Raw genomic sequence first — 60,153 nt, 5'->3', positions numbered from 1 at the left:
GCTGTAGCCCAGCCCCTCATCGGCGACTGGCGCATAGCAGGCCTTCAGCAGGTGTGTGTTGAGTGAATCACCGCTGGCGCCACACTCCCCCTGCAGTGTCCAGGCTCTGGGAGCATGCAGGGTTCAAGGCAGGAAGAGTGAAGGCTGTTGAGGCTCACCTGTTAGGCCCCCAAGTCCCCAGAGAACCCCAAGGAGACAGCCTGGAGTCTGCTTTGGTGCCAGCAGGTCCAGCTGGAACTAGGGCATAAGGGCTAGAGGCTCTGCCCCACGATGGGATCAAGTCGGCGCTTCTGGGGGCGGGGTGGGGCACGGCGGGTGACGGTGGCGGGGTCGTCCCTCCAGAGCGCGCTCGCAGGCACCTCAAACATGCCCCTAGGGCGCGAGGTCTCGGCGGGCGGCGAGGCCCGGGGGCAGGAGCGCTGCCTGGGGGCGGAGCGCCCCGCGCTGACGGCGCCCGCAGGAGGCAGGGAGCCAGGGCGCGCGGGCTGCGGGCTGCGGGCTGCGGACTGCGGGCGGGCCGGGCGGGGCGGCTGAGGAGCCCGAGCCGAGCCGAGCCCCCGCCCCCGCCCCGCCGGGCGCTCGGCGCCTCCCGGCAGCGCGGCGCTTCCACCTGCGCAGCCGCCCGCCCGCCATTGGCCCGCTAAAAATGCCTCGCTAATCTGCGCGCGCCCGCGCCTGCTCCCGCCCGCGGCCTGACCTTCCTCCTTCCCGCAGCCGCGCGGGCCCCGAGCGACGCGGCGGCGGCGGCGCCAGCCCCTCACTCCCCCGGGAAGCCGTCCGGGCTCCAGCCCGCCCCGGGCGCCGCGCTTCGCCCCGTGGCGCCCGCCGTGGTGCTCCGCGCCGCTGCCTCCAGGTAGGGGCTGGCCCTCCGCCGAGCGCTGGCGGGTCCCTGGCGAGCGCGCGTCGGCGCCCACCGACTGACGTCTCCTGGCCCGCGCGGGGGAGGGGCGGTGCGGGGAGGCTCGTGCGGTTATCCCGAGAGGAGCGTGCGCGCGCCGGGGATGCTTTGCGGGTGATGGCGCGTTCGCAGGCATCACCCGGGCAGTGCCAGAATGCCCTGCGCTGCGTCCCCTGGGCAGGGAGCCGGCAGTGGAGGCCTTTACCCTGGGGAAATCGCCGGAAATCGGTTCCCTGGGAAGCTGGGGCAGGCCTGCGGCCTGCGGTGGTCCACGTCTCCCGCTTGGGGTGATCTGGCACCAGAAGGGGTGGGTGGGCTCGCGCCAGCTTGGTGTGTAGGCTATTTATGGATCAGAGTGGGCTGGCGAGAAACACAGCAGCTGATGCCCGTCTGGTTTATGATTAAAGGTATTTCCTTCTGTCCCTCTGCCCCTGCCCCACAGCCGGGATGGGAGGGGAGGAGGCGGGAAGGAGGTGGTGCTGAAAGGCCCCCAGATACAGCAGAAGCAATGGGCTGCCGGGCGCTGCCCCCCTCTTCAAGCCCTGGGCCGCTTGCTGCCTATCGCAGCTTTCTCTCCCCCTTATTTTCACCATACAGGGCCTGGGAAAAGGCTCAAGGGTCATCAGGGTGTGAGGGACACAGTGGCAAATTCCATAGCTTGGCCAGACTCGGCTTCAAAGCCCGGGTGTCCCCTACCCCCAACAGCCCAGCTGTGCACCGCATGGGCAGTGACACATATGGCTGCTTTTTTCTAGGCACTACCATAAATAACCCGCATTGCCCAGCCCCTACAAACAGGACTGTCTGTCAGTGACTGGGAGCTTCTGTCCCCGAGCCTAGATGTCCCATCACATGTCCAAATCACCACTGTCAAGCCACCCCCTCCAGGCAGCTGCCCTGATAGGCCAGGTGAGATCCTTGCCTCCAGCCCCACATTCTTGGACCCAGTCTGCCTCGTGGCTTGGTTATTTGTGTCTTGTCTGCCGCCCTCTAAACCAGAAGTACTTTCAGGCTGGGAACCTGCCTGATTCATCTCTGTCATTGCCCTGCTCCTGATCAGGGTTTGGCACTGAGTAAATATCTGTGGAGTGAATGAGTGATTGCATGGATTCGAACTCTGAGAAATGCCCGGCAACCTAAACGGGGGAGTTGAGCCCCTCTTGGGCTTGCTTTCTACCTGCAGGACCAGAGAGCCACCCAAACCGCACAGTTCTGTTTAGGCCTTTCCTAAGCCTGGAGCTGAGAGACAGTTGTCCTGTGATGGGCAGGGAGGGTATTGGGCCCTGGTTTGAGTCCCCAAGCCCAGTGCGGATTGGTGGAGGGCCTGGTGGACGGGTCTGGCTCTCCGCAGGCCACTGGATTGGTCCTTTATTCCTGGGGTACTAAGCTCAGACCTGAGGTCTCTGCCTCTGTCCCAGCCCTTAGGAGGAAAATCGAGGTCAGCATCAGGAGGCTGAGCAGGCCCAAGCCACTGTCCCCAGCCTCTGGGAGCCGCATAGCCAGTTTGGGCAGGTCTCATGACCCCATTGCATGCAGGAGCAAACCCAGGTCGGAGAAAGAGGCTGCCACCGACGTTCTGGCCCAGCCACAAAGCTGTGTCTGTGAAGGACGTCAACATTTGCAGAGCTCTTTTCTAGCCCCGTCGCTTCTGTGGTGGCCATGCAGTCTCCCTGAGGGCTCTGCCACCCTCCCAAGCCTGGGCTGACTCCCCCTTCTTGCCCTCCCTCCGCCCCAGCTGCCCTGCCGGCTTTCAGTTCCTACGCAAGTTGCACTTCTCTCACCTGCAGGCCTCTGCACAGGCTGTCCTCCGCCTCCTCGCCCTCTTCCTTCCTGCCCACTCCCTCGCACCCTCGGGAGCCCACCAGGTGCCCACTGAGCCTTCTCTTCCTCCCAGAAGCCTCCCCAGCTTGGGCTGGGGGCCCCATGCACGAACCCCCTCCCCAGCCTGCTCACCCCTCCTGGAAGCTCCTGACCCCACAGGGCCGTGGAGCCTGTGGGGTCAGTCTGTGTCTTGTTTCTTGTGCCCCTAGGGCCTGGCACAGTAGCCCCAGCTCGTGCTTGTGGAGTGAGTGACTTTGGTCCTGTCACGTACCTTCCTCTCCACTCCCCGGTCTCGGAGCACACTTAGCACTCTCCCTCTGCATTAGGGATGAGGAACCCACTCAGAAATGTGCATGTGCCCCCAGCACGATCGAGCTCCTGGTAGAAAGCCTTCGCTGGAGAAGTAAAACTGGCCATGGGCCTGGCGGGACAGAGAGGACAGGCAGGACGTGTGGGTTGGGGGCATTCCTTGATTTGGGGGTCCTCTCTGGGGACGCAGGTAGAGGGATTGGGAGAGGGCTGCTTTGGTTTGGTTTTACATTTTTCTTAAAGAGAAAAAAAGCTTTTATTATTTTTTCTTATTACAAAAGTAATGTGTGTTTGCCATGGACAATTTAGAACATACTGGAAAGCCAAATGAAGGAAACCCATTAGCCACACTGTCAGACCCACCTGCTGTGGGCACTTAGTGGCTGGTTTCCAGCCAGGGGCACCCTGGACTGGAGGGGAGGGCTGGGCAGGCAGGCGGGGCAGTGGTCCCGCTGTGCTGCTTCTGGAAGGAGGGAGGAAGCAGGGGGGAAGGAGGGAGGAAGCAGGGGGAAAGGAGGGAGGAAGCAGGGGGGAAGGAGGGAGGAAGCAGGGGGGAAGGAGGGAGGAAGCAGGGGGGATGGAGGGAGGAAGCAGGGGGGATGGAGGGAGAAGAGGCGCTCTGGTGCAGTCCCAGCAGGCAACCTCAGAGGACCCCAGGGGCGCTCTGGGGCTAGCGTGGCCCTTCAGAGCCCATTTGCTGAGATGGTCAGGACTTCAGACAGCAGCACCCAGCAGCACTGACTGTGGGCGTGCCCTGGGGCAGGTGGCTCTGCGGTAGCTGCAGTCCCTGAAGGGGCTGCCAGCTGAGATCACCTGCGGACACAACCCAGCAGCTGGGGCAACAGAGAGTGTTCACTGCCAGGAAATGGGTTGGAAGGAACCTGGAGACGGGCCAAGGACGCAAGACCAACAGGGACCTGGCCCCCTGGCTCCGGGGAGGCAGGAGCTCTACCTCCAGCGGGGTTGGTGGGGCCTTTCTGGGAGGGGTGTGTCTGCGGGGTGGGGCTGGTGCCTCTGGTGACCTCAAGCTTGGGTGTCAGGGGCCCAGGACACCTGAAGACTGGGAGGGCAGAAGAGGCCTTGGCTATGATTCAAAAATCACTTGATATTAAAATGCTGGGTAGGGCCTGGGGTGGGTTTACCAGATAAATTTAAATTTAAATTTATCCCGCCCAGTTTAATTTAAATTTCAGATAAACAACAAATTTGTTTTTGTTGGTTTTGAGTATAAGAATGCCCCAAATATTGCATTATTTGTACCAAATAATGTATATACTTGTATTAAAGTACATACTTGTACTAAAAAATTTTATTTGTCATTTATCTGAAACTCAAATTTAACTAGGCATCTTGAATTTTTATTAACTCAATGTCGCCACTATAGGCCAGGGTAGGGAGGGGTGGAGAGAGAGGGGCAATGTGGGGGTCCTAGTTTTCTCTTCTTTGGTATTGAGGTAGGGGCCCATAGGTGCTTGTTGAAGTTGACAGTTTTAAAAGGTTGACGTGTGCATTTCTAGAAATACGTGAGCTGTTTCGCAGTTGGCGCCGTAAACTGCGTCTGTGTGCTGGCTGCAGAGCAGCTCCTTACTGTGGGTCTGGCTCCTAGTGCTGCTGAGAAATAATGAAGTGACAGTTCTCTCACTTACTCAGGTGAGACAAAGGGAGATTTGATGATCAAGGGTGGAGTCACTAAATAAGGTTAATCCGTTCAAGAAATAAAAATCCTCATCATAATGAAGCTCTTATCTCGCTGAGGGTATGGAGAACTAGGACTGTCACGTCAGTCGGGGAGAGTACCGTGTTTCCCCATAAATAAGACCTACCCATAAAATAAGCCCTAGCAGGATTTCTAAGCTTTTGCGCAATATGAGCCCGACCCCGAAAATAAGCCCTAGTGATGGGCGTGGCTACGCAGCGTGTCTGCACAAGCCTTGCATTTCGTCCAGAGCCGTAAAGAAGACGAGCAGCCCATCTGCCCCATCTGACAGCTCCTATCCCAGAGGCGACCGGAAAGGTGCGGGCAGCCCCACCAACAAGGTCAGGTCCCGGCCATCCTGTGCGTGCTGCAAGCCGAGGCTTTGAGGGGAAAATAACACATCCCCTGAAAATAAGCCTTAGGATGTCTTCTTGAGGAAAAATAAATATAAGGCCCTGTCTTATTTTTGGGGAAACACGGTAGTTGGCACTATCTTTTGGACAAGAGTGGTCCAGGTTTTGACTTGGCAGTTCCACTTTTTGGGACTCATCCTACAGGTGTACTGTGAGCAAGGTGCAGGGTGGCTGGGCACAGATGGTCAGTGTGGCAGAACGAGATGTCCACCGGGAGGCCTGGGGACATAGGTCCTCTCGATACGCTGTAATTCAGGCAGGTCTCCATTCTTCTTTAGTCAGTGGCTCTCTGGTGTCTGCTGTGCGCTGGGCAGTTTTAGGTGCTTGGGGCTGCTGAGAGAAAGGACTGGGGCAGAACTTGATACCAGTGTGAATCTTGGTCACAACTATTGATAGGTAAAAGCAAGAGACTGTAGAACAGCGTGTTTAGTATGATCCAGCTGTTAAAATACACATATGCATGTAGGTACCTGTGTGTTCACATTTGCGTAAAAATGTGTCGGAGGCTGCACACCCGCCTGTGATTTGGGCTTAACTCTGCAGGGGCGGGGGCGGGCCATCGCTGGGCGGCTGCGGGCCAGGAAAGGGGACATGTTTCCTTTTCATTTCAGCCGTCCTGTGCCACTTGCACTTTCTACAGCAAACATCATTACTCATAAAAAAATTAAAACTGTGCTTGATAATACCCAGGATTTTTTTCTTAGAAAGCTAAAACATGAGCATGTAAAATACATTCCCTTTAATCTGATGGCATTTGAGTGACATGCAGCCACTTGGGTTTGAAGAGTTTCTCTTAGTGGCTGGTTTCTAACGGGGCCCTCGTGAGGCTGTTTCTCCTTTGTTCCCAGGCTGGGGTGGATGGGAGCTGGCGGGATGGGAGAGCGGCTGGGGTGCCGCCTGGTCTCAGCACGGCTGTGGAGGAGCATGGCAGAGCCGGGTGTCTGGGAGGGCGGGTCCTGGGGGCGCGAAGGAGAGGGCCTGGGATCCGCTGACGCGCCTGCACTGATGTGCTTATCCATATTTATTAACTCATTTAGTCCTCTTAGTAGCCTCATGAGGCTGTCCCATTGTACACATGGGGCCACTGAGGTTAGGGACTTGCCTGAGGTCACATGGTGAGGAATGGCTGAGCCGCATTTGCAGCCGTGCGGTCTCTGATCTCACAGTCTCTGCTGTCAAGGAGCGGGGCTGGAGGCAGGTGTGTTCAGGCAGGTGTGCTCGCAAGCAAGACTGGGGGCGGGGGTCTGCAGGAGGAAGGGATGGTCAGATTCAGAGGCGAACGTGGTGGCATTCCAGGCAGAGTGGCAGCAGGGACAAGCCGTGAAGGCTGGGATGTGAGCTGTGGGCTCGGGCTGGGGAGGACACCAGCATGGGAGCACAAGGGGCCGGCCTGGGTTGCTGATGCTGGGCATTTTAAATGACCCGCCTCTTTGGACCTTCAGGAGCAGGTGGCCCAGGGCTCCCCCCACACCTTCTCGCAGGGCCTGGCAGAGACTCTGTATCCCTGAGCGCTACTCTGTCCACCTGGGCCTTCAGGGCCACAGGTCCCATCCCTGACCTACCTGGGTCCAGCCTTGACCGGTCACCGGAGTGCGGGAGAGGCAACTGAGGCAGGGCAGGAGTGCGGGGGCTGGGGGCCGGGCGAGCTCCCGGCCCTGACTGACTCACCGAGGGGCCTTAGGCCACTCAGTACCTGCCCCTGGATTCTACTTCCTCTTCTTTTATTTGCAAACTTTTCATTATGGAAAAATATAAGCATTTACAGAAGTAGAGAAAATATTATACGGACCATTGGGTGCCCCTCACTCAGCTCCCTCAGCCGCCAACTCACGGCCAGTCTCGTCTCGTGACTGCCTCTCCCGCCCTGAGCCCCCAGTAATGGCACAGTTCAAACCGAGTCTCAGGTATCATTTCACCATAAATATATCAAGATATAGCTCTAAATGATTTGGACTTTTACTAACATAATCACAATTCCATTATTATACCTAAGAAGTAATAATTATTTTATATAATCAGTATCAACTCAGTATTCATGTTCCCTACTGTTTCAGACATTACAATGTCTTTTTTTTTTTTTTAACAGTTTATTTAAATCAAGATCAAAATAAGGTCCACACGCTGTGGTTAGTTGTTACGTCTTAGTCTCTTTCAATCTCTAGTTTTCTTCTCCATCTTTTTCTTATTCTTTTGCAGTTTCTCTGTTGAAGCAAGCAGGTGATTTGTCCTGTGGAAGTTCCCACAGTCTGGTTTTTGTTGACTGCATCCCCGTGGTGTGGTTTGGCGTGTTTCTCTGTCCTCTCTGTAAATTGGCAGTTGGGTGCATCTGTCTTCCGACACCTCCTCATCGAGTCATCACTGAAACCTTCCAGCTCCACCGTTAAGACACCCAGAATCCCTCTACTTCCCGCCACCTCCGCTGCCGCCCGCCCTCCTCAGCCACGGCAGCTCTCCTGGTTTATTGGGGCAGCCTCTGCCTGGGCTCCCTGCCCCCTCCTGCCCCAGCAGTCAAAGAGATCCTTTTTTTTCACTGTGTTGCCCAGGCTAGAGTGAGTGCTGTGACATCAGCCTAACTCACAGCAACCTCAAACTCCTGGGCTCAAGCGATCCTCCTGCCTCAGCCTCCCAAGTAGCTGGAACTACAGGCATGTGCCACCAAGCCCAGCTAATTTTTTCTGTATATTTTTAGTTGGACAATTAATTTCGTTGTATTTTTAGTAGAGACGGGGTCTCGCTCTTGCTCAGGCTGGTTTTGAACGCCTGACCTTGAGAGATCCTCCTGCCTCAGCCTCCCAAGTAGCTGGGACTACAGACATGCGCCACCAAGTCCAGCTAATTTTTTCTATATATTTTTAGTTGGCCAATTAATTTCTTTGTATTTTTAGTAGAGACGGGGTCTCGCTCTTGCTCAGGCTGGTTTTGAACGCCTGACCTTGAGAGATCCTCCTGCCTCAGCCTCCTAGAGTGCGAGGATTACAGGCGTGAGCCACCGCACCCAGCCTAAGAGATCCTTTTAAAATCTAAATCAGATCACATTCTTTCCCTACTCAGAACACTTCAATGGCTCCCCTCTCATCCAGAATAAAAGCCAAAGTGCTAGAAACAGTCCTATAACTGCCTACAAGGCTCTGGGTGATCTTGCTGCCCAATACCTGGGACCTCATCTCACCCACTCCAGCCTCGCTGCTCTCCTGGCCATTTCTTAGACCTATGAAACACCCTGCCCCAGGGCCTTTGCACTGCTATTCCCTGTGCCTGGAATTCTCTTCCCCAGAGGTCTGCATGGCACACGATGTTCACATCTCTGTACATGCCACCCCTCCGAGAGGCCTTCCCAGACCACCCCATCAGAGCAGCCCCTATCATCCTCCATCCCCTGCCCCTACATCACGGTCCTTCATAGTGCTTATGCCTGATGTTATGCTCTTACGGGTTCCCGTCTGTCTCCCTGACCTGCCGGTGGGTCCCTTGGAGGCAGGGTGGGGTGGGGGCAGGGCAGCATGACTCTGCCCACAGAGCAGACCTCCTCCTACTCTCCCATCACCAGCTCTTCTCCTTTCAATGTTTCCTGGAAAATAAAACAAGCCCACACTCATGCACGGTGCTTCACAGTTTACAAAATATCTCCTGTCTTAGGTCAGGTTCCTTAGAGGATCCCAGGAAAATGATTTACTGCAGGCGCGCTCACGTTAGGGTGGGTAAGGTGTGCTTTCAGCTGAAGCCTGGTCCCATGGGGATCTCCAGGACAGGGGCAGCCAGTCCCACAGGGCGTGCTCTGTTGAGGCAAGGGGCCAGGCCTGTGGACCCCCTTATCAGGTGGGCGCTGGCTGCAGGCTGCTCCCCAGGCAGGGCCTAGCCGCCCAAGTGTCAGGCAGGTGAGGCAGCACCTGTAAGCCAAGGGCAATGCGCTCAGGAGGAGGGGCAGCTGCGAGCGGGTAGCAGCGGCACCCACCGCGGCTGGAGCCGGGCACCCCGCCTGATAGCGCAGCACCGGAAGCACCCCCTCTGCTCCCACAGCCGTTTTCTGCACTGGGCCTCGCCACAAGCGTGTGGGGATGGCAGTTGTTAATTATCCTCGCTCCCACTTCATAGGTGGGGAAGCTGAGGTTCTCAGGGGTGAAGTGACTTAGGTCGCACACCGGGGAAGGGGGCAGATTTGAGCTCAGATTCTTACTTGAGATCATCCTATTAGCTGGTGGATGGGCTTAGTGGCTGCTCACTTGCAGTTTTACTCGTGTGTTCAGTCTGTTGAATGTTGGATGGGTATTACTGAGCGTGGCGTGCTGTGTAACTGAACCGGGCGCTGGCCGTTCAGTGGTGAATGAAACACGCTTTGTCCTTGTCCCCTGGAGCTTCCAGGCAGTGGGTCTGTGTGGCATTTGGCCACCACCGTAATCGCAACGGCGGGTATTGCTGAGCACACACTGCACGCTGGGCACTGCGCCAGGGTCCCTGTCGGTGGGTGCCCTTCACCTTCGCAGCAGCACGTTTCCAGAAGGGTAAGCTGAGGCTGCGGAGGGGCGAAGGCTCCAGCAAGGTCCTGCAGTGAGTGCACAAGTCTGAGTGTGGCTCTCTCCCTTCCTGCCTCCCCTTCCCCAGCCCCACCCACAGCAGGATATCTGGTGTCACCTCTATCAGCAGCTCCATCGGTCACCAGGCTGCCACCGCTGTCTGCTCCCCGGGTGTTGGGTGACCGGCTGCCATCTTCCCTGTTCCATTTGGCCCTGCCCCAGATGGGGCACCTCTGCTGGGAGGCCTTCCCCGCCCGACAGAGCCCAGGATCCCCGCCTCTGCCCCCTTGCCAGGCTGTGTCACTGGCCCTGACGGCTGGGTCAGCGGGGCCCGGGCATTGGCGGCCCCTCCCCCCTCACGCCAGCTGGCCTGGTAAGCCACAAAGCTGGCTTGGCTCGGCCAGGGTGCTCCTGGACAGGGCTGGGGGCGAGTGACAAATCACAGCGGGCTTCCTTTCTGCCAAACAGGGCCAGGACAAGCCTAACAGGTGGCAACCAAATCATGAAACTGTCACCTGGGTGATATGAGTGAGAGGCCCCCCGTGCTGCCTTGGGGGGGCCTGTGGGGCAGGAGCACAGGGTTAGGTGCCCCAGGCTGGTGTCAGCTCCAGGTCCTTGGACCCCCGCTCTCCCCGGGACCCCGCACCGCCCAGCCCCGTGGCCTTCCCGCCATCACTCAGCTGGGCTGCCTCAGAGGAGGCTGGAGCTCCGTTCCAGACCTCAGCCCTGGGGGCTCCCTCCAGGGGCTGCATGAGGGGACTTTGCCCCTAGCAGAGCTTGGGGATTATATGTGTGAACGTAGACATGAAATAACGCACAGAACACGCGCAGAGGAGCCCGCCTCCCCGGGTGCGCGGCCAGGAGGGAGACGTGCACCCGCGGTTGCTGGGGGTGCGGGGCGGGGAGAGGGGCGAGCCCCGAGAGCTGTGGCTGTCCCACCTTCACTGCAAGTGAAGGTCCCACTTCCGCGACACTTTTCTCCTTGTCATACAACCCTGCTGGTCTTTGAAAACACCCTTGCTGTTTGGCAAAAAGATGTTCTTGGTTCCTCAGGGCTGGACTCAGCCATCTCTCCATCATAAATACATTTTTATTAAGATATAATTCCTATACCATATTATTCACCCTTTTTAAGTGTACAATTCAGTTGCTTTTAGTATATTTACAATGTCATGCAACCATCACCACTATCTAATTCCAGAATATTTCCATCACTCCAAAAAGAAACCCTGTGCCCATTAGCAGTTACTTCCCTTCCCTCAGCTCCCAGCAACCACCAGGCAACTTTCTGTCTCTGTAGATTTGCCTATTCTGGGAATTTCATATGAATGGAATCATATAAATCTTTTGTGCTGGCTTCTTTCACTTGGTGTAATGTTTTACAGGTTCATCTATGTTGTAGCATGTAACTACTCCATTCCTTTTAATGGCTGAATAATATTCCACTGTATGGATAGACCACATTTTGTTTATCCATTCATCTTTTGGTGGTCATTTGAGTTATTTCTGTGTTTTAGCCATTGTGGGTGATGCTTCTGTGAGCATTCATGGACAAGTTTCTGTGTGGACATATGTCTTCGATTCTCCTGGGTGTACCTAGGAGCGGAATTGCCGGGTCATATGGTAACTCTGTGCTTGACCATTTGAAGAACTGCCAGGCTGTTTTCCAGACTGTAGTGTTTTACATTTTCACGAGTAAAGTGTGAAAGTTATTTCTCCTCCTCGTCACCAGCACTTGTTGTTGCTTGTCTTTTTGGTCGTAGCCATCCGGTGGGTGTGAAGTGGCATCTGGTGGGTTGGGTTTGCGTCTTCCTGAGACTGCTGATGTTGAGCATGTTTTCATGCTTATTGGCCTTCCGGATTTCTTCTTTGGAGAACTACCTTTTTATATCCTTTGCCAATTTTTAATTTCATAACTTGTCTTTTTATTGTTGAACTTTCAGAACTCTTTATTTTGGGTTCTAGACTCTTATCAGATATATGATTTGCAAATATTTTTTTTCCCATTTTGTGGGTTATCTTTTTCCTGTGTATCGATTTATGGGGAATGACTTTAGAGACTCCAGTCTGGGTGTTAGACTTTTTGACTTCTAGAAACCAACCTGAGGACCCATCCAATAGCCTTAGAAGCTCTGGGAATAGGGCCTTAGGTTGTAGGACCAGCCTTGCCCAGACCCCTCCTCTCACAGGGGTGCTAAAGGACAGAGGAGGGAAGCAGCTTGCTCAGGGCCACACAGCCTGGCTGCGCTGTGGCCATAGGACACTAGAGTCGGTCCCCAGTTTATCCCCACTGTTCCTCTAGGGGTCCCCAGCCCAGCTGGGCTCAAGTCCTCCAAGCTTGCAAACCCAGCCACTTCCTTCGCCTGGGTGTCCCTGCTCTGTCCCTTTGCCTGGGTGTCCCTGCTCTGTCCCTTTGCCTGGGTGTCCCTGCTCTGTCCCTTTGCCTGCGTGTCCCTGCTCTGTCCCTTTGCCTGGGTGTCCCTGCTCTGTCCCTTTGCCTGCGTGTCCCTGCTCTGTCCCTTTGCCTGGGTGTCCCTGGTCTGTCCCTTTGCCTGGGTGTCCCTGCTCTGTCCCTTTGCCTGCGTGTCCCTGCTCTGTCCCTTTGCCTGCGTGTCCCTGCTCTGTCCCTTTGCCTGGGTGTCCCTGCTCTGTCCCTTTGCCTGGGTGTCCCTGCTCTGTCCCTTTGCCTGTGTGTCCCCGCTCTACTCTGTTGCTCTCAGCTTCTCTCCTCCTTCAAGGCCTTCATTGGCTATCCCAGCTCGTCCTGTCCCAGCTCGTCCTCAGAGGACAAGCTCCTCCGGCACCAGGAGGTAGGGGGGCAGGAGATGGCACCTGGACAAATTGCCTGTGGTCAAATTTGGGAAAAACTGGGATCAACCAAGGTAAATGTTCTTTCCTCTAGGACTCATCGGGGTCTTTAACATGCCGTTATGTGTGACGAGTATCAAGGAATTTAATTGCCCAAATCTAGAAGCAATCGAGATGTCCTGTAGTAGGTGACTGGTAAATAAACGGTGGCACATCCAGATGATGGAATACTCAGTGTTCCAAAGAAATGAGCTATCAAGCCCTGCAAAGACAAGGCAGAACCTTAAATGCATGTGACTGAGTAAAGAAGCCAATCTGAAAAGGCTGCGTACCGTCTGATTCCAACTACGTGACATTCTGGAAAAGGAAACACTATGAAGACAGTAAAAAGGTCAGGGGTTGCCGGGGTCAGGGGAGGATGAGTAGGCCTTCTAGCAGGACAGCTGTCCCGTGTGACACTGAATGGTGGACTCTGGGTGACGATGACGTGGCAGTGTGGCCTGTCACTCAGCGCACGTGCCACCCAGATGCAGGGCACTGAGGCTGTGGGGGAGGGGTCTATGGGAACGCTGGACTCTGGGTGACGATGACGTGGCAGTGCGGCCTGTCACTCAGCGCACGTGCCACCCAGATGCAGGGCACTGAGGCTGTGGGGGAGGGGTCTATGGGAACGCTGGACTCTGGGTGACGATGACGTGGCAGTGTGGCCTGTCACTCAGCGCACGTGCCACCCAGATGCAGGGTGCTGAGGCTGTGGGGGAGGGTCTATGGGAACGCTGGACTCTGGGTGACGATGACGTGGCAGTGTGGCCTGTCGCTCAGCGCACGTGCCACCCAGATGCAGGGTGCTGAGGCTGTGGGGGAGGGTCTATGGGAACGCTGGACTCTGGGTGACGATGACGTGGCAGTGTGGCCTGTCACTCAGCGCACGTGCCACACAGGTGCAGGGCACTGAGGCTGTGGGGGAGGGGTCTATGGGAACGCTGGACTCTGGGTGACGATGACGTGGCAGTGTGGCCTGTCACTCAGCGCACGTGCCACCCAGATGCAGGGCGCTGAGGCTGTGGGGGAGGGTCTATGGGAACCCTCTACTTTCTGATCAGTTTCACTGTGGACCTAAAACTGCTCTAAAAATTAGTCTATTAATTCTAAAATGTATGTGTGTATATATATCAGGGAGTGATAAGTGTTAGAAAAATGAAGCAGGCGAGGGGCTCGGGAGTGAGGGGGTGGCTGGATGGGGTGGGCGTGGAGGTCAGAGACGTTGGTCACAGACTTGAGGCGAGGAACTGAGTGCGTGGATGTTGGGGAACAGCCCCCAGCACTGGAGACGGGAGTGCAGCGTCCTGGGCTGGGAGCGGTGTTAGTGGCAGCTGGGGAGGGTGGGACAACAAGCAGCTCATTTCCCTCTGGGTGGGAGAGATTCTGCAGCGGCATGGGGGCACGGAGCCCGTTGGAGCGATGAGGGGGGAGCGTAGAGGGGAGGGGCTGCGCCCGGCAGGAGCAGAGCCCAGGGTGGGTGCAGGACCCTGGGGTGTCGTCTGTAGACAGCTCCCTTTTTTTCGAGGATAAGCAGCGCAGTCGTCAGCTGAGGGTGAAGAAAGAGGAGGTGTTGTGGAAACATTGTCTTCCAGCGGTTCTCAGCGCCCTGTGGAGCAGGCGCCACCAGCCCTGCTTTGCAGATGGGAGCGCGGTGGGGGCAGGGGGTGACTTGCGGGGAACAGACTGGACTGGATCTGAGCAGTGTCTGAGGGTTCCAAGGGCACCGAGGGTGGCTATGGCGTTGCGACTACACCCTGCCCTTCCCACCCTGGCCTGGTCCCACCTGCACCAGCGGGAGGACACCAGCCTGGACGGGGGAGGGGCTGTCCCGCCATGCAGCCAGGGTGCCATTGCCACTGCTTCTTCCTTCCTTCCCTGAGTGCTGGCTGGTGCAGTTCCCCCGCCGCGCTGCTCCCCCTCCGACCCATGGCCACCCTGTGGGCTGCCTTCCTTCTGCCTTGGAGCCTGGGTTCAGTTGCTCAGCTTGTGGGACGGTGTCTGCTCTCCACTTCAGCAGACCCCAGCCGAGGGCTTCCCAACCCCGGCCGCACATTAGTTTTCTGACTTAATGGGGCTATGTCCTGGGCATTGGTAATTTTTTAAATTGAGGTAAAAAGTATACATGTCTATGACCCTGGAGCCACTGCCCAGAACAAGATATAGAACACTTCCGGCAGCCCAGAAGGTTCTCTCACGCCCCTTCCCAGTTAACATCTGCCCCTCATAACCACTGTTCTGACCCTACCAGGATCATCAGATTGGCCTGTTTGCAAACTCCACACCAGTGGAATCATGTGGAACATGCTCTCTGTGTCAAGTGCCTTTTGCTTGGGGTTATGTCTGTGAGAGTCCTCCGTGGTGTGGGCGGCAGTGGTTTGCCTTTTTTCACTGCTGTGTAGTTGTCGTAGGTCTTGTCCTTGTGGAAACAGAGTCTGAGCTGGAGTTTGGGTGCAGGAGGGTGCTCTTGGCACCCACAGGCCTGAGGGATGGAGCCTGTGCGGAAGCAGAAGCCACAGTAGAGGCCTCAGCTGGCCCCACATGGAGCCCTGAAGCTGGGGTGGCTCTCGAGGAGGAGGCCTGACCTTGGGCAGGGCGGCTCCCTTCAGCCAAGGGCAGTTCCAGCGCGAGGCTCCGCTGAGGGCCCCCGGCAGGCAGCACTGCCGGCAGCGGGCCCAGAGTGCCCTGGCCCTGGAGGGCCACACCTGGGGACCCTGTCAGCATCCGGTGCAGCCCACTCCTCGGGCTGCTTGGAAATCTGTGCCCTTATAACAACTCACCCCACTGGGAAGGGCTTACTCAGGATTCTGGTTGGCCTCTTTTCCTGGGGACAGGCAGTGACATGAGCTCCAGTCCTCGCTGCAGCGGCCGGTCTCGCCCCCGACTCGCTCTCCTCTCTCCCTAGGGTCCCTCGGCCAGCACCTCTGCTGCACTAGGCGGCGTACCTGGCCCAGACCCTCCTCCTGTCCTTCTTAGACCTTGGCTGTGGCCCTCACCCATTTCCCATCAACACTAGGCAAGGGAGTACCAAGAGATGGCAAGGGAGTACCAAGAGATGGCAAGGGAGTACCAAGAGATGGCAAGGGAGTACCAAGAGATGCCCAGGGGACTGCCGGGATGCCACCGCCACCCTCCCCTGCACTGGTGCGCAGACGGTGCGAGGATTTCACGGAGGCCCTGCTGACACGCTCCTGCCGGGCCGGTGGCTCCTTTGTCTCTTGCCACAAGGAACCTGGAGGGAGGTGGTGGCAGCGGTAGCTGAAGGTTTAATCAGACTCTTGCTGTCTCCTGGTGGAATTGCTTCTCCTGGGAGCCAGGATTTCTGCGATGCCCAGAGTTGTCAGTGGGTGTGATGGTGAGTGGGGCTGCTCCTACTTCTACCCCTGCGGTTCTTGGATGCGTTTGTTCTGGTCCCACTGGGGACATGGGGATACTGCACCAGACGGTGATCAATAGTTAAGAGTGAGTACTGTGTCCCGGAAGATGGCTCTCCATCCTTCAAATTGAAAAATAAAAGCTGTGTGTATTTATGGTGCGCAGCATGTTTTGAAATACATATCCATTGTAAAATGGATACATCAGGCTAATTAACATATGCATTACCCCATATACTTTTGTGGTTAGAACACTTACCACATTGCCACACTAGAAAAAAATTTTTTCTCCGTGGGGCCACGGTGTTTTATCATGAAAATTGAATAAAACTTTGAAAACAGGCTGGTGAGGTAATCCTAGCACTCTGGGAGGCCAAGGCAGGAGGATCACTTGAGCTCAGGAGTTTGAGGTTGCTGTGAGCTAGGCTGATGCCACGGCACTCTAGCCCAGGTGACAGAGTGAGACTCTGTCTCAAAAAAAAAGAAGAAAACAAAGTGATACTTTTTTAAAAAAAAATTTAATTTTTAGGATCTTTCAGTGAGTATTGGAAAACCTGCTGGACAAATTCTAAAAGAGCCATAACACTTTTTTTTTTTTTTTTTACAAAATAAATTTTTTGTAGAGCCTGGGTCTTATTATGTTGCTCAGGCTGGTCTTGAACTCTGGGCCTCAAGCAATCCTCCCACCTTGGCCTCCCAAAGTGCTGGATTATAGGTGTGAACCATTGTACTTAGCTGATCCTTTCTACTTTAATGAAAACTATTATTTTTTATTGTTTTCTGTGCGTGAGCTATGTACAGATTGAAAAATAGTTCTCGCAGCTCCCAAGGTGAAGAGATGTGTGAGTTACATGTGCTTCACGAGGCCCCAGGCTCAAAACTTGCATGGGTTAAATACAACTCACATGGTGGTTATATGTCAAAATCTCTCTCAGCAATTTTCAAGAATACGGTACATGGCTAAGAACGGTAGCCACATGCTATGCCATGGATCTCTTAATCAGCTGTGTCTTCAAAGGGCTGTGGCGTCACCCCATCCGACAGCAGTTCTGGGTGGTGCCGTGTGATGAGACCCGCAGATCCTGTCACCCGCTCAGAGCCACACCTCCTTTGCTGGGGGCAGTTTCAGAGGCTTCCTCTACAGTAGCGTTTGCTCGCAGGCCAAGGCGGCAGTGTGGGCCGCTGCCCCGTGGGTCTGCTCCAGTTATAGGTTCAGGGACCAGAGCGATGACACTGGATGGGCTGTGGACCCAGTGGACTCCCTGTGGGCCAAGCCTGGGCCAGGACTTCATTCAGCGCCCAGCCTCCCACGCTCCCGCCCTGACAGGGGCCATGGTGACCTCTTGGGTACCCAGTACCCATGTTCATTTAGACCCTGTGTCTGACAGTCCTTGAAGCACCTGTGTATTCCTGTCTCCAGTGTACCATTACCCAAAGAGATGGCATGAAAGTCCTTCTGGGGAGGGACTGCTGGAATTATGCCACGTATGCTTGTTCTGGGGTTGCAGGGTCCTTCCTCCTGGGACCAGGTCTCTCCTTCCGTCGACCGGATCTGAAACCTTGCTCAGGTCTGGAAACTTGTCCAAGGATGGTGACTTTTTATTGGGTTGCCTCCCTCAGCCCTGGACCATCAGGCCTTGAATTCTGTTGATTACACAGGGGGGCAGTGTCCTTGTTGGCTGGCCCTCAGGACACGCCGTCTCTTAGTCATTCCCGTACCTCTGTGGGTCAGACAGCTCTGACCTTGCTGCTACTTGTGATCATGGCCGCCTTGCTCCTGGTGACTGAGTGCTGCCCCTGGCCTCTTCCTCTGGGGTCCTGTCATCCCCACGCCGTCGGGGTGCCCAGTTCTGCGACGGCAGATTCATCAGGCCGTCGGAGCACACTCTCGCCGGAGAGCTCGGGGCTTTCCTCGCGGCAGACGGAGGGTCTGTCCGGCCTTCCTGCAGGACACAGGCGACTGGTGGGCCTGGCCCGGCGTGGCACCCACCGAGCATGCCCAGTCCTCGGAGCCGTCGGACCCTCCTGCCGCTGCCCGGCACGGCAGCCCTGGCACTTCTACTTCTTGCACCGTGCCGTCGCTTTCTCTGGACACTGTCGTGGCCGGGTCCTCGTCAGTGCCAACGATCGTCTCTCCCTGTCCGACGTGATGTGCCGCCCTGTCCCTTGGTGCAGCCCTCCAGATTGAGTCCCGGCGCACCCGCTGGCCTCTGCCCACGTGGTGGTTGTGCCTGCGCCAGCCTTCCCTGCCCTAGCCCAGCGAGCGAGGTGTGACTTACCCGCTACGGGTCTGGCGGTCGGGGCGGGGCTGCAGGGCTTCAGCAGGGAGCTTGGCCAAGGGTCACTCTGCATCTCACTCTTTCCCAAGCAGGACCTGAGCTTGGCACGGCAGGCCCCTCTCGGGCTGGGAGTTCGCCCTTCCCTGTTGCCGTGCTCTCCCATGGCTGAACCCTGGCCTGCTGCTCAGCATCCTCCTCCCTCCAGCTGCCGGGGAAGAGAATTGGCATGCTGCTAAGGAGGCCCTTGGCTTCCACACTTGGCCTTAAATTAGTGACGAGTCACCCTCAGCCTTGCGTTGTCTTTCTCCAGTGCTCGTGAGCCCCAGAACAGCCGCCCATTCCTGGGCTCTGAGGAGTTAGCGCTTCCCCAGCCTCAGTCGGGAGCTGTCGCCCCAGTGGTGCACACGCCTCCTCTCAACCCCGGACAGCCTTGACGGTCTCATCACGGCTGCTCGTGGGGCCATCAGCTGTCTCCCCAGTGCCAGGGATGGGTAGGTGACCCAGCTCCCAGGTCCCGGTGTTCAGAGGCTGCTTCCCGGAGTCACTCCTGACACCAGCTGGGGCGGGGTGGGTTCCCACTTGGAGATTTGTGTGCAGGCTCGTCGCTGGGAAGTGCTCCCAGGAACACCACGTAGAACAGGGCAGGGGGGAGGGATGGGGAGAGTGACAGAGGGGGGCAGGGGTGCCATTTTAACACAGGCCTCAGCAGATCCCACGGGGACTGACGGAGCTGGGATGGCCTTCCGAGTTGTCCTGCATCACGCAAGGGATTCAGGCCTGGGCCAGCCAGTTGCTGGATATGAGCTGCCGTGGGAGGGGCCGTGAGGCGGAGGGCCCTTCTCGGGGAGGAACTCTGAGAGTTGGCAGCAGTAAACACCCCTGCCAGGGACTGAGCTCCTTCCACCTGCAGCTGGGCCGCACAGTGTGTGGCACCACACACGATTTGCTTACTCTTTCAACTGTCGGTGGACACATGGGTTGTTTAGGGGCTAATATGGATATTGCTGCCGTGAGCATTTGTGTCCATGTCTTTTGGTGGCCATGTGCACTTTTTGTTTTAATTTCTACTTTTTAAAAAATGTTTTCTTTATCACAGAAACTTCAGGAAACCTTAGAACATGTGCACTTATTTCTGTTGAGTATAGATAGACCCAAGAGTGGAAGCACTGGTTTAAGGTGCGCAGGTGCTGAATTTCAGCAGATATTGCTGCCTAGTTTTCCTGCGTGGCGGGACCATTCTACAGTCCCTCCAGTGGCGTGTGACAGTCTGGTTGTTCTGCAGCCTCACCAACACTTGACGTTGCCTGTCCTTTCATTTTAGCCACCCTGGTGGTCCAGACATCTCTGCTTCTGCTGTGCGGTCCAGGTGCGGAACAGTGCTCCCCGGTGGGTAGGGTGTGAGATGGGGGAGCCCTTGGACCACCCCCACCTGACTGTACCTGTTATCTAATGCCAAGGGTCTTCAAAACCGAATCCTGGCAGACACAGTGAAATATTGTCAGATAGCAACATTCTCGTGTGACCTTGTTTGTCCAACTCCTTTCAGCATGACATTGCAGCTCTGAAGGGTATGGGCAGGGAGCAGGGGTAAACTTTGCCACCTGGGAGGCCAGGCTTATGTGGAGTCTCCTGAGGACACAGGGAGGCAGCCACAGTGACTCACCCTGCCCGGGGGTTCATGGTCTCCGACATGCTTTGTCATCTTAGCTGCTGTGGGCCTCACAACAGCTCTAGGAGGTAGCAAGAGAACACAGTATCAACTCTGTTTGATAGAAGTGGAAACTGAGGCCAGTTACTTGTGCAAAGTCACACAGCAAGTTAGTGGCAAGGTGAGCCTTAAATTCAGCTGGAAATTCGAAGTCCAGAGCCCCAAATTTATCCACTTCTGCATTTTATTGTCCTATACTGCCCTCCCTTTTGCTTAAACAGCAGCTCGGGCTGGCTCTTGGAGGAGCTTAAGCCCTCTGCCCAGGCCCAGCACCCTCCCCGTTCTTCGTTTTCTGGTGCAGCCCCACCTCTTGCCCATCGATGCCCTCCTAGGAGCAGGTGATTCCCAGAGCTGTCTGTGGTCACATGCCAGTTAGACCAGAGCTTCGCTAGCCTTCCTGCACACAGCAGCCTTTGGGGGCCTTGTTGGGAGATTCTGATTCAGTAGATCTGGTGGGCCCGGGGGTCTGCATTTCTAACCGACTCCCAGGTGATGTCAGTGTGGCTGGTCCTTGCACCACAGCTCGGGTATTGAGGCGTTAGGCCGCTCCCAGCCACTGGCCGTGCCGGCAGGTCTCTGCCCTGTGCCCGGTATCTCCCACAGAGCCGAGGCGAACACTGCTTGGTTGCTGTCTGGGCTCTGGCATGACTGTTCGTTACCGTAAATTAAAGCCTCTCTCTGGTTTTCCCATTATGGAACACACCGTTTAAGTCATTTGGCTCAGTTCAAGGCCTTTCGCTCTTAGCATCTCTCTCACACACCTCTGTTCCCTCCCTCTTCCTGCTCTCTTCTCTTTCCTCCTCTAGCAACACTCCTAATTCCCACCCTGTCCTCTCTCCAAGTGGGCAGGATCTCAGCTAGGCATTAGGCAGAAAGCTAGCTGCGTAAACTTATTTATACTAATGTGTGAATGACTCACATCTCTTCCCTTAACTCTTCTAGTGTTTGTTTAGATGTGCAAAAGAAGGAGCTTTTGGTTGTTGGAAATGTTGACAGTGGGAGAAAGAACAAAAAATATTCAGGAATTCTTTCCTGTACCTCCTAACATTTCCCAAATGTGGATTGATGATTGAAATCACAAGGGAACTTTAAAAGCAAAAATCAAGGCAGGAACACTTAGAAACTTGGATTTTACCCTATTTCAACAGAATCGGTCTCCATGGTAGGGAACAGGAATGCACATTTTTTTAAAACGAGATTTTCTTGTACAACCAGGTTTGGAAACTACTTCCCTAAATCATACCATGAGTTCTAGTTGTGTTTCCATTTCCTCCCTGTTTCTACAGAAGAAAGAATTCCTCTGAGCGTCCTCTGTCTCGCCCAGGCTGAGTGGGAAGAAACAAGGCCCAGGTGAGTGTTAAGGTCTACCTCCTTCCGGACTCACCTGCTTACCGGCCACTTGACTTGGCGAGGCTGAGCTTCAGTGTCCCCGTCTCTGCAATGGGGATGAAGCTAGCCACCACTCACCCACCGTGCAGTCATACGTAGCTGATTATGCCACGGGACAAAGGCCAGCCGGGCTGGGGGCTCTGTGCCTGTGCCGGGGCTCCTTGGGAATAACCGCCATGCGATTAGGAAGACTGCGCAGGCAAGTGGAGCCGAGTTTGCATTCTGCTCCCTTGCACAGGTCATCTGTAATTGTCTGACTTCCTCCCGCAGTAGGTGGGGGGCTGCCAAGGGGTCTCTGGGCTGCAGGCCAAGGGGTGTGGGTGGATGGGGGCCTCTGGGGTGATCTCTGCCAGCCTGAGAGGGGAGGCAGGCGGATCAGCTCTTGGAGCAGGGGCTCTGAGCCACCGCCTGCTGCCTGTGCCCCAGCACCTTCAGCTGTGCTGGCTGGCGGTGGGACCCGGTCTCGCTGACCTGTGAGGCCGAGGCAGTGGCTTGTCCTGCCTGTCGGTTTGCCTAGAAACCTCAGCTCCACACCCGCAGTCTGGCATGCTCCTTTCTCTGGTTGTCTTTCTTTACAGAATGAAAGGGTTAGACCAGACAAAATAGCTTTGCGAGGCCCCTTCCAGCTCTGGATTCCTGGATTCCAGGACTCCAGCCTTTGGTCCCCAAGTTTTGTGGACCAAAGGCTTTAGACTTTGGGCTGGATAGGATAGAGTTTGAATTCTGGCTCACTCCTGCTGTGTGAGATCTGGCAACTGATTTCACCTCTCTGATCCCCAGTTTCTGCTTTAAAGAGTTAGAAATAATGGCACGCATCTGTTAGGGCTGTTGTTGAGACTAAAGGAGGTAATTCCTTCTTCCACTGACGTCTTGAACTTCAAAGTCATCCATGAGGGTTGGAATCAGCTTCTCCCAAACTCCTGTTAATGTTGATATTTTGACTTGCTCCTGTGACTCACACATGTTTTGGATGATGTCTAGAATAATGAATCCTTTCCAAAAGGCTTTCAATTGACTTTCAAATAACTGGCGTTATTGAGCACTTCCTCTGTGTCAGGCACTGTTCCAGGTGCTTTTCCTGTCCTGCTCCAGGTATCCTCCCAGCCACCCTGTGAGGTAGGTGCTGCTGTCACCCCATTTAGAGGTGAGGAGACATGGTGGCGAGCCGGAGCAGACAGGCCTCCCACGGATGCCAGCTGCTGTATGGTGGCCTCTCTGTCCTCTTTGGGAAGCTTCTCCAATGGGGCCAGGCTTCTCCATTTGCTCACAAGGCCCAGCTCCTGCTGAGCTGCCTTGCTCTCTGGCCGCCACGGCTGCGACCAGCCCTGCCCTGGGCAGCCTCCCCAGCAGCCAGGACAGCCTGCCACACACTGTCCACCACCATGCTTTGTCACCACCATGTATTTTTTGGCTTCCCAATGCATATAAAATTTATGTTTAAACTGTATTGTAGTCTATTAAGCGTGCAATAGTATTATGTCCAAAAAAAGCAATGTACATACTGTAATTTAAAAATACTTTCCTTGGGACCGCAAACTAGTTCAACCTCTGTGGAAAGCAATATGGAGGCTGGGCGCAGTGGCTCACGCCTGTAATCCTAGCACTCTGGGAGGCCGAGGCGGGCGGATTGCTGGAGGTCAGGAGTTCAAAACCAGCCTGAGCAAGAGCGAGACCCCGTCTCTACTAGAAATAGAAAGAAATTAATTGGCCAACTAATATATATAGAAAAAATTAGCCGGGCATGGTGGCACATGCCTGTAATCCCAGCTACTCGGGAGGCTGAGGCAGACGGATTGCTGGAGCCCAGGAGTTTGAGGTTGCTGTGAGCTAGGCTGACGCCACGGCACTCACTCTAGCCTGGGCAACAGAGCAAGACTCTGTCTCAAAAAAAAAAAAAAAAAAGAAAAAAAAGAAAGCAATATAGAGATACCCTAAAGCGATACAAGTGGATCTACCATTTGATCCAGCAATCCCATTACTTACTGGGCATCTACCCAAAAGAACAAAAGTCACTCTATGAAAAAGACACCTGCACTCGAATGTTTATAGCAGCACAATTCACAATTGCAAAGATGTGGAAACAACTGAAGTGCCCATCACTACATGAGTGGATTAATAAAATGTGGTATATGTATACCATGGAGTACTATTCAGCTATAAAAAACAATGGTTATATAGCACCTCTTGTATTTTCCTGGCTAGAGCTGGAACCCATTCTGCTAAGTGAAGTATCCCAAGAATAGAAAAACAAGCACCACATGTACTTACCAGCAAATTGGTATCAACTGATCAACACCTAAGTGGACATATAGGAATAACATCTATGAGGTGTCGGGCAGGTGGGGGAGAGGGGATGGGTATGTACATACATAATGAGTGTGATGTGCACCAACTAGGGGATGGACACACTTGAAGCTCTGACTTGAGGGGGGTGGGGGGGGCAAGGGCAATGTACGTAACCTTAACTCCATAATATGTTGAAAACAATAAAATAAATAAAGTACTTTTTTTTTTTTTTTTTGATAGAGAGTCTCACTTTGTTGCCTGGGCTAGAGTGCTGTGGCATCAGCTTAACTCACAGCAACCTCAAACTCCTGGGCTCAAGCGATCCTCCTGCCTCAGCCTCCCAAGTAGCTGGGACTACAGGCATGCACCACCATGCCTGGCTAATTTTTTCTATATATTTTTAGTTGGCTAATTAATTTATTTCTGTTTTTAGTAGAGACGGGGTGTCACTCTTGCTCAGGCTGGTTTTGAACTCCTGACCTTGAGCAATCCGCCTGCCTCAGCCTCCCGGAGTGCTAGGATTACAGGCATGAGCCACCTTGCCCGGCCTAAAAATACTTTCTTGCTAAAAGGTGTTAATGATCAACTGAGCCTTTGTCGAGTCATCTTTTTGCTGGAGGAGGCCCTTGCCTCAGTGCTGGTGTCTGCCCACTGATCAGCCTGGTGGTTGCGGAAGGTTAGGGTGGCTGTGGTGACTTCTGAAATAAGACTGAAGTTTCTTGCATTGATGGGCTCTTCCTTTTATGAAAGATATCTCTGTAGCATGCGATGCTGTTTGGCAGCATTTTACTTCTTTCAAAACTGTAGTCAGTCCTCAGTCCCTGCCTCTGCTTCCTCAACCAAGTTTGTGCAATATTCTAAATCCTTTGTTATCATTTCAACAATATCCACAGCATTTTCACCAGGAGTAGATTCCATCTCAAGAAACCACTTTCTTTGTTCACCCATACGAAGCGACTTCTCATCCATTAAAGTTTTATCCTGAGATCGCAGCGATTCAGTCACATCTTCTGGCTCCACTTCTAGTTCTAGTTCTCCTGCTGTTTCCGTCACATCTGCGGTTCCTTCCACTGAAGTCTTGGACCCCTCAAAGTCATCCACGAAGGTTGGAATCAGCTTCTTCCAAACTCCTGCTAACGTTGATATTTTGACCTGCTGCTGTGAATCCGTTGTTTAGCATGGCCACCTTCATCGGTGATCTTAGTAGATCTTCTGGGCAACTTGCTGCAGCCTCTGTCTGCATCAGCACCTGCTGCGTCACCTTGCACTGTTATGTTATGGAGATGGCTCCTTCCTTAAGTCCGGTGAAGCAGCCCCTGCTAGCTTCACACCTTCTCCAGCTTCCTCACCTGTCTCAGCCCTCATGGAATTGAAGAGAGTTAGGGCCTTGCTCTAGATTAGGCTTTGGCTCAAGGGAGTCTTGTGGCTGGTTTGACCTTCCATCCAGAACACTCAAGCTTTCTCCACATCAGCAGTGAGGCTCTTTCCCTTTCTTACCATCCGTGTGTTCACTGTGGGACCACTTCTGATTTCCTTCGAGGACTTTTCTTTGCCATTCCCAGCTGGCTAACTGGTGCAAAAGGCCTAGCTTTCAGCCTGTTTCGGCTTTCCACATGCCTTCCTCACTGAGCTTACTCATTTCTACCTTTTGGACAGGTAGAGGGCATTGTAGAGTTATTAACTGGCCTAGCTTCAATATTGTTGTGTTTCTGGGAACCGGGAGGCCGGAAGAGAGAGAGAGAGACAAAGAAACAGCCAGTTGGTGGAGCAGTCAGAGCACACATGACATTTTTCGGTTAAGTTCATTGTCTTACATGGGCACAGTCTGTGGCACCCCAAAACCATCATAATAGTAATATCGAAGACCACTGATCTCAGATATAATAATAATGAAAAGTTTGAAATATTGTGATAATTACCCAAATGTGACATAGAGACACGAAGTGAGCTCATGCTGTTGGAAAAATGACAGTGATGGACGTGCTCGACAGAGGGTTGCCACAAACCTTCAATTTGGAAAAAGACGTAGTATCCGTGTTCCCATAATGCAAAGTGTAATAAACAGAACTGTGCCTGCATACAACCCAAAGAATCAAAACCAGGTGCTCAGATACTGGAACACTGGTATTCACAGCAGCATTGCTCACACTGGCAAAAAGGTGACAACAACCCAGGTGTCCATTGACAAATTAATAGATAAAATGTGACACATACATAAAATGGAATATTATTCTGCCTTAAAAGGAATGAAATTCTGATAGATGCTACATGGATGAACCTTGAAAACGTTATGCTAAGTGAAAGAAGCCAGACACAAAAGGGCAAATATTGTGCGATCCCCCTTAGCAAATTCCTAGAGGCATAGAATAGAAAGGAGGGTGCTGGGTCTGGGGGAGGGGATGGGGAGCAGCTGTTTATCGGGCGCAGTTTCTGTTTGGACGGTAGAAAAGCCCTGGAGATGGACGGTGGTGATGGTTGCACAATAATGCGAATGTACTTAATGCCACCAAACTATACACTTAAAAATGGTTAAAATGGTAAGTTTTATGTTATGTGTGTTTTACTACAATGAAAAAATTGTTCCAGGTGATGTAAGGGAGCCAGCACCTTGGCATGGAGATAATCGTTGCAGCTGAGTGTTACAGGTGTCGTGGTGATGTGAGGCATGTGGAAAGAAGAGGCACATCAGTGCAGAGAGGTCGGGGCTCAGGGGAGATTTTCCTCCCTGAGGCTGGTATAATGATTAGGAGGACAGTTCTAGAGCCAGGCTGCTTGGTTTCGAATCCTGCCTAGCTCATCAAGTTTTATGCAGTTACTGGGGAAGTTACTGCTGTGTGTCGGCCTTATAGGGAAGTTCTGAGGTTAAGCAGGGTAATCCATGTAGAGAGCATGTTGGACATGTCCGTTCCTAACATTATGGCAGTATGAATGTACCATGATTTACCCATCAATCTCCCCAACTATGGACACCTAGATTTTCCCTCTTTTCTGATGTAACAGAATTGCAAAGGACATTTTTGTATTTGTTTTCTTGAGCCCATGTGAGGTTTTCTCTAGGCTGTATGCCAAGAGGTGGAATTCCTAAATTGTAAGTATAGGCACGGTCAACTTTATGAGATGTGCCGCTTTGCTCTCCAGGGACCCACTACGAGGGTCTTTCTTGAAAGGATTACTTCAAATGATTTAGCATGTGAATCCTGTGTTCACATGTGTGAGCCCTGCAGACTTATTAAAGATGGTAGCAGCTGGGATGCAGATAACAAAAAATCAACTCAAGGCCGGGCATGGTGGCTCACACCTGTAGTCCTACCACTCTGGGAGGCCAAGGCAGGAGGATTGCTTGAGCTCAAGAGTTGAACACTAGCCTGAGCAACAGCGAGACTCCATCTCTACTAAAAATAGAAAAAATTAGCCAGGAGTGGTGTTACACACCTGTAGTCCCAGCTACTTGGGAGGCTAAGGCAGGAGGATCACTTGAGCCCAGAAGTTTGAGGTTGCTGTGAGCTAGGTTGAAGCCACAACACTCTAGCCCTGGCAATAGCTCAGGCCGGGTGCGGTGGCTCACACCTGTAATCTCAGCACTTTGGGAGGCCAAGGTGGGAGGATCGCTTAAGGCCATGAGTTTGAGACCAGACTGGTCAAATTAACAAGACCCTGTCTCTACAAAAAACAAAAATATTAGTCAGGTGTGGTGGTCCACACCTATAGTCTTAGCTATTTAGGAGGTTGAGCCAGGAGGATCACTTGAGCCCAGGAGTTCAAGGCTACAGTGAGCTATGATTGTGCCACTGTACCTGTACGCTAGCCTTGGTGACAGAGTGAGAATTTATCTCTGAATAAAAGAAAGAATTACCTGGCCCAAAATGTTAATAGTCCTGAGGTTGAGAAACCCTGCCTTAGGCCGATGAGCATTTGCCCTGAACCACTGCTAATGCAGTCAGGATTTGGTGAGCAAGGGCAGAGGAGCACGGAGTGGCAGTTGGTTAGATGACAGCCAACAGTGTCTGCTGTCAGTTTTGGCAGTGGCTGCCAAACTTACTTCCGAGATTAAAGCAGACATCCCCACCATCTTTCCCACACTGTTGCCTTGCAGAGCAAGCTCTTTCTTTGGCAATAGATGCTGAAATAGTGCAGATCCAAAGTGTGGGACCTGCAGGTCAAAGAGGTTTCGGTTTGTCAGGATATGAATGCACGGTCTCCTTGCTCCATGTTCTTTGAGGGCGGAGGGAGTCCTGAGGGAAGCTGGCTTCTGCCAGGCGTCGTATGCAGTGGCTTACTCCAAGTTATCACTGGCAATGCTGTTTTATCACGCGCTTAATCATCTTCTGTCTAAATATAGCATGTGATTCTAAAGGTTGGCTGCATCCCTGTGTGTGATTTTTGCACTGTTTTGGAATCAGTTTTTTTTTTTTTTTGTCCTAGAAATGTAGCTTCATCGTATCATCCAAGCCATGGAACGGCTAGAATTTGAGGTTTAAGGACCCACCATCAAGCCTCTAACATTGGACCTGCCTGCATTTGTATTTCTAATTTGTGCCTTCCAGTACTCTCCATTTGCACGTTCCATGGTGATGGAAATGCTCTATTATCCGTACTGTCCAGTCGGTGGCCACTAGCCACATGTGGCTATTAAGCACATGAAATCTGGCTAGTGAATTGAATTTCCAGTTCTATTTAATTCTAATTAATTTCAGTGTAAACAGTCACACGGCACTAGTGGCTGCCATAACAGACAGTTTCCCTGCGGTGCCTGGCAGTGTGCTGGCCCCAAGAGGTATTGGGACCAAGAGGTACTCAGTGTGCAGGGTGTCAGAGCTGCACAGGTTCTTACTTAGAGGACACCTGTGCAGTCAGCCTCAGCTGGATGCCCCCAACACTCCAGACAGGGCTTTAGTTATTTTGAGTATTGCAAAAACATATACCCAACTGAACATTTCCCAAGCTGAGGCAGCCTGGTCTATCCAGTACCTCCAAGCTCTTTGCTTTTGGTGGGAATTCTGTCAATTCACTGTAGAAATGTCAGTTATTCTATGATGATCAGAAACTCTACCCAGTAATTAATTGAGTAAAAAGTCATTTGTTTTCCAATTTCTAAAAAATTGCTTAGTATGTGCCATTTCTTTGGTAGACAAAAATCTTTTGAGACATGAGGTTCCATGGTGAAGAAATATATAAGCGGTCCCATGGTGGTGAGGAGGCAAAAGAAGCAGTTAGTCTGGTGCAGCCCCTCACTGTGATGGAGCAAACCAACACCTGGGGAGGGGAGCGGTCTGGGCAAGGCGGCCCTGCTGGAACGGGGTGGGGTCAGCACTGGAAGTCAGTGCCCCAGGTCTGTTGAAGAAGCTGGAGTCTGGACAGCTTTCTTGTGTCCCTGTGTGTGTGTGTGTGCGCGCGCGCGCGCGTGTGTGCGCGCACGCCCTGGGCTATCAGCTCCCCCAGGACAATGATGATGTCTGTGGCATTCCCTTTGGTCAGTGACTACAACAGGTGGGGACATTTAAAAGTCTCTTTGGTGGTGCTGTCAATTGGATAGGACCTGTTCTTGGAGTATGGTCACTGGAACACCATCATCATAATGGGGGAATTATCAGAATGGAAGCTTATAACAAATGTGAATTCTTAGGCCCCGCTGCAGACTTGCCGCAGTGGGTAGGTACCTTAGTGCTCTCCATCCCTACCTGTGAACCCTTTGTGATATTCACACCCTGGTATGGCCTCTTCCACGTCAACTCTGGGCTTGGCCATGTGACTTGCTCTGGCCCAGGGGACATTGGCAAGTGTGACACAAGTAGAGGCTCAGTAGAGAAGTGCCTATACACTGCAACTTGTCCTTTTGGAATGCTTGCTTTTGGAGCTCTGAGCTACCATCTAAGTGGGTTCAGCTACCCTGAACCCACCCAGCCAGCTGCCAGCTACCCATCTCAACTGAGGATTAGTCATGTGAATGAAGAAACCATCTTGGACATTTTAGCCTCAGCTGAGGACAAGCAGAAGAGAAGAACCATCCAGCTGAGCCTAGCCAATCCACAAAAATCACAAAATGTAATAAATCATTATTGTTTTAAGTCACTAAACTCCTGGAAGCTTTGTTATACAGCAGTAGACAACTGAAACCCCTGCTTAATCAGAATCTCTGTGGCTGAATCAGATTACCCATTTTGTGCAAACCTCCAGGTGGTTCTGATGGACTCCTGGAAGTCTGAGGACCCCTGGAAGGGACACTGCATTTAGAATCCAAAAGCCTGATTCAAATTGCTATGAGCTGTGTGACTTTATACAAATTCATTAGTATGTAATATAGAGGTAACAGATTCCAGAGATTAATGGGAAGGAAAGTGATTTTTTTTTTTTTTTTTTTTTTTGAGACAGAGTCTCACTTTGTTGCCCAGGCTAGAGTGAGTGCCGTGGCATCAGCCTAGCTCACAGCAACCTCAAACTCCTGGGCTGTAGTGATCCTTCTGCCTCAGCCTCCCGGGTAGCTGGGACTACAGGCATGCGCCACCATGCCCGGCTAATTTTTTCTATATATATTAGTTGGCCAATTAATTTCTTTCTATTTATAGTAGAGACGGGGTCTCGCTCTTGCTCAGGCTGGTTTTGAACTCCTGACCTTGAGCAATCTACCCGCCTCGGCCTCCCAAGAGCTAGGATTACAGGCGTGAGCCACAGCGCCCGGCCAAGAAAGTGATTTTTGAATTGGAGAGACCAGATGGAGGTGAGGGGCTATGAGTTTTGTTAGCACTGGAGCATGCACTAACGCGCTGTATGCCTAGCACTGGGCCTGGTGCAGCTGCTGTTTTGGACTGTGGTTCCAAGTGTCCTTGTGCTATTTAATTCTCCTGACATACCAGAGGTGAGAAAGTGGGCTAGGGGTGCTCATGGGGGTGGTGGCATGGAAAACAATCCATCCAACCCACAGCACGTCCTGTGGCTCCATCCCCAGAGGTGCCCTGAATCCCACCTTTCCCACTGCACCATCAGCACTATCCTGGACTGTTGCAATAACCTCTCTTTTCATTTTTCATTGAGGTATATAACATATAAAGCTAAATAGTTTTAAATTAAAGTGTAACAAATCTTAGTTATGCAATTCAGTTGTACACTTGTAAAAGCTCCTAGTCAGATCAGTATAGAAAATATTTCCAATGCCCCAGAGGGATCCTGCTGATGTCTCCCGGAGCAACTGCTGCTCTGACCTTGAGCTCTAGAAATTAGATTTGCCTGTTCTTGAGTCTCTGTAGTTTTGTTTTTAGTATATCTCTTTGTATAGATTTTTTTGGTAGTTCTAGTTGTTTTATATATATATATATATATATATATATATATATATATACATATACATATACATATATATAGAGAGAGAGCTATATCTCTCTACCCATCTCTGCCCATCCCTCCACAGTCTACTAGTGTAAACATTTTACCAGTTCAAGTATAGTGTAGAAAACTTACCTCACTGTAAGTTCCTTTGCCTTCTCCATTTATAATCTAATTGTCTTAAATATTTCCTCTGCATGCTTCGAGAAACATATCAGATAATATGATTTTTGCTTCAACCCTCAAACATAATTTAGAAAACTCGAGAGGAGAAGGAAAGTCCATCATCTTTACAGAGATATTTACTATTTCCATTGTTCTCTCTTGCTCCTTGATATTCCATGTTCCTTCTTTTATCATTTCCTTTCTTTTTCCAGAACTTCCTTTAGCCATTCTTTTAGGGTAGGTCTGCTAACAACATATTCTTAGTTTTTCTTCATCTGAGGATGCTTTGATTCTCCTTCATTCCTGAAGAATATTTTCTCTGGATGTAGGATTCTTCTTATGTTGGAAATTCTTTTCTTTCAGCAATTGAAAAATGTTCTATCATTTCTTTCTGGCTTCCATGGTTTCTGATGAGAAACCTGCTGTCCTTCATTTTTCCTTTTCAGATAAAGTGTCATTTCTTTCTCTCTTCTTTCAAGATTTTTTCATTATCTTTAGTTTTCAGGAGCTTGACTATGATGTGCCTTGGAGTGGGTTTCTTGGTGTTTCAAACCTGTTTGGAGTCACTCAACTTCTTAAATCCATTATTTATATCTTTTGCCAAATTCAGGTTTTTTTCAGACACTATTTCTTTGAATACCTTTTTAGGCCCTACTTTTAATCCTCTCCTTCTGGGACTCTAAAAACATGAGTGCTAGATCTTTTGTTTTAGTTCCACAGGTTCCTGAGGCTCTGTTTTTTGTTTTCCCAGTCCATTTTCTCTCTGTTGTTCAGATTGGGTAATTTTCATTGTTCTATCTTCAAGTTCACCGATTTTTCCTCTTTTATCTCCATCCTGCTGTTGAGCCCATCAAGTGAGCTTTGTATCTTCTATTTCTTTTTTTTTTTTTTTTTTTTTTTTTTTTTTGGAGACAGAGTCTCGCTTTGTTGTCCAGGCTAGAGTGAGTGCCGTGGCGTCAGCCTAGCTCACAGCAACCTCAAACTCCTGGGCTAGAGTGATCCTTCTGCCTCAGCCTCCCGAGTAGCTGGGACTACAGGCATGCGCCACTATGCCCGGCTAATTTTATATATATATATATCAGTTGGCCAATTAATTTCTTTCTATTTATAGTAGAGACGGGGTCTCGCTCTTGCTCAGGCTGGTTTTGAACTCCTGACCTTGAGCAATCCGCCCGCCTCGGCCTCCCAAGAGCTAGGATTACAGGCGTGAGCCACAGCGCCCGGCCTGTATCTTCTATTTCTTTGCTAGGGCTTTCTATGTTTTTTCATTTGTTTCAAGTGTGTTCATATTGCTTGTTGAAGCATTTTTAAGATGACAGTTTTAAAGTCCTTGTGAAATAATTCTAGTACTTGTGTCATCTTAGTGTTAGTATCTGTTAATCTTTTCTCATTCCACTTGAGATTTTTTTTTGAGACAGAATCTTGCTCTGTTGCCCAGGCTAGAGTGCCGTGGCATCAGCCTAGCTCACAGCAATCTCAAACTCCTGGGCTCAAACAATCCTCCTGCCTCAGCCTCCCAAGTAGCTGGGACTACAGGCATGTGCCACCATGCCTGGCTAATTTTTTCTGTATATTTTTAGTTGGCCAATTAATTTCTTTCTATTTTTTTTTTATTTTTATTTTGGCATATTATGGGGGTACAGATTTTAAGGTTTCCATTTCCCCCCCCTCCCCCCAAAAGTCTGAGTCTCCATCATGACCATCCCCCAGATGGTGCACATCTCACTCATTATGTATGTATATACCCGAATTTCTTTCTATTTTTAGTAGAAATGGGGTCTCGCTCTTGCTCAGGCTTGTTTCTAACTCCTGACCTTGAGTGATTCGCCCACCTTGGCCTCCCAGAGTGCTAGGATTACAGCTATGAGCCACCACGCCCAGCCTCAAGTTGAGAGTTTCTTAGTTCTTGCTATGACAAATTATTTTTTTATTGTATCCCAGACACTTTGGGTATTTATGTTATGAAACACTGGCTCTTCTTGAAATCTGTTTCAGGAGGCTTCCTCTAACACTGGGCTTTATTAATGGAAGTAAAAGTCTAGGTCCCCCACTTGACCTTGGTTGACACCCTGGTGGGGGCCAGGGGTACCTCCTTACTTCTGGGAAGTGGTGAGAGTTCTGGCCACTAGACCTCCACTGATCCCTCCCTGCTTGGGAAGGGAGAGGTGCCTCGTTATTGCTCCCACGTGGTTTCCACTGACCTGGTTACTGTTAGGGGGTGGTGAAAACCGTAACCAAGGCCTGCTCTGACACAACCCAGCATGGGGGGAGGGGTGCCTTGTTATTTCTGGGTCGAATGGAAGTCCTGGCTCCCCCTAGTTCTTCTGTTATTACCCTGGCAGTGGAGGATGGGGTACCAGGTTGCAGCCAAGGCTCTCCCCTTGGCCTTTGCTCGTGGGGTGAGCACAGGGCTGGGATTGTAGTGTTTCCATGTTTTATTGCTATAGTAGGGCAGTTATTATTGTAAAGATTTTTGTCTTGCTAGGCTATGCCTTTCTTGGTCCTTTGGCTAGAAAACAGGTTTCTCTTGGGGCTGTTTTTATCTATGCTTATTGGTATTTCTGGGTTGCTGACTTCTCCAGTTCCAAGTCTGGGCAAAAAGAAAACCCAGGAATCTCACCACTGTGCCATTCTTTAGGTCCTAAGGCCCCTAGTCAGTCTGCTTTCTTCTCTCAACCTTTTAGAGCCTTCTTATGTTTTATATGTAATGTCCAGTGGTGTTAGCTGCACTCAGCAGAGGACTAGGGAGAAGTGCCTCTAATCCATCTTGTCAGGAATCAGAAGTCCAGATTTGTCTCTTCTTGAACTTCATATAAATAGAACCCACTGTGTGTTCTCTTTTAAATTTGGCTTCTTTTGCTCTACATGATGTCTTTTTAAAAATGTTTTATTATGGTTAAAAAAAACCCCACATAACATGAGATCTACTCTCTTAACAAAGTTTTAAATATACAGTACAGTATTGTTAATATAGGCACAGTGTTGTACAGGAAATCTCTAGAACATTTTCATCTTGCAAAACTAAAACTTTGTACCCATTGAACAGCAAGTTCCCATTTTTCCCTCCTCACTGCCCTTGGCAACTACTGTACTACTTTTTGCTTCTATGGTTTTGACTACTTTAGAGACCTCATGTAAGCGGACATTATGCTGAGCTAATGAAAGAAGTCACAGAATGACAAATCATTAGCATAATGTTCTCAAGGTTCATCCATGTTATGACACGTGAGAGGATTTTCTTTTTGTTAAAGACCAAATACTATTCCACTAATACCACACTTTCATTTTTTTCTTTTTCTTTTTTTTTTTTTTTTGAGACAGGGTCTCTGTCACCAGGGCTAGAGTGCAGTAGCATCATCATAGCTCACTGCAACCTTGAACTCCTGGGCTCAAGCAATTCTCCTGCCTCAGCTTCCCAAAGTACTAGGATTATAGGCATGAGCTCCACACCTTCTTTATCCATTCATCTGTCACTGGACATTTAGGTTGCTTCCACATCTTAGCTATTGTGAATAATGCTACAGTGAATATGGGAATGCAAATTTCTCTTTGTGATCCTGATTTTAATTCTTTTGGATAAATACCCAGGAGTGATATTGATAGAGCATATGGTAGTTCTATTTTTAATTTTCTGAGAAACCTCCATACTGTTTTCCATATCAGCTATACCATTTTACATTCCCACCAACAGTGCACAAGGGTTCCAATTTCTCCACATCCTCGCCAACCCCGGTTATTTTTCAGTTTTTTTATAATGGACATCCTGACAGGTGTGAGGTGATATCTCATTGTAGTTTTTTTTTTTTTTTGAGACAGAGTCTCGCTTTGTTGCCTAGGCTAGAGTGAGTGCTGTGGCGTCAGCCTAGCTCACAGCAACCTCAAACTCCTGGGCTCAAGCAATCCTGCTGCCTCAGCATCCCGAGTAGCTGGGACTACAAGCATGTGCCACCATGCCCGGCTAATTTTTTTTATATATATTAGTTGGCCAATTAGTTTCTTTCTTTTTTTTTTTTTTTTGAGACAGAGTCTTGCTTTGTCGCCCAGGCTAGAGTGAGTGCCATGGCGTCTGCCTAGCTCACAGCAACCTCAATCTCCTGGGCTCAAGCAATCCTGCTGCCTCAGCCTCCCAAGTAGCTGGGACTACAGGCATGCGCCACCATGCCCGGCTAATTTTTTCTATATGTATTAGTTGGCCAATTAATTTCTTTCTATTTCTAGTAGAGACGGGGTCTCGCTCTTGCTCAGGCTGGTTTCGAACTCCCGACCTCGAGCGATCCGCCCGCCTCGGCCTCCCAGAGAGCTAGGATTACAAGCGTGAGCCACTGCACCCGGCCTCATTGTAGTTTTGATTTGCATTTCCTTTAATGATTAGTGGTGTTGACCACCTTTTTAATATACCTGTTGGCTGTTTGTGTAATGTCTTTGTTGGAGTCATTTGCCCATTTTTAAGTCTGATTGGTTACTATTGAGTTGTAGGAGTTCCTTATGTATTTTGGATATCAATCCCTTATCAGACGTGGTTTGCAAATATTTTTCCCATTCAGTAGGTTACCTTTACACTCTGTTGATTGTTTCCTTCTCTGTGCAGAGGCTTTTTAGTTTGACGTAGCTCCATTTGTCTATTTTTGTTTTTATTGCTTGCGCTTTTGGTGTCATATCCAAGAAATCATTGCCAAGGCTAATGTCATGGAGCATTCCCCCTATGTTTTCTTCTAGAAATTTTATAGGTTCTGGGCTTAAAATATTTATGTCTTTATTTATTTATTTTCTAGAGAGCAGTTCTCATTGTCACCAGGCTGGAGTACAGTGGCCCAATCATAGCTCACTGTAACCTTGACCTGCTGGGCTCAAACGATTCTGCCACCTCAGCCTCCCGAGTAGCTGGGACTACAGGTGTAAGTCACCATGCCTGGCTACGTTTTTAATATTTTGTAGAGATGGGGGTCTCACTGTGTTTCCCAGGCTGGTCTCAAACCCCTGGCCTCAAGCAGTCCTCCCACCTCGGCCTCCCAAAGTGCTATGATTATAGGTATGAGCCACCTCGCCCACCCAAATGTTTATGTCTTTAATCCATTTTGAGTTGATTTTTCGTGCATGATGTAAGATAAAGATCCAATTTTATTCTTTTGCATATGGATATCCAGTTTGTTCATACCATTTGTTGAAGAAACTATCCTTTCCCCATTGTATATTCTTGGCATCCCCATTCTTCAACATTCTTCCCTCAAATCATCACATACCTCCTTCTCTCCCTTTATTTAGGTCTCTGTTCAAATGTCATCTCTTCAAAGAAGGACTTTAAAATGTCTCCTCACTGAAGCTCTCCATTCCTTTAACCCACATTATTTTTCTTGCTGGCACTAATCAACACTTGAACTTTTATCCACCGTGTGCCTCTCCCTTTGGCATGAAATGTCCGCAGGGCTATGGATGTTGTTATCTGCTGTGTTCTACCCTAGGGTGCTGCCACACATAGTAGGTGTTCAGGAAATGTTTGTGAAATGCACTAAAGAAACCAGCATGGGATTGGTCAGACACACCACAGTCTGACACTGCTTCACCTCCCAGCTGTGTTATCTGTAGGGGCGTCCCTCAACCCAGCAGGCTCACGCCCAGATCTCCCGGCCCCCCTGAAGATGCAGACCCTGACGGAGGAAGACTGGGCTGGGCTGGACGTTCTGCACGTTTTGCCAGCTTGCAGCTGATGCCCAAACTGTTGGTCCTGGGACCAGATTATGAGTACCGAGGACTTAACTCCTCTGAGCCTCGGTTTTTACATCTGTAAAATAGTTCATTTTGGAAAACGATGGTAAAGTGTAAGGCACCATACACGGGTGCCTGCACTCGGCAGGGCCCCGGGGGCCTGTCAGGCCTTGGACATTTTCTCACTTCCTGTCTCCAGTGCCCACCCCCTCACTCAGCCCCCGCTCCCATCCTAGGTAGAGCCTCCTCCTCTTACTTCTCCAGGGCTGGGCAGCCCTGCCTGTTGTGGGCAGGGGTTGGGGCGGATTCTGGCATTTCGACAGTCATGGGGATCTATGCAAATGAGATGCAAAGCAGCAGCTAATGAGCCCTGATTGCTTTTGCCCAGGCTCTGGGAAGCATGTGGGAGAACTGTGTGGAGCTGGAGGGAGGGGCAGTGAATGCTTCTGGGGGTTGGGCAAGGAGGCAAGGAGGGGGTGAGAGAGGGGTTGGCTTCGCCCAAGGGCATGAGGGCAGCGGCTCTGTGGCTGGGCAGGACACTGTCCCCATGTGTAGGCTGATCCCGCCTGTGGGACTGGAACACAGTTAAGGTCCAGGAACAGGAACTGAGGTCCGGCATGGTGTGAGAGCATGTGTGCGTGTGTGTGTGTGTGTGCATGCATGTGACGTGTAGGAGGGTGTCCCTGGGCCAGTGTGGGACCTGCAAAGGGGGGAGTAGAAGGCCACAGGCAGGTAACTCAGGGCCTTCCCAGAGGCAAATGGGGTCAGATTAGGCTGACAGTGGGGGCTGGGTTGGGCGGATGCTCTCTGGGCTGGGAGGGAGGGGGTGACAGAAGGGGTCAGTTCTCCCGCAGGCCCTGTCTGGAGTCCTGAGTGTGGGAGGGCAGGGCAGGGTCTGCCAGGTAGCAGATGGGCCGGATCAGGCTGAAGGAGCGTGGGTGGGAGGGCAGCTGTCTTTGGTATCCCTGGATGGGCCAGCTCTTTAGGAGAAAGGTGATCTGGTGCTGGGGACCGGCAGGTGGGCTGGGGGCTCTGCTTACAGCACCTGGGAACTCAATCCCTCCGGCCCCTCGCTGAGGCCGCCTCGCTTTCCAGGAAGCCTCTATTCTTGGGCACCAGGCTTCCCCACCCTCCTGCCTGGGCCTCCACATGACCCTTTGCAAGGACCTCCAGGCCTGGGACAGCCAATGTTGGGCCTCTGGCTCAAGGAAGGCAAGGTTGGAAGTCACCTCTGAGGTTGTTTGGGGGTCCTCACTTGGGTCCTACCACTTGACTGACACTTCAAGTACATGTGACTCTGTCCTGCCTTTGATCTAAGGATAGGAGTGAACTTGGCTGTGAAACCTTTAGAAACTGGGTGGCTGTTCCTGTGAGTCTTAGTGAAACACTGGAGAAGGCTTGGCAGGCAGAGGGTTCAAGTCCCAGCCCAGCCATTTGCTGACACTGTCATCGTGGGCCAACTGCTCCATCTCTCAGAGCCTGTTTCCTAATAGGTCTGGTGGCCTCACCATGCAAGACTGCCGTGACAAGCAAAGACACTGCTGGAGTGGCCCTGAGACAGACTGGGATGGGTGTTCAGTAAATCCACCAGCTCGCCATGCCCTCGAGGGCAGGGATTTTGTTTTGCTCACAGCTATATCCTAGCACCTAGAACAGTCCCTGACGTGTGGTCAGGGCCTGGTAAATACCTGTTGAATGCACGAAATGCTCATCTATTCCAGAGTGACTTTTTCCCTTACTCTAATTGGCAGCAGTCTTATCATGAAGAGGGCTATTCCAGAGTGACTTTTTCCCTTACTCTAATTGGCAGCAGTCTTATCATGAAGAGGGCGCTTAGATGTGATAAATATGGAAAGCCATTGTTATTGTCAAGAGGCAGCCCTTTGCTGAGTTTTTGGTGGCTTCTGGGCCTTTCCTGTCGTATCTGCCCTCTCTGGGTGTGTGGGGTCCCTGAGAATTGCCCTGGGCCAGAGGGACTGCAGGGGCCTTTGCCTGAGGCACCGAGGTGGTACAGGGCTGTGTCCCCACTCTGGCCTCCAGCCACTCCCCGCCCCCAAGTTGTGCCCCTGGGGGGCTGTCTGCAGCCTGAGGCTGTCTACTCCACTGTGACCATTTATGACCATGACTCCAAGTCCCAGGGCTGGACAGGCAGGGAGTGGGGGGACTTCGGCAGGATCTGGTCTGGGTTTTCAGAGTGAGGTGGGGGAAGGGGGAGCCTGTCTCGCCCCTCACCTGTCCCCCCAGCAGCGGAGCTGAGACACTGCTGAGATGAGATTAGTGCCAATCCCTGGGCAGCAGACGGTCAAATCCCCTCCTGGGCAGCGGCTTCTCACCACGTCCCTCCCACAGGGCGAGGGCGGGGCTTCGCGTGCAGAGTGCCCTTGTGTGGAAGAGTTTGCCTGTTGCATGTTCTGCAGCCATATAGATGTGTGTGCACGTGTCTTAAAGATGTGTGTATGCTGATGTTAGTGTTGTGTGTGTGGTGTGTACGTGTGTGCACAGTTGTGTGTGCGTGTTGCGTGTACGTGTGTAGGTAGATACACAGACGTGTGGAGATGCCTGTGTGCAAATACTTGTAGTGAGTGTATCTGTGAGTGTGCTGTCGGGGTGCTCGCGCCCTGACACACATGGGTGTGTATGGATCACACGTGTGCCGTGCAAACCTAGATGTGGACTCTGTAGGGTGTGCAGCAGCCATGGCCTGTGGGAGAAGAATCAGAGTTGGGTCACAGGGCGTCAGTGCCAACAACTAGCCCAGGAACCTTGGGTGCTCAGACTGTTGTTTCGCTGCTGTGGGCCTCAGCTTCCAGTCTGTTAAATGGGCATGAAGCCTCCTAGCACACCGTGGTGGATGAGCATCTCATACTCACCCTTGCTCAGAAAAAACTCAGAATGAAATTTTGAGTTTTAATCAAGTGAGAAAATAAATGATTAGACACATAGAAATGTTTTACAGAGCAGCATGCATTGCGGTCAGATTTTAAGACCCCAAGGGAAGCGCATGGAAGGGTGCAGTTGATGATGTCTGGGAGGGAAGTTGGGAGGCAGGATCTTGGGGAGAAAGAGAGGAAAGGGGCTGGAGCAGGGCCCCAGCAGTCGAGGGCGGCGTGAGCCTGTGTCCCCACCAGCCTCTCTGAAAGTGAAGTGGTGATGCGGGTGCCATGCAGAAGGCGGCATCCCCTGCTGTACGGGGAGGGAGGCTGTCTGCGGAGCATTGCCCAGTTGCCATAGAAACGAGCAGAAGGAGGTGGGTGGCTGGAGCAGGAGGCGGGTTGGGAGGAGGCGGGAGGAGGCAGGAGGCGGGGAGCTGGCTCCTGCAGTTCTGCGCCGCTGCCTTCCTGAGTGAGCCAGGAGGGAACCCAAGAAGACAGAGCCCCCAGCCCGGCGCCAGGCCCCTCCCCGCCCGCCACCACGGAGGAGAAGGAGGACAGCCAGCCTCTCTGGCCCTGGCCTGGCCCAGCCGGGGCAGTAGGCTCCTACCTGCCCCCGGCTCGGTGCCCACACGGGCCCAGGTAGGCATGGACGGCTGGAAGAGGCTGTGTGGACAGTGGCACCTGGGAGGAAGCACACAGGCCAGCCAGGGGGTGGGGGCCAGCAGCTTGGTGGGGAGCAGGGTTTGGGGCACAGCCGGCATCCTGAGAGGCCCTCCCCAGAAACTGGCCCTCCCCATTGGGAGGACCGTCCTCCTCTGCTCCTCCATCCCTCTCTCCGCCACTGCCACAGGTCTGGGCTCCCTGGGAGTGGGCTGAGGGGGCTGGAGCCTCCAGGGACCCACAGTCCAGAGCAAGGCAGTGGGGCGCGGGGGCAGGAGAAGTGAGGGTGCCCCTCCCCTCTCAGGGCACTCGGACTCAGGTCTGGCCACCTGAAGCAAGCAGACTCACCGTCCACCCTCAACGCCAGAGCCTCCCTGCTGGCCCTGGACGGTCCCAGGCATTGGGCTCAGGGCCCCTGGTCAGGCCGGACTCATCCTTCTCTCTGCCCCTCCTCGCTCTCCCTGCAGGCCTCCTGAACCCCCCGGCCCCCCCACCCCCCACCCAGGTATCCCAAGAGACCCCTGAGCTTATCCCCGCAAGCCCAGGGCCTCCATGTTAAGGTACAGGGCAGCGGGCCTGGGTTGGGGTGGGAGTGCCTGTTGCCCCCTCCCTTCTCTGTCCCTCTGCTGCATTGCTGCTGGGGACAGACTCCGATGCTGCTGGGGGCACTGCGGAGGAGCCTCTGCTGCTGGGAGCAGGTGGGAAGGCGCTGGGAGGAGCTGGGCAGGGAGGGGCAGGAGGGGCCTGCAGGAGTGCAGGGGTGGGGTGTGCCTGGGCCACGGTTGCCCTGGACCGAGCTGAGGCACCTTGGCCAGCCTGGGCAGGAAAGCCTAGCCCGAGAGGGGTGGGGGCGGCGCGCCTCAGGTGTGCTGACAGCCTGCCCCGCTCCGCCTGCCTCGCCCACCACCGGCCAAGCGTAGGGCGGGGCTTCCCCTTCCCGGGCACTCCGCAGGCCGGGGTCAGAGGACCTGGCATAGGGCCGGAGGGGTCTTGTGCCGAGGGGTCTTGTTCCGGGGGAATACGTGGTGGGCGGCTGCGTGGCTTGGTTCATTTCTGCACACGTTAGGCCCACTGAGCACTGGCCCAGGGGCACCCACTCTGGGGTCAAGGGCTTGGGAGGTGAGGGGGCAGGTCTCAGGGTGGCAGGCGCAGGGTGGGGTTTACACTGACGCCGTCTGCCCCCGATCCTCTGAGCCCTGCACCCTCCGCTCCCACCAGGGTGGGGCTGGCAGCTGTCCTGCCTCCCCTCCTACAGCGGGCCTGGCCTCAGCCGCCTGTCAGAGTCACCAGCCGGAGCTGTCCCTGTCCCTGCTGGGAAAGAGGCTGGTGAGGCCGGAGGGCAGGTGCTGTTGGTGAGCGCTGGAAGGAGCCGTCCCTTTCCCAGCCGCTCCGGTCCTGCCCTGCCCTCGCACTCCTGCTCGCCTCCGCTGGGCCGCACGGCTCCCTGTCATGCTCTGGCTCTCGTGGCCCTGGGGTCCATCTGTGCTTGCCATGTCTCTCCCCTCCATCCCTGCCTCCAGACTCTGGGGTGTGAGTCCCCCAGAGCGGGCTCCAGCCCCACCCCGTGGCACACAGGGTCCCCACAGCCCAAGGCACCTGCCTGCAAGCCAGGTTGGGGCCCGGCCTCCCCTGCCCCACCCTTGTCCACCCAGAGGGAGCTCACAGGAGGCCCAGGAGCACTGGGAGGTTGAGCTCAGGGGTTGTGCTGGGACTGGAAGAGCAGTGTGGCCCAGGCCGGCCCCTGCCCACATGCCCCAGTCGGTGCCTAGGGTCACCCCAGGTTTCCCTGACTGAGCTCCGTCCCCCCAGCGCTGTTTGTCCCCATCTCAGCAAACAGCGCTCGCCTGCCAGCTGCTCAGCCCAGACCCCAGAGGGCGGGAGGCGTCCTTGGTCCTCTCACAGTCCTGTCCAGGCCACCTGCAGCTAGTGTTTCCAGTCCCCTCATGCTTCTAGTGTTCCCTCGCTCTGAGCCCCTCTGCCCCCCCAGGACTGCAGCTGCCTCCTGGAGACTCCCTGCCTACCTCCCCCCACCCCACAGTGCACCCTCCCCCCAGCAGTCAGGGACCTTTAAAATGGAAGCCGGACCACATCCCACCTCTTCTCAAGCCCTGCAGTGGCTCCCATGTCACTCTGACCTACCAAACCCAAGTCATCTGCATCCCAGCCCCTCTCCCTCCTCCTCACTCACTTGCTGCCTTCTGCCTCAGGGCCTTTGCACTGGCCGGTCTGCCTCACCTACCCCAGGTCCTTGCTCAAATGTCACTTCCTCTGAATGACCTTCCCTGGCCACCTTGTAGGAAACAGTGTCACTTCTAGCCCTCCCACACCACCCCCACCCCCCTTCCCTGCCTTATGTTTCTCTACGGCCCTTGTCACCTTATAACACACTTTATCATTCATGTGTTTGCTTTCTTGCCTGCCCAGCCCCTGTGGAGTGTCAGCCCCATCAGGGCAGGAGTTTTCTGTCTTGTTCACTGTCGTGGCCCAGATTTGCACCATGAGGATCAGGGCTGCAATTTGAGGCCAGGCGCGTCGCTGGGCGGCTGGCCCTCAGCTCTGTGCCCGGCTGGAGGGCTGCGCTTCCGTCCTCACAGGGGAAGGGGATGCCCCCGTCTGGGCAGTTGCCCCAGGGCGTCAGTTTGGACAGGACACTGGGCATGGGCTGGGTCCACATTTCCTCCTTTTCTCCACTAGCCGAGCAGGAGAGCAGAGCCAGCCGCATGTGTCCAACCAAAGTGCCGCCGCAGGGAGGGGGCTGGTGGCCCCTTCCTCCTGGTCGGAATTCACTGAACCCTGAGTTGCGTGCCTTTGGGAAAGCATGCTGCACCCCACCAGGAGTGCCACCCACGGAGGGGGCAGGCCTGGCCCCTGCTCTCCAGGCGGCCACAGAGGCAGTGGGCTCAGGACAGACAGACAGACCCCTGCAGAGGGGACAGCTGTGTGACGACTGGTCTTGAGAAAAGGGACGCACCCAGAGCAGAGAGGATGGGCTCCTGCCCCACCTGTGGGTGTCTCACTTTGGGTTCCCCCAGAAGCACACCTAGACAAGGATGTGGGTTGTGTGGGAGGTGGCCTGGGCCTGGGGAAAGGAGACGGGGCGGGGAGGCAGCTGCCAGGTTACGGCTGGGCAGCGGGGGCTCAACCCCCCAGAGGGCGGGGTGCGCGTGCGCCAGCCTCGGCAGGCACCCTCCACCCTGTCCCTCTCGCCCTGCCGGACTCTCTTGTAACTTCCGTCACCACCCAGCTGGTGACATTTATTTGCTCCTTGGTGCTTTGCCTGCACCGGAGCGTGAGCACCAAGTCCCTGCCGGCCGCAGCGCCTGGGCGGTCTCCCCGCAGAGGCACCCCAAGACCTGCGGCCTCGGCGAACTGCTGCTCGCTCCTTGGCCGGAAGCAGGCAGTGCCGGGCGGCGTTGGGGGCGACGCTCTGCAGGGAGAGGGCCCGGGGCCTCTGGGTGGCTGCGGGAAGGATGGAGATGGAGATGGAGAGGAGCAGAAGGTCAGGGGCCTCGGGTCGGAAGGGAGGAGGGCCTGGGGCCTGGTTTTCACACCCAAAGGGAAGACCAGAGGAAGCCAGGCCTGGGCTCTTCTGCCACGGGGGATCTGGAGGCCTGGGGTCCTGGCTGAGGCCTGGCAGTCCCGGCAGGGCTCGGGGCATCAGCTGAGGGGGTGAGGTCCTCCAGAGAGCACGGTCTCCCGCACCGGGGACTCATTTCATCCTACACCAGCCCAATGGGGTAGGTGGTCTCATCACCCCCATTGTGCAGATGAGGAAACTGAGGCACAGAGAGTTTAAGTAACTTGCCAAGGCCCCATAGCCAGCGAGGAGTAGAGCTGGGACTCGAACCCCACTTCCAGTCACTGGCCACATGGGCAGCGCCCTAGCTACCGTGCTGACCCAGCGGGAGTGCCTGTGCTTGCCAGGAGGGCAGGTCGCCAGCCCTGAGCCAGCAAGACACGGGTCAAGGTGGATGTGCCCAAGAGCTGGTGCCGGGTACCAGGTGAGGAAGGAGTGGTAGGCGGGGGCTGCGGTATTCAGGGAAGGCTTCTTGGAGCGGGAAGAACTGAGTTGGCGCTGAGGGGAAGCAGGGTGTTTGCAGGGAGAGGTGAGTGATGGGAGGCGGCGTGCGCCCCTGGCAGGGGGAGGCCTGGACGTGGGGACACCCTGGGGGAGGGGAAGGACAGCGCCTCACAGCTCACCCGAATCCTCCCTGCTGCACGGGAGGCCCCAGCACGGACTGGGCAGCGTCCTTGTGTGGCCCAAGTCAGGTGCGGCGAGACCGTGTGTCCCCGCCGGGTGAGGTGAGGGGCAGGGAGCTGCCGGGATGTTCCTGGGACCCGGGACCCCGGGCGAGGGCGGCAGCTCTGGCTTCCCACAGCCCACCCAGGTCTGAGCTGAACCTGCCCTGGGGAGAAGGCCTGAGGCCAGGGTGGGGGGAGGCACGGGGAAGGACTCACCCGCTCTGCCTCCTCCCTGCCGTGTGACCTTGGACAAGTTGTTTAACTTCCCAGAGAAGGCCTAGGAGTCACTGCCCGTCCCAGTGGGTTAGCGACAGTGTGTATGGAGAGGCTGGCACACAGTAGGTGCTCAAAATGGTTGTTGTAGTTGATACAGAGGGAGTGGAGAGTGGTAAGGACACCTGCTGTGTCTGTGTGCCCAGGTCCCGGAGGAGGGAGGGCACTGTGCTTGGGCACAGTCGTTTGGGAGCTCTCGGGGAATGGGGGAAGGTCAGGCCAGGAGGGGGGCAAGGAGGCCGGAAACAAAAGACAGATGGGATGTGGGACTCCCTCTTGTGGGACCCTGGCTCTTAGTCGTGCCTCCATCATCACTGGCATTTATTGAGCAGCTACTGTGTGCAAGTGCTGTATGTGGCTCTGGGCTTCAGCATTCACTGTCTGTGCTATTTAGTGAGTGAGTGTCGCAGAGGGCCCCTGGCGTTCATTCGTCCATTCTGTACAAGCGTGCCGCGCACTCACCGTGTGCCGGCTCTGGATGCTGGGAAAACAGCAGGGAGCCAGACAGACAGTCGCTGGTGGGACCGCGTTGACATTCCAGTGGAGAGGAAGACACGAGGTGTGGTGGACGCCGTAATGTCCAGAGCCGTCTGCCGGCGACAAGGGCCGTGGAGACTAGAACAGTGAGGACAGGGAGGGGCGCCGGGGTGGACAGGAGTTGCATGTAAGTGGGGGCACGGGGAGGGGCCAGACTCCCGGGGCAGGGCGGTGGAGCTCAGGAACTGCCCCGTAGGAGGAGCGGGCACGACAGCCAGGCCTGGGTGGGCGCAGGAGCCCCCAGGCCTCACGCTCTTCACTGCTCTGGCCCTTCCGCAGCCAGGGGTGGGGGAACAAGGCCCTGGCCCTCTGGGGTCTCTTAGAGGCAGCTGAGAGAGGAGGCCTGGGGCCTGAGGAAGGACACCTTTCTCCCTGGGGCTCCTTTTTGCGTACCCGCATCACACAGTGGGAAACCAAGGCCTCGTTATAGGGCGTGGCCGAGGCCCCCCTCGCGGTGGTAGGCGGTGGAGCCCCATGCCTCCGTTCTGCGCACCGTGGGCTGCACTGTCCTTGTGGACAAGGAAGGCAAGGCCCTTTCCTGGCTCCACAAAGAGAGGGGCTGCCCTGGGACGGGACACCACCCTGGTCCCAGCAGCGGTGGCGGCAAGTGAATAATGAGGGCACCTATGGGAGCACACTGGGTGCCAGGCATGGTCTGGCCCCTGAGGTCTAGTGCTCATTTAATCCTTGCACCAGCCCATTGTACAGATGAGGAAGTTGAGGCCCAGGAGGAGGAAATGAACCACTCGAGGTCCCAGTCCACACATAACAGCGCCGGGACGTAACCCAGGTGTCTGATCCCAGAGCCTGTGATCCTGCTCCTGTGCACACCTCTAGGCAGGTCCTCGCTCCTACCCCTGAGCTGTGCGACCTTGGCTGGCCTCGCTGAGCCTTGGTCTCTGGATGAGAAGCAGCAGCAGCAGCGAGACCCCCTCTGAGGACTCGTGAGAACGGACGAGGCGCTGGGCGTGGGGGCCTGGCACAAGCAAGGGCTCGGGGAAGCTCAGTGCCCTCCGCCTTGTCCTTTCCTCCTTCCCTGCCTCTTGCCTCCTCCTGGCCTCCGTGGGGGTCCTGGGGAGTGAGGCTCAGAGGGGACCAGTGCAGGGGCCGCAGCTGGAGAGAGTGCTGAATCCCAGCTCCGCCGCTGCCCTGTCGGAGCCCTGGGTGCACCGTTCAATCGCTCCGCGCTCCGGCTTCCCCGTCTGCGAGTGAAGACTAAGCACATGAAGCAGCCAGAGCAGCGCCTGGCCCCCGGCGGGCACTGGGCCCGCACAGTAGCGATAGCCATCATTAGGGTCAGCGCCACTCCAGACACAAGCGCAGTGAGTGGTGAGCAGTCCGCGCCTGGGTGGTGCTCTGGGTTCCAGTCCCAGCGAGACAGGCCCAGGAGGATGGACGGACGGACGGATGGGAGCGGATTGTCAGGGGAATTGGCTCACACGGTTTTGGGGGCTGGGAGTCCCACGGCAGGCCGTCTGCACGCTGGAGACCCAGGGACGTGGCTCAGTCGGCGCAAAGGCCTGAGAACCAGGGCCCACTGGGGCCAGTCGCAGAGCCAAGGGCAGGAGGAAAAGGGTGTTCCAGCTCCAGAAGTTGGGGGTGGGGTAGAGAGAGAAAGCACGAGCGTGCACACACACGAACTCACCTTTCCTGTCCCTCCTCGCTCTGTCCGCGCCAGCCGCCTGGGCGGCCCTGCCCACCCTGGGCGAGGGCAGATCTCCCGTGCTCGGCCCACGATTCGAATGCCAGCCCGCTGGAAACGCCCGCACAGACACGCCCGGAAGCAGTGCTTCCCCGCTGTCTGGGGATCCCTGAATCCACTCAAGCCGACACCTAAAACCATCACACTGGGCTGCCTTTGGCAGGTTACTTCACTGCTCCATAACTCGCTTTCCTCATTTGCAAACAGGGTGACATTAATAATAGTTCCTACCTCTCGTGGCTGCTTTGCACAGCGTGAAGGGCAGAGGTCGCCCTCGGGCCCTGCTGGCCGTTGTCATTTTTGTTAGAACCTTAAGTGCAGGAGCAGTGGGTGCCTTGTGATGCTGGGCTCCGTCCTGCTGCCCTCACTCCTGCCCAAGACACCTGGACAGGCTCTGTCCCAGCCACATCCCTGAGCCTCTGGGCTTTCATCTACTAGGTGGAGGTGACAACAGGACCTGCCTTGTAGGGGTGTGGCCAGGATTGGATGAGACATGTGAACAGTACGTGCTCAATAAATGCCAGCTGTCATTATTAACAGTCAAGGGCTTTCAGGACCAAGGTAGCCTTACAACCTGCGGCGAGAGAAATCAGACGGGCCTGTGCCCCTTTGCAGGCTGGGGCAAGGCCAGGAGCCTCCGGAGCTTGCCCACGGGGAGTGCCAGTGCCCGCCACATCCCTTTCTGACTGAGGGATGCAGCCTGTTCAGCGATGACAGGCACTGACCGCCCTTCAGGAAGGACGTGGCATTTGTCCAGAGTTGGGCCTCCTGCCTGCCCCCAGGGCGGGGCCGTGAGGGCAGTTTGGGGGAGGCAAGGGCAAGGCAGGACAGTGTGTCTGGCCATGTGGTGCTCGCGGCCTCCCGGCCTCCTCTCCATGACCCTGCCTGCCACCTTCCTGGGCCCACCCCTGTGGGTCTGGCGCTCGGCTGGCGTGGGGAGTGCCTGGAGTCTGCTGTGGGCTGGACACTCACCCCTCATCTAATCTTTAAGACGGGGCGTATCATCCGCATTTCACAGGAAAGCCCAGAGAGGCCATGTGAATTGCCCACAGTCACACAGCAGATTGGTGTCAGAACAGGGACCCCCAGATGGAGCTTGCTACACATGCTACCTTTGCTAGGAGCCAGGGAGACCCACCGCCTGCCAACACCAGGGGTGTCCCCTAGCAAGTCTCACCTGCCCTCTGCCTGGCCTCATTGTCTGGACAAGATGGAGAGTGGCCCTCGGGCGCTCTGCCCTGACATTCCGGGTCTCGGCTGCACCGTCCCTCCCTGCTTGCCCAGAGCTCCCCCTCCGTGCTGGCTCTTAGCTCTCTCTCCTGACACAGGCGGGAGGGCTTAAAAAGTATGCAACTCAATCACACAAGGCAAAATGAAAAGGGCACAAAAGGACCCAAGATGAAAAATGTCCCTCGCACCCTGCCCCCTAGCCATCCAGTTCCCCAAGGCAATGGCCATGACCGGCTCTTTCGTGGTCTTCCAGAAACATCCCCGCCTGTGTTCTTCCCCAGCCATGCCGTTCTTCGCCTTGCTCAGTCTGCCTTGGCCACGTGGTCTGGGGAAGTGTCCATTTGGGACCAAGCGTCCGTTGCAGACCTGCACCCCAGTTCACTGAACTGGTCCCCGTGGGCGGGTTTGGGTCGTTTCCAGCCTTTTGCACGGATGTGCCATAGCTGCCGTCAGCACCGCTTGTTGGCCCAGCTGGCGAAGGCGCGTTCCCAGAAGCGCTGTTGCGGCGTGCAGGGTGCGCCTCGCTCGTGTCCATTGCTGCGTGCGGGCGGACCGGGGCGCGAACCGTCTGCAGCTGAGAGACACGTGGCTGGGGGTCCTCGCTCCTGTGACGGATGCCTCCCCCACCGGCCCCTGACACGCGCACGTTATGGGTGTCCCACAGAGCAGAGTTCCTCTGCGAATTCAAGGGTTCTAGACGGGGCTGTGATCCCAGGGACACTTGCCTGGCCCTGCTGAGGGTGCGTCATTAAACACCCCTACTTTTTATTTCTCTGTGTCTAAAGTTAAATGTTCTTTATGAAGCAGTTACTGCTTTATAAGTGAAAAGTGCCAAATTGAGAAGAGGAGAATTCAAAGACTCCTTTCCTGTACCTTGGAATGTAGCCGCCTTCCCTCTCCCCCACCCCCACTGGGCGCGAGTTGATGGGAACGACTGTCCGACGTGTTGCTAAAAGGGAGGGAACGAACTATGTCCAGGTGCCCGCGAGGTGCCGGGAGGCAGTGCTAGGTTATTACTGGGAAAAGAGCGCCAGGCCTGGACAGATGGGGAGATGGAGGCCAGAAGGGAGGGTGACATCCTTGACCAGGGACCGCCATGTGCTCTGAGCCTGAGAGGCAGCGCTGGTGAGGGCAGGGGTCAGGTTGGCTGAACCCCGCAGAGGCCAGCCCTCTGCGCGTCCTCACCAGCCAGGTGCGCGGTCCCAGAGGCGCGGCGCAGCGGCGGGGAGGTGCCCCCAGGGCCAGGAGCCAGGCAGAGGCTGGCAGCTCGTGGTGGGCTCAGGCCTGGCCTGGACTCCGCGGCCTCTTTGGAAACCAGGGCCGGGCCCTGGCCCTCTTGAGCCCGTCTCCTGACTGCTGCGCCATTCCTGCCTGTGGTGGCGGCGAGGCCTGGCTGGGGGAGGGGAGGGGGGAGTGCCTCACCCCGGCCCTGGGGCAGCACGCGGCCTAGATTGGACAACTGTGATGCCTGCCGACAGATCCAGGGCGGACACAGCCGCCCCACTCACACAGATCGCCGTGATCTGACCTGTGGCCACGCATCTGAGGCTCTCGGGAGACTTGTAAGCAGCTAATGGGGGCTTTTGCGGCTCGGAGCCAGGACAGCCAGAGGCATTTACAGGGGCCTGAGCGCCGCTCCAAAACTGAGGAGGTGCTGGGCCTGGGCTGGAGGGGAGGGGCCTGCTGCCACTTCCTGGGGAACTTGGGTCCCGGCTCCAGTTGGGGGCTGGAAGTTCTAGGGGCCAAGACCGGGGACTCTGCATTGTTTTGGGGCCAGGGATTGGGGAGCCTGGGGAGGGTTTGGGGCCTGGCGCACGGACCCTGCGGGGTCAAGGTGGGTAGTGCTGAGGGGAAAGCAGGTGGGGACGGGGAGCACGCAGGCCCCAGCAGCCCATCCAAGGGGCCAGACTCGGGAAGCCAACGGGGTCCCTCAAACTCAAGCCCCAGTGGGCTCTATAGGTTGCCAGGCCCCAGGGAGGACGTGCAGCACATGCACAAAGACGAGCCCAGAAGTCTGGCTTCTAGGAGCTGTGTGTCTAATAAGTCGAGCCCAGATTTCTGTACGGCACCTACACAGCTTTGTGGCCCTAACTTCTAACTCCATGAGTCCAGGACTGCGTAGACAGTGACAGTGCCGCCAGCTCTGGAGGTTGGGGCCGGCTCCTGAGAGGTGCCGGGGAGCTGGGGGCGGGGGGAGCAGGTGGAGGGGGGAGATGGGGATGTGGGCACAAGGGTGCTACAGGGTGAATCTTGGGGTAACCCTAGGCCTGGTGAGCTAGGCTCTGGGCAGGAAGCCTGGTCCCGTGGAGCCCTCATCGCCACATCAGGTTGGGAACCCGGGCCTGGGATGGGATGTGGGGCACTCCGCTTGTCTCCAGGGATCTCTCTCCTGCCCTCCCAGCGCATGAGCAGCTGAGCCTGCTAACTGCCGCGCCACCTGTCCGTCCCCACACGCTGCGCCATGTCCGGCTCCTACGACGAGGCCTCGCTGGCTCCAGAGGAGACCACCGACAGCTTCTGGGAGGTGAGGCCTGATGCTCCCCGGCCCAGGCTCCCACCACGCCCCCAGTCCCCACGACTTCGGGCCGAGCCCCCGAGCCCCTGGGCCCCTCCCAGGTCCTCAGCGTCCAACAGGCAGCTGTAGCCGTGCTCTGGGGGGCCCTGACTCAGATGCCAGCATGTCACACAGACAGGTACAGCACTTTACAGTCTATGTGGCCTTTCAGAGCTGCTCCCGCCCCCACCCTGTGAGGTGGGCAGGGGTGGAGCACTGGACAGAGGGCGGAATGAGCTCTCGGAGCCCCGCCGTGACGTGGGCTGGAGGCAAGACGAGAAGCCAGCATTCCGGAGCCTCTGGAAATATTTGAGACTTAGGGGAAAAAACTGCTATTGGCTCCCGAAACCCAAAGCGAAAACTGCCAAACCTAAATTAATAAGTGTTTAATGAGATGTCTACAAAACATAATATTATGTCAAAAAGCTGCAGCTCAACTCAACGCTTACATGACTATATAAATATAATGGATTTAGCTCACAAGAACAAAATGAATAATTCATTCTAGCCCAAGTCCAACTTATAAACATCCTTCTGCGTTTGTGGCAGTGAGGTAGTGATGTTTAAAGTGGGATGAGGCGCATGCACATGGGTCTGATGCGGGGTGCTGGGGCCTCAGAGCTGGAGGGCGGAGGCGGCAACGGGGCGCAGGGGCGGGGAGGCCGGGAGCCCACGGGGGTCGTGCTGGCTCTTGGCCGCCAGGTGGGGAACTACAAGCGGACGGTGAAGCGCATCGATGACGGCCACCGTTTGTGCAACGATCTGATGAGCTGCGTGCAGGAGCGTGCCAAGATCGAGAAGGCCTATGCTCAGCAGCTCACCGACTGGGCCAAGCGCTGGCGCCAGCTCATCGAGAAAGGTGCGCCCCCAGCCCACCCTGTGCACACCCCCAGGTCCTAAGCAGGGCCCCCCACAGTCGGGTCCTGGAAGCCCCAGGAACGTGCATGCGCCCTGCATCTAGTAGCCCCAAAGCCTTTTCCAGACCAAGCCAGACCTCCTTGTTCAGCTCTATTTTGTACAACTTCAGGTTAGATTAAAAAAACAAAAAGCAGGCCGGGCGCGGTGGCTCACGCCTGCAATCCTAGCTCTCTGGGAGGCTGAGGCGGGTGGATTGCTCGAGGTCGGGAGTTCGAAACCAGCCTGAGCAAGAGCGAGACCCGTCTCTACTATAAATAGAAAGAAACTAATAGGCCAACTAATATATATAAAAAAAATTAGCCGGGCATGGTGGCTCATGCCTGTAGTCCCAGCTACTTGGGAGGCTGAGACAGAAGGATCGCTTGAGCCCGAGTTTGAGGTTGCTATGAGCGAGGCTGACGCCACGGCACTCACTCTAGCCTAGGCAACAAAGCGAGACTCTGTCTCAAAAAAAAAAAAAAAAGGCCGGGCGCTGTGGCTCACGCCTGTAATCCTAGCTCTTGGGAGGCCGAGGCGGGCGGATTGCTCAAGGTCAGGAGTTCAAAACCAGCCTGAGCAAGAGCGAGACCCCGTCTCTACTATAAATAGAAAGAAATTAATTGGCCAACTGATATATATATAAAAAAAAATTAGCCGGGCATGGTGGCGCATGCCTGTAGTCCCAGCTACCCTGGAGGCTGAGGCAGAAGGATCACTTGAGCCCAGGAGTTTGAGGTTGCTGTGAGCTAGGCTAACGCCACGGCACTCACTCTAGCCTGGGCAACAAAGCCAGACTCTGTCTCAAAAAAAAAAAAAAAAAAAAAAAGCAAAACAAACAATTTTTCTTCTTTTGGAATAATTTCAGCTTTGAGGAGGTTGCACCAGTAGTAGAGGCAGCTTCCACAAGCCCTTCCCCCAGTCGCCAGTGCCGTTTGTTTTCTCACTCCTCCCCACTGGTCCGCATGCTTTTTTCTGAACCAGTTGAGAGGAAATTGGAGCCATCAGCCTTCTTCATCTCTAATTCTTCATGTATTGCCTACGAATGAGAACATTTGCTTATGTAACTATAGTTCAGCTATCAAAATTGGGACATTTAATACAGCCCGTATGCAAATTTTACTATAGCAAATTGTGCCAGTCCCAGATCCAGTCCAGAGCCACACAAGGCGTCTCGCTGTCCTCTAGATTCCTTTCATCTAGAACAGCTTCAAGGTGGGATTTACATACATCTGCCAGTGTTTTCTTACGCTAAACTCTGAACCCCAGGAGGGCAGGGCCGGGCCTGCAGCCCCAGCACACTGCCTGGCATGAAGTTGGTGCCAGCACACAGACAGTAGGTGAATGTGGCATGGCTGGTCCACAGCCGCCTCCTGGCACCTGTCGCCCGCTGGTTCTTCAGTTTTGCATTCAGCTAACATTCCGGGGCGCCTACTGTGTGCCTGGCTCTGCGCTGGGCTGGTGAGAGCTCTCGGGGTCCAGGCTGTTCCCGGGGGTCTCACACGCTGATGGGGAGGTGGGAGGAGGTGCGGGGATAGGAGCTGCAGACAGAGCCCAGCCCAGTGTGTGAGGGTGCGGTGGCCAGAGAAGGCTGCTAGCAAAAGGATAGAAATGCGCATCGGGGGAGCAGAGGAGTGCGTTTCTGTTTCCGTTTCCGTTGCCTGGGAAGGGCAAGGAAAAGGAAAGTCTCGGGGAGGGGAGCCTCTGGGCGGGGGTTGCTGAGGCTCCCCGAGACCACTGCCGTTCTCTCAGGCCCACAGTACGGCAGCCTGGAGCGCGCCTGGGGTGCCATGATGACCGAGGCGGACAAGGTGAGCGAGCTGCACCAGGAGGTGAAGAACAGCCTGCTGAACGAGGACCTGGAGAAGGTCAAGAACTGGCAGAAGGACGCCTATCACAAGCAGATCATGGGCGGCTTCAAGGAGACCAAGGAGGCAGAAGATGGCTTCCGCAAGGCCCAGAAGCCCTGGGCCAAGAAGATGAAGGAGGTAGGGGCGGCCAGCTCAGAGGGCCAGTCCGATCAGCGGGGACCGATCGCAGGGAGGGTGTCTACAGATCGCGGGAGGAGGGGGAGCCACTTTCTTTCCAGGAAGAAATAGCCATACATGGGCAGACGGTGCCCAATGAGTAAAGAGACCCACGGGCAAAAAGAGGCACTGTCTCCGGGAAAGATACTGGCAGGGGCAGGAGGCACATTGCCCTCTGGATCCGCAGACAGGACAGGGCGGCACTGCACGGCCTGACGGGAGCGTATCTGCAGGGGAGCAGGCAGTGCCACACAGGGACACCGCACAGATGGAGAGCCCTGCTCCCAAATACCTGGAGCCAGGCCCTGCACCCCTCCTGCCTCTTAAGGACGGCACTCACAGCTCCCGGGGAGTGGGCGGGGGAGGAGTGGACGTGACCAGGTTTGTTCCTGCTCACCAGTGGGAGCCCTGCCCCCTGTTGCCCTCCCCACAGCTGGAGGCAGCCAAGAAGGCCTACCATCTGGCCTGCAAAGAGGAGAAGCTGGCCATGACACGGGAGATGAACAGCAAGTCGGAGCAGTCAGTCACAGCCGAGCAGCAAAAGAAGCTGCAGGACAAAGTGGACAAGTGCAAGCAGGATGTGCAGAAGGTGCGGCCGGGCCCGGGCCGGCGGGGGCAGGGGAGGGCCTGAGAGCCCCTGGAGTGGGTGGCACCTGGGAGCTGCAGGCCTGGCTGAGTCCCACCCACCCTCCACCCTGGTGCCCACAGACACAGGAGAAATATGAGAAGGTGCTGGAAGATGTGGGCAAGACCACGCCCCAGTACATGGAGGGCATGGAGCAGGTGTTTGAACAGTGCCAGCAGTTTGAGGAAAAGCGGCTGGTCTTCCTCAAGGAGGTGCTGCTGGACATCAAACGTCACCTCAACCTAGCTGAGAATAGCAGGTACCTGGGCATGGAGGGCACAGGCACAGCCAGAGGAAGGTGTAACGGGGGCAGGGCCTCCCAGGCCTTACCTCACAGTGCCAGGAAGGGGAGGGCAGAGCTGCAGAGGACAAGGGGGAAGAGGCTCCAAAACAGGGGCCACCTGACACAAGCTGACGCACACTAGGGACTCGAGAAACGTGCTTGGATGGACAGGTGAGTGGCTAAAGTGGGGAAGGAGAAGGGAGCTCACTGGGCATGCCTGCAGCTGCCCCCTGCAAAGCCCACCTGGAGGGCATGGCCAGCATTCTGGTCCCTTGGCAGGGCTCTGGGCCCTCACTGAGCATGAAGAGGTGTCGTGGTGAATCTGTCTTCTGCCTCCCCCATCTCCCTGTGCACAGCTACATGCACGTGTACCGTGAGCTGGAGCAGGCCATCCGGGGGGCTGACGCCCAGGAGGACCTCAGATGGTTCCGCAGCACCAGTGGCCCTGGCATGCCCATGAACTGGCCCCAGTTTGAGGTGAGGATTCGTGGGGTGAGAAGGGGAGCCTGAAAGGCTGGAAGGGTCCTCAGGGTATAGCCTCCAAGCCTGACTGCTCCCCTGCCCCCACCAGGAGTGGAACCCAGACCTCCCTCATACCACCGCCAAGAAGGAGAAGCAGCCCAAGAAGGCAGAGGGAGTGACGCTGACCAATGCCACTGGGGTGGTGGAGTCCACATCCCAGGCTGGGGACCGTGGCAGGTGAGTGTCTCCATGGAGCTTTCTAGGGCCAAAAGGAGTCCACACACTGGGGCAGCTGAATTTTGCCTCCAGAGACAAGAAATGGTCCAGATCACAGCAACCATGTCTCCTCTAAAAGACAGTGGTAGCTGATCCTTCTACAGTACCTACTGTGTATGGCTCCGGTTTAAGCATTTTCCATGTATTTAAGCTTTCCCTTACTCTAGGCTAGTGTGTAGTGTGCAAATATTCCCATTTTACAGATGGAGAAACTGAAACCCAGAGAGGTTAAGTGACTTGCCCAAGGTCACACAGTCAGTAAACCTCCCCGCAGGAATGATGCCCAGGAGGTCTGACTCCAGGATCCTTGCTCTTAACCATTAGGTGATACTCTCCCCTCTCAGCTCAAGGCTCAGATGTTCTCTGGGGTCCCCTTCTGTGCCCTCTCCTTCAAGTGCTGAGTACTAATGTGAATGGCCCCGCCTCACACCTGTTTAAGGAGCTGTCTCTGAGGGTCACTGTCTCAAGACCCCTCCTGTGCGGCCAGCCCCTGCTCCAGCCCTGGCAGAATCTGGGGTCGGAGCCCAGGTTGGCAGGGGTTAGCCCTGGGGGCAAGGGGGAAGGCAGGAGGGAGCTCAAGCTGGGTCCTCCCTCTGCGGCTCAGCGTGAGCAGCTACGACAGGGGCCAGCCCTACGCCACGGAGTGGTCCGACGACGAGAGCGGGAACCCCTTCGGGGGCGGTGAGGCCAACGGGGGTGCCAACCCCTTCGAGGACGACGCCAAAGGAGTGCGCGTGCGGGCGCTCTACGACTACGACGGCCAGGAGCAGGACGAGCTCAGCTTCAAGGCCGGTGGGCGGCGGCGCGGCCACGCGGGGGCGCCGGGGAGGGGCTCGGCCCGGATTGGGTGTGGGGCGGGGCGAGGACGGGGCTCGCCGGGCTTTGCGGGCCGTGGAGTGGGCGGGGCCTGGAGTGGGCGGGGCCTGGGCCTGGGGGCGGGGCCGGCCGTGAGGTGAGTCGGTAGGCCGGGACCCGGTGCCAGGGGCGCAGGTGGGTGTTGGGGTGGGACTGGGGCTGGTCTCCGAGGGGGGGCCCTGGCCAATATCTCAGACCAGGTGGTAACGGCGCTAAGGGGGAGGGGCGTTGGAGGGCTGGCCTAGCGGGAGTGTGCTGAGGAGGGGCGGCCCTCTCTGACCCCCTCCCTGTGTCCCCTTCCAGGAGACGAGCTCACCAAGCTGGGCGAGGAGGATGAGCAGGGCTGGTGCCGCGGGCGGCTGGACAGCGGGCAGCTGGGCCTCTACCCCGCCAACTACGTGGAGGCCATCTAGCTGCCACGCTCCCCACACCCCTCACTCCTTGCCCACCGCCTCCCCCTTCCCACTCTCGTCTCCTTTCCCTCGCCATAGAGTTCCAGACATATTTTCCGATCAAGCTTTTATTTTTTTAAAAGTCAAAACAGAACAAAACAAAAAATACAGAGACAGAGCATTTGCAGGGCCACCCGGAGGCCAGGGTGGTAGGGCTTGGGATGATGGCCCCAGGGCAGGTGAGGGTCTTAGGACATAGCCCAACATCACAACATTTGCTCTTCAGGTTCCACCAAAGAGTCCCCTGAGCCTTGAGGGATGTCTCCTGGACCCTCTACCCTGCCTTACCTCCGTCCCACTCCCTCCAGGCCATGGCGCCTGCTCCTGCTCCCTGGGCCTGGTTTCCTAACCTCTTCTTCCCCGCACCCTATTCCCCTTCCACCACCACCCTACTCTCAAGGCCTCCCCTCCAGACCCCGAGAAGGGAGGCCCTCCAATCTTTAGTCTTCCACTCTGCCCTAGGGAGTGCCCCTCTAGTCCTAGCCCCATCCTGGTCACCCTCCTCCACCATAGACGCTCCCAGGCGTCCCTAGACTCCCCGCACATGCAGAGGGGTGAGCTGGAGGAAGTGATGGTGTCCCTGGGATACAGGAGGTGTCTGTGCCGCCCTCCCAGCTCCACGCCCATGTGAGGGACCAAGGCCCTGTGTGGGCCCTCCTTTCCAGCGGTCAGTACTTTGGGCACGGGCTCTTCCTCAGAGCCATACCCCTTAGTAACTTGCAGAGACCCTGCCCCCTCACAAGTCCTCTGGCAGGGGTGGGGACCCAAAACTCACAGCATAGCCAGCAACAGTAGCAGCCTCCTCCCGTTTCTTGGGGAGGAGGGCATCTCGCCCCCCACCTGCCTTCCCTCCCTGTCCATCCAGAACCATAGGGTCACTGGGCTCAGCACGAGCCTCCATGAGACCAGGCCTTGTGCCTGCAAGACTCAGCCCGACCACCAGGCCCTTCTCTGGCCTGCCTGGGAGACGGTGCGGGGCCCGTCAGAGGAAAGCCTGCAGCTGAGTTTGGCAGGAAGCGGGAGCCCGGGCCCTCTGGAGCAGGATAGTCACCATGTCTTTCTCCCTTGTCCCCCAGCCCCCAGAACAACATTCCCCTGCTGGCAGCCCCTCAATCTCTCCAAGCCTGGGTCATAATTAAAGGACTTTTGGGGGTGGGTCGGGGCGAAGGGCCCATCTGGTTGGTGACAGCAGTAGTGTGGAGTGCTAGGTACCAGCCCCCCTACAGGATTCGGGGGGCTTGGGAAGCAGACCAGCACTGGACAAGATCACAAGAGGTGGGGGCGTAGCTGGGAGAGATATCTCTTGGGGACCTCCGGGGCGAGGAGCTGAGAAGCCCTACGGTCCCAGTGAGACTTGTTACAGAAGATGCCACTGCTGGGCCTCTGGACTACAGACACTCCTCCCTACTGTACCCCCGTGCTAGCAGAGAGCGTGCTAGCCCAGCCCCCCGACAGCCCTCAGCCCTTCGCTCCCTGCTGCTGCTGCTCCCAGCAGCCCGCTGTTGAGGAGTAGAAGACCCCAGCCTCAAGGCTCCGGCCTGCATGTGGGCACAGAGGATCCTGACAGACCCTGGCACGGGCCCAAACTGGGACAGGCCTCCTTCGGGGCTGGGGGTGATGGCAGCCCAGGGACAGGCAATCCTCACCGCCTGCCACCAGCACCCCTGTCCTTATCACTGCCTGGTCTCTGGGCCTTGGCTGCAGCCGGAGATCCAGTGTCCTGGCTGGGCTCTGCAGAGCTGGAAGCAAGATTTTGGAAGCTTGCTGTCCTCCCAGCTCTGGAATGAAAGCCTCTCCTACCTTTCCCAGGCAGAGTTGGGGTTGGGACCGCTGCCCCTCACCGGCACATCTGCACCTTGGGGCCTGGGCTCCCCTTCTCTGTGCCAGAGGCTTTTGAGCTCCAGGGAGGGGCTGCAGCCCTGGCTGGCCCCCAGGCCTGTCCGTCTTAGCACTCTAGCTGCCCATGCCAGGGCAGGGACTTAGACCCCCATCCCTTCTGAGCAGTCACTTCCATGGCCATTTAGGACCACTCTCTTTCGGTCCCCAGGCTCCTCAGGACCCCAGAGCAGGAGGGTCTCCTACCTGGAAGTCCCCAAGCCCCAGGAGCCCAGCCCCACCCGTCAGTGCTGGTATCAGGGCACTCAACACCTAGTGGGGGCTGCGCCCCTCGCCGTGCCCACAGCCGTCTCCTGTAGCCCCCGCCCGCACCCTCGATGCTGCACGGGCCCGCCCAGTGGGGCTCAGCGATAACGTGTTTGTCCCCAGTTAACCACCATTCTGTGGCCTGGTTCTGCGAGGAGCCAGAGCCACCCTGCCACCCGCCACCCTAGGCTTCCTGACTCCATTAGTTCTGACACTTGTGAAACTCCGAAAAGTGCTGTGGTCTCAGCAATGCACCTGTTTTGTACATGATTGTGTAATTTAAGGGTATATAAATACAAATATATATATATAAGTTGTGATTGTATGACTATGGATAAAACCCAGAACTGTGTCAACCTGGCTGGGTGTTGTCATCTGGAGTCTTGTGTGTCTTAGTCCTGGGGGTCTCCAAGCCTTCTGAGAACCATGCGCGGTTGGGGTGTCTGTGGGGAGGTGGTTGGTGCCCCAGCAAAACCGGGTGCTGTCCTGGCCGGTCACTCACAGGCGGGGCACCTGCCGGCCGATCCCTTCACCTGGCGGCATCTGGTCCCGTTGTTCTGGGGAGGGTCACACTGGAGGCTCCTGGGGCTCTGGCCTCAGGTTCTGCTTGCACAGTGACACGCCCTGACCAGGAGAACTGGGGCATTCGGGGTCCCAAGCTCATGGTTCAAGGGTGAATGTAGCCCCCAAATAGGTTTGATTTTTAAAACTGACTGCTGAGGCCACAGGTGACTGCTGAGGCTGTGGTTCCTGGTTGTCCACAGTGCCGGCTCCATGCTGTGACGGCAGCTTTCCTGTACCCTGCGTCTGACGACGTCTCTGTGTGGGGCCCCCGGGAGGGAGAAGTTCTCAGGGGCGTGGGCAGGACGGGCTCTGGGCCTCGGCCGCTCTGCCAGGCCTGCCCACACATCTCTGGGCAGGGCGGGTTCAGTCTCAGCACTAAGGTCCGTTCACGGTGTCCCCCCTCCACTCTCAGCTTAGGGGCCTCAGTTTCCCCCGGGGCTGGTAAGAGGTCTCTCTGAGGCCCCTCTGGCCCTGGCACAAACCTGTTACTCAGGGCGAATTTCCTCCAGCCCCAAGGTGTGCTCAGGGCGGGGAGAAGGGTCAAGCTGGAGACTGAAGCTATGTGCCACCCCATCTCCCCTACTGCCCCAGCTGTGTGAAGCCCTGGTTCCCGCCGGATGGAGGAGCGCGCAAACAGAACGGAAGGCCGTGTGGCCGTGCGTGCTCAGGTGGTTGCATTTAGTCATGGGGCGCCCTGGGGGTGGGTTCCCATGGAGAGGAGTCAGGGAGTACCTGGGCCAGGTGGGGTTCTGATAGGGAAGTGTGTGGAAGTGGGAAAGGCGTCCG

General features: G+C 55.2%; 1 protein-coding gene and 1 non-coding gene across 4 annotated transcripts; one reads left to right on the top strand and one right to left on the bottom strand.

Moving 5' to 3' along the window:
- Positions 1-673: 673 nt before the first annotated feature.
- Positions 674-59,164, top strand: PACSIN1 (protein kinase C and casein kinase substrate in neurons 1). 3 transcript variants are annotated; one of them, XM_012746762.3, is made up of 10 exons: positions 674-853; positions 50,635-50,757; positions 51,490-51,646; positions 53,434-53,669; positions 54,142-54,297; positions 54,417-54,592; positions 54,973-55,093; positions 55,188-55,315; positions 55,959-56,146; positions 56,513-59,164. In XM_012746762.3, exons 2-10 carry the CDS (start codon positions 50,695-50,697, stop codon positions 56,620-56,622), a joined length of 1,335 nt encoding a protein of 444 aa, XP_012602216.1. In that variant the 5' UTR covers positions 674-853; positions 50,635-50,694; the 3' UTR covers positions 56,623-59,164. The 3 variants fall into 3 exon arrangements, with proteins under 3 accessions (XP_012602216.1, XP_075859534.1, XP_012602215.1); XM_076003419.1 differs by lacking the exon at positions 674-853 and adding an exon at positions 21,137-21,206; XM_012746761.2 differs by lacking the exon at positions 674-853 and adding an exon at positions 40,050-40,228.
- LOC142871266 (U7 small nuclear RNA) lies at positions 16,396-16,457 on the bottom strand. Its single transcript, XR_012919520.1, has one exon. It is a non-coding gene; the product is annotated as a U7 small nuclear RNA (small nuclear RNA).
- Positions 59,165-60,153: the final 989 nt, after the last annotated feature.

The sequence above is a fragment of the Microcebus murinus genome, chromosome 5 (assembly GCF_040939455.1).
Source record: "Microcebus murinus isolate Inina chromosome 5, M.murinus_Inina_mat1.0, whole genome shotgun sequence".
NCBI lineage: Eukaryota > Metazoa > Chordata > Mammalia > Primates > Cheirogaleidae > Microcebus > Microcebus murinus.
The sequence above is the reverse complement of the archived record's forward strand: the minus strand, read 5'-3'. Positions and strand labels throughout refer to the sequence as shown.

What these genes read in the sequence shown, in the direction of transcription:
- PACSIN1 (XM_012746762.3), top strand. Translation starts at nt 50,695, where the DNA reads ATGTCCGGCTCCTACGACGAGGCCTCGCTGGCTCCAGAGGAGACCACC. An exon ending in GCAAGCAGGATGTGCAGAAG is followed by an intron (nt 54,298 to 54,416) that starts GTGCGGCCGGGC and finishes TGGTGCCCACAG; the next exon opens with ACACAGGAGAAATATGAGAA. An exon ending in CGAGCTCAGCTTCAAGGCCG is followed by an intron (nt 56,147 to 56,512) that starts GTGGGCGGCGGC and finishes GTCCCCTTCCAG; the next exon opens with GAGACGAGCTCACCAAGCTG.